Below are 61,715 nucleotides of genomic sequence, written 5' to 3' on the forward strand. Positions count from 1 at the left end.
TTGTATTTTTATAAATTTTTCTATACTTTTTGAAATAAATGGCTTGAGCATATGTAAGTTATATTGAGTGAATGAGACCTTGATCAAATTAATTAAACAAAATATAAACTTAATTACTGAAAGTTCTATAGAATAAATAATTGAGGTGATTGATCAGGAAATGTATGAAAGACTCAATTTTATGATACTTAGACTTCAGTATAGTTTACAACTAGCGCATGAGAATATCAAAGGATCAATTTAAATTTTCTGATAAGTAATTAGTTGACACCTTAAAATGATAGTATTTGAGGAATTCAAGATATGTCCTCAACATAAATGATAAAGTTGTAAGCTCGAGACTCATAATATTTTGAGTACTCTTGAGAGAGTAGGTAACACTAAAAATAAGGATGAAGTGTAAGTCGCCTGAGTTTATAATTACTATATAAACTCATAAAAGAATATCTTCATAATAAAATGTTACTTAGAGAAAGTTATGTGAAAAAGAAAAAAAAAACCATAAGATTTGATTTGAAATGAAAAGGTATAAATATAACTTTTATATGATTCAAATCAAATATTACATAAATTATTTTTTTAATACTTGATGGACTAATTTGATGCTTCAACATATGTTACCAATAATAGATATTCATTATAGGGGATAAAACCAAAAGAGAATGAGATATTCATTATTATAGAGAATCATCTTAAAGTGATAGTGATATTAGTTTGTATTTATCATATATATCTAAAGATGATTCAATTTGATAAATCTTGAGAATCCATGTTGTGTTCTTATAATTCTGAGAATTTGGGTTCTTTACGTAGAATTATTAGAATATCATTTCCCTTTTTGATGATTGTAAACTTAATGTGATTCAATAAAATTAACCTTTGAATTTTATATAATAGGCTATATAGAATTAATATGAATCTTAAGTTTACAATGATCCTATAATTAAATATTAAAATGAAATGTAGTTTTATAAACTCCTTGAGATCATGCTTATATCTATGGGTCACTCTATTCCTTCGTCTCATTAAAGAAGAGACATTTTATCACCATATAACTAACTTGTTGAGATATGATTATATATATCTAATTTATATAAAGTGTATGACTATTCACACTCTTGAAGCGTATATAAATGAAGCCGATAGACAACTAGATAGAAAAGTCAAGATTATCACATCTAACAAGGATAATGAATTTTATGATATTTGTGATGAACCCAATTATAATTCTAATTCTTGCTAGATTCTTGGAAAAATAAGGTATATGATTTACCAGATGTGTTATAGCAGAATATGATTGTTGAAAGATATAATCGTACCTTTATAAATATGGTTAAGAGATTGATAGGTTATTCTTTTGTACCCAAACTAATGTGAGAAGAAGCTCCAATGATAACTATGTATATCTTGAATGGTATTCCTAGTAAGTAAATTATATGACTTTTTTTAAATTATGAAATGACAGAAAACCCAACTTAAGATATTTACATATTTGAGATGTCCTATAGAGATAAAAATCTTCATCTCACATAAAAGAAAATTAGGTTTAATAACTATTTTTGAATATTTTATTATACATTCAGAAAAGTTTAAAGGGGTATATAACTTATTACTCTAATCATAATACTAGGATAATTAAATCTAGTAATATAATATTCCTATAAAATATCAAATCAGTGGGAGTGAAAATCTTGAAATTTAATTTTGATATAGAGGAGATATAAGTTGATACTCCTTTATTATTCGAGAGATTGTTGTTACTCAAATCATTAAATGATTTGATAAAAGTGAATAATACTAAACTCCCACATTATATTGATATCATTATTAATAGTCTTGTAGAACAACCATAATTGACAACCTTAGGAATATCTCAAAAGAAAAGAATTTTGTCATTTATGGTTACTATATGACATATCTATAAGAATTATATTATAATATAGGAATCAGAATAGATCCCTTATTGTTTTTACAGGTCATGAAAACTAATGATTCTGAAAAACAATATGATACAATAAAAGAAGAGTTAAAATCAATAACTGGTGTCTGATAAATTTATCGAATTGTTCAATAATTGTAAAAAAGTATATTATATAAATATGATTCAAATGATAATATCGAACGATATAATGGTCAAACTTGTGGTTAAAATTTTTACTCATAAACAATGTATCGATCATATTTAGTTTTTAATGAACTCATTAAGAAGCATCATGACATTAGTGACTTATTATTAGTTTGAGTTATATCATAATGATATGAAAATATTTTTTAAAAGATATAGTTTTATATGGGTTACTATAAATGATTTACAAAGAAAAATAAAAAAAATATAAAGTTTGGTATTCAAATTCAGGAATCTATTTATGACATTAAATAAGCTTCAAGATAATGATATATAAATGTTCTTGATATCATTATTTTCATATTTAAGAAAAATACTATTGATCAGTATTTATATCAGTATGAGCAAATTTATTATATTGGTCTTGTATATAGATAATATTTTTGTCTTTAAGAGTTTTAAGATCGTTGATATGAATAAGACATCTTATGTTATTAACATTGAGTAATTTAAGGATAGACCTCAATGATTATGAAAATTATCTTAGAAAGAATATATCAACCGAGTCTTGAAAAGATTTAATATACAGCTTTGTTCAGTAAATCATAAAAGTAAAATTTTAGTCAATAGTAAATGCTTTAAAATGACTTGAAAAGAACCAGATAAAGAAAATATTCTTTATATATACGTAGTTGGAAGTCTATGCTTAAGCTTGTGTCGGAAAATATATCAGTTTTACAGTTAAAATATTGGGTATATATTGGAGTTACCCAGAATTAAAAACACTAAAGGACTACAGAAAAAGTAGTAAGATATCGGGAATGGACAAAGGATTCTATACTCACATGTATGAAATTATATCAGCTTAAAATAATAGTATTTTTGAGATATTGATTGTATAAATTACCTCGATAATAGGAAGTCCACTTTACGATTAATATCTATATCAACTAGAGGGGCAATTTATCATTATTAATAATAGAAGTTGATTTTGTGGCATGTTTTGAAGCCACTGATCAAACTTTTGGACTACGAAATTTTATCTCAAGACTTGGTATAGTCAGACTCAATTGCCAAGTCGTTGAAGATATTTTGTAACATTGTAGTAGTTTTCTTTTTTAAGAATGACAAGTACTATTGCATTTCTATGCATTATGGTATAAAGTACTTGATGGTTAGATAAGAAAAGTCCAGAAACATCTAATGTCAATTAATTACTTGAGTTCCACTATATTGATTGTTGATCCATTCACTTATGACTTACAGCCTAAAGTATTTTGAAAGAACATGTTCTTTTAATTGGGTTTGTGAGCAACCCATAAAGGATATGGTGATGCATATTTGAGTGGATACTATAATTGGCATTCTTGCTTACGTATTTAAAGTTATTTGTTTCTGCTATCTTGTTCACAATTATGTATGTATATATTATAGTTGAATGTGATGATAGGATTGTCTTGATAAGACAAATTATAGGGGTCATTTTGGACTGCATTAGGAAAGGCTAATATATTATGGTATATAAGAAGTGTTGTTAGGAATAAGTTGGCACTAAGAGGGGGGGGTGAATTAGTGCAGCGGATAAAAACGTCGGTTTCGGAAAATCCTTTCGTACAATAAAATCGAACTCGAAAATGCTTAACTTTGAAATCGAAGTAAGAGCGTATTGAAGGCAGTTTGTAGTTAATATTAATTACAGGAAGTAAATGCAAACCAGAGAACACGCCAATTTTATAGTGGTTCGATCATCGTGACCTACATCCACTCCACCGATTCCTCTTCCGTCGAGGCCACCGGCATCCACTATCGATCTTTCTTTAATAGGCTAAGATCAACCTCCTTCTTACACCCCTCTTCTCCTTTTACCAGGTTTAGGAGATAACCCTTATAAGCACTCACTCCTCCTAAATAGAATTCTAAACTTAGACTCAAAGGAGGGGATTTCTCAAGTGATTACAACAGTGTTTCTTCACTTTTAAACTATATGTGCTTATATAAGTTAACCAAGGATGAGAGGGATATTTATAGACTTCAAGTTGATTCAAACTTAGAACCTAAAGAGGTCTCATCCCAAGTTTCCTGGGCACTAGCGGTACCACCGCCATACCTAGGTGGTACTATCGCCATAAGATCTGGTACTGGGCAGTACCACCATTAAATAGGAGTGGTACCACTGCTGGCAGCATTGCTGTCGGCGGTACCACCGCCCAGGAATCCTGGGGTGCTATTCCCCAAGCAGTGCCACCGTCGACCAAGGTTTCAACACCTTGGTTAGGCCTTGAATCTAGCCCAAACAAGTCCAGCTTCGGGCCTAGATGGCCCCTAACAGAGTTGATGGGATTACCTCCCAATCCCAACTCTAATTATGTGCTAAATACGATTCCTAAGACATATTCTAAGCAAGATAACTCTGATTTCTTCCGGCGAGCTACCAACGATCTTTCCGGCGAACTTTCGACGATCTCTCGGCAATGTTCCGGTGGACTTCCGGCAAACTCCTAGACTTCACGATGATCTTCTTGGCGAGTTTCGACGAGCTTCTTTGGTAAGCTCCTGGACTTCTTGATTGGTTCTGGTAGAACTTCCAATGAATATCCAAAATTCCGATGAACTCTCGAACTCCCAATGAAATCGCGTTCTTGACTCCGGGACTTCATTTTGCTTTATGCCTTGCTATCGTAGTTAATCCTGCACACACAAAAATACACTTCGATCTAAACAATTATTACTAAGCATGAATCACGTTGTCCGGCATGTCATTGGTCCTTCAACGCTTCGTCTGATTCTTCAGCGTATTGTCCTCTTTTGCGGCCTATTACCCAATTGGCAAGTTGACCTCTATAACTCTAATATCCTTAGCATAATATCCACTCTTCTTAGCCTGATGCCCGAATCTATGGTCCAAATCCTTCTGTCGATATGTCGATCGATCCTCCTGCCTGACGTCCAATCTTCTGACACATTTTTCTCCAGCCCAACATGATTCTTCCTGCTTTAATTGTCTCTCCCTAATCGAAACATCCTCCTGCATCACTCAAAACGTAGATTAAATCATAAACACTTATCAATTGGTTAAATCATCAAAATTTGAGATTCAACAATCTCCCCCTTTTTTATGATGACAACCAATTGATGACGGAGTTAACCTTAACCCCCGGAGTTTAAATAAACTCCCCCTATCAATATGCCATATTGATATAACCTTGAATTCAAGCTGAATTCAAGTCATTGCAAATTTCATAATGAATATTTACAATATGTCATCATCATAACATGATTACTTCTCCCTCTTTGTCATCAACAAAAAGGGGAAGTTCCAACTATCAAGTGTTTGGGATATAAATTCAAATCATTGCATAAAAAACATAATATCAAGTTTTATCATCATGCAATTTGTAAGCTAGTAAATTTAGCAAGTATTATATCATGCAAGCTATCATGTTTTAGATATGCAAGGTAATAAGATAGCAAGTTTACAACATACAAGCTAGCAAAAATTTCGAAAGCAAATGCAAGATAGCGATGTTCAAGATAGCAAGCTCTTTCTTCTCTTTTGAGAAGTGTCATTTTTTCTTCCTTTGCAAAGTGCAAGCTAGTAAATTTTTACAATATTTTAAAACATGCAAGCTAGCAATTTTGAGATGTTCAAGAAAGCAACTCTTGCTTCTTGAAATATAAGTTTTGCCAGATGTGCAAGTTAACATTTTTTGCTTCTTGAGATAGGCAAGATAGCACTTTTTAGTGATGTTCAAGATAGCAAATTCTACATCATGCAAGCTAGTGAATCTTACAACATTTTAGAATATGCATAATCACCAAATCATCATATATTTTAATGATATGCAAAATTATAAATTTTGCAAGTTTGCATTTGTGCGTCTTGAGATTTGCAAGTTAGCACTTCTTGCTTCTCTTTTGAGATGAGCAAGCTAGCAAGTTTGCTTCTTTTGCAATGTGCAAGTTTTCAAATTTTACATCTTGAGCTAGTAATTTTTCTCCCTCTTTGTCATTGTCAAAAAGAAGGGAAGAATACAGTTTTGTATCTCTTTTTCCCTTTACAACAATTTTTAAATCATGACAAAAGATGAATAATCAAGTTATGAATGTCAAAATAATTTTTCATCATGAATATTTTATCATTGCATACATCATTATCATAAGTTGAAGTATTGCATGCATAATATAAAATCATCACTCATAATTACATTAATGTTTCAATCATTATTTCAATATGTTTGTACATCATTATGATTTCAATTTACAACATGCACAATTTCAAAACTTTGTATATGGTATCCTTACTTCATGCATGACATAAATAAATCAATCAATATGGGTATATCATATATGATATTCAAGCATTCATGATATATCATTTTGGCAACAAATCATAGCATTTTAAATCATGATGGTATCTAAATGTCAAATTACATTATATCCTATATTTCATGCATATTTTTATTTCATCACATTCATTTTTTCTCATTAAGAAAAATTAATTGGGTGATGAATACAAGGAGTTATACAAAAATAAATCATATCATGAGAGATAAGATCATGTAAATACCAAAAGACATGATTCATCTTGACAAATCTCCCTTTTAAATAAAATACCCAAAAAAATTGTAGGAGTATAAAGAAGATATCTTGAACAAAAAAATCTCAAGTAATAAATCAAAGAACTCACAAGAAAAATCAAGATTCATTTAAAAAATCTCCTCTTAAGAAGATAAGAAGTAGAATCATAGGAGATCAATTAATAAAAAATCTTGATTCATAATAAATCTTTTAAGTTATAATCAATTCATGAATACCGAAAGAACATTCATGATTCATTTAGATAATTTTTCTCTTTTATAAATGACAAAAAAAAGCATAGGAGATATAAGATTTTGATTCATAAATCTCAAGAATATGTGAAAGATTTGGATAAAAGTCATTCAAATTTAACTCATCAAAATCATTTTCATGGTCCAAGAGATTTATAAAAATAGGTTCATTAGTCTATTCTTTTTGAAAAATCGATAAAGTAAAGAAATTTTTTAATGAGAAAGCTTTCTTCTTTTGAGTTTGTTTCTTACAATCATGCCTTTGTATTTTTTATACCAATTCAAAATATATATCATCTTTTAAAATTAAAGTGCAAGATTTATCATAAAAATCATTAAGATCAATAAATCATAAAAATCATTAAGCATAATTTTGAAATATAAACTTATTAAGCATGATCATTATGCATCATTAGTTTGGGCATGATATCATTAATCATTGAGCATCTTTAATCAAAATCGAGAAACAATACGAAAATCAACATGATACACATTAATACTTCTTAAAAACATACATAGGATTATCATTAGATTTAAATCTAATATTTTATTATTTTATTATAAAACATATAATTTTCATGATCATTACTAGAAGGATAAGCATGATTCCTAATTTTTTACATTTTTATTATACTATTAAACATATAATTTTTAAAAATAATTAATCTAAATTAAAAATAACTCATTAAAAGCATCATGTAATTTTGAAATAAATTAAGGGAGTTTCCTTTACCTCATCGTCAAAAGTCGTTAAGGCGTAGTTTTCTACCTCGCTTTTGTTGATTTTCTCCTTATCTTCGGAAGAGCTCGTTTCATCCCAAAGTGCTTTCTTCTTTTTCAATTTGTTTTTATTTTTTGATTCTTGCTTTAAGTACTTTTCAAGTTTTATTGTGAGAAGTTCAAGTTCATCATGACTTGAGCTTTCGCTCGAGTGGCCTTCTTTTGTTCGATGTGTCAAATCCTTCATATTCTTTGAAAGGTGGTTCTCAAGTTCTTCATGTTCAACATGTGTCATACAACTCATTTCATAGGCCTTTAAAGACCCTATTAGTTCTTCGAGTGGAAAACGGTTCAAATCCTTGGCCTCTTGTATGGCCGTTACTTTAGATTCCCAAGTTTTAGAAAGTGATCGTAAAACTTTGTTGATAAGTTCAAAATTTGAAAAACATTTGCCAAGAGCTTTTAAACCATTGACGACATCCGTAAAACGGGTGTATATGTCAACAATGGTTTCTCTAGGCTTCATTCGAAAAAGTTTAAAATCATGCAATAAAAGATTGACTTTAGACTTTTAACTCTATTTGTGCCTTCGTGTGTGATTTTGAGAATGTGCTAAATATCGAAAGTTGTTTCACACAAAGAAACTCATTTGAATTCGTTTTTGTCTAAGGCATAAAATAGAGCATTCATAGCTCTAGCATTTAGAGAAGACGTCTTCTTCTCCAAATCATTCCAATCGTTCATTGGAAGAGACCTTTGAAAATCAAATTCGACTATGTGTCATAAATCGAGATTCAATGAAAGTAAGAAAACTCTCATTCGAGTTTTCCAATAAGTGTAGTCGATCCCATTGAAAAAGAGAGGACGAATGAAAGAGTGACCCTTTTGAAAGCCGAAAAGAGTCATTTATCTTTGGGTATTAAACCAAATGAGAAAACAAGGCTCTGATACCAATTGTTAGGAACAAGTCGATACTAAGAGAGGGGGGGTGAATTAGTGCAACGGATAAAAACGTCGATTTCGAAAAATCCTTTTGTACGATAAAACCGAACTCGAAAATGCTTAACTTTGAAAGTGAAATAAGAGCATATTGAAGGCAGTTTGCAGTTAATATAAATTGCAAGAAGTAAATGCAAACCAGAGAACATGCCAATTATATAGTGGTTCGGTCATCGTGACCTACATCCACTCCACCGATTCCTCTTTCGTCGAGGCCACATACATCCACTATCGATCTTACTTTAATAGGTGAAGATCAACCTCCTTACACCCCTCTTCTCCTTTTACCGGGTTTAGGAGACAACCCTTATAAGCACTCACTCCTCTTAAACAAAATTCTAAACTTAGACTTAGAGGAGGGGATTTCTCAAGTGATTATAACAGTGTTTCTTCACTTTTAAACTCTCTGTGCTTGTGTAAGTTAACCAAGGATGAGAGGGGTATTTATATGCTTCAAATTGATTCAAACTTGGAGCCTAAAAAGGTCTCATCCCAAGTTTCCTAGGTACTGGCAGCACCACCGTCGTTCTTAGGCGGTACTATCGTCGTAAGATCTGGTACTAGGTGGTACCACCGCCAAACATGGGCGGTACCACCGCTAGCAGCATTGCTGCCGACGGTACCACCGCCCAAGAATCCTGGGGTGCTGTTCCCCAAGCTGTGCCACCGCCAGCCTTGGTGCCACCGTCGGCCAAGGTTTCAGCACCTTGGTTGGGCCTTGAATCCGGCCCAAACCAGTCCAGCTTTTGGCCTAATTGGCCCCTAACAGAGTTGATGGGATTACCTCCCAATCTCAACTCTAATTATGTGCTAACTACGATTCCTAAGACATATTCTAAGCAAGATAAGTCTGATTTCTTCCTACGAGCTTTCAACGAACTTCCGACGATCTCTCGACAATATTCTAGCGGACTTCTAGCAAGCTCCTGGACTTTACGATGATCTTCTTGGCGAATTCTGATGAGCTTCTTTGGCAAGCTCCTGGACTTCTCAGTTGGTTCCGACAGAACTTTCGACGAAGGACTTCCGACGAACTCTCGAACTCCCAATGAAATCGCATTCTTGACTCCGGGACTTTATTTTGCTTTATGCCTTGCTATCATAGTTAATCCTGCACACACAAAAATACACTTCGATCTAGGCAATTATTACTAAGTTTGAATCACGTTGTCGGGCATGTCATTGGTCCTTCGACGCTTCGTCCGATTCTTCGGTGCATCGTCCTCTCTTGTTGCCTATTGCCCAATCGGCCAATTGACCTCCGCAACTCCGATATCCTTGGTACAATATCCACTCTTCTTAGCCCGGTGCCCGAATCTATGGCCCGAAGCCTTCTGTTGATACGTCAACCGATCCTCTGGCCCGATGTCCAATCTTTTGACACGTTTTCCTCTAGCCTAATATGATTCTTCTTGCTTTAATTGTCTCTTCCTGATCAAAGCATCCTGCATTACTCAAAACGCAGATTAAATCATAAACACTTATCAATTGGTTTCATCATCAAAATATGAGATTCAACAAGTGTGGCACTGATGGCATCAACCGCTATGACTCATATTGTTGATCAGACTTAATGTAGTATTATTATACTTATTGGACTTATTGGCCTATTTTTAAAATTCACGCACGTGTATATAGTTTTTCTAAAATTTTAGAATCCAATTGGGTCAAATTATTTTTAAATAAATTTTATTTATTTATTTTTATTTTAAGTCTTTTTGTATCTTATCAATTATTGGGTTAAGTGGGAGAATGTTAAATTATGTGATCCTATTTAATTAGGTAAGATATATTATAGATATAATTGGATTTGGTTATTGATCAATAGAAAAGAAGGTAATGTTAAAGTAGAATTCCTTATGAGATAACATTGATGGGAGGAACTCTCCCAATAACTTATACTAGACCCTTTGCTCTCTCGCCTATAAATAGACATGACATTTATCCTAGACTCTACTTATAAATAGACAAGACCTTTAGGGGCTAAAAAAAAGGGGCTAAAAAAAAGGCGTATCTCAATACAGTTGAAAGATTAAAGTTTTTCTCTCAATCTCTCTAATCCATCAATCTATGTGATCTTGCGATGGGTGCTTGTAGATCAGTTAAGATTTATTTTTTTAAACAGCAAAGGTTCTAGTCCGTTGGATCCTTTACCTTCCATAGTTTCGGACGGCCGAGATGCGATCTCACCAAGTCCAAACCCTAAAACCGTTTGGTACCGTCTATAAATACTCGAGAAGGCGCTTCGTCGAGATCTCGTACTTGTTTTTCCTACGTTGCTTTTCATACTTTAAGTTCTAGGGTTTTCTTGTCTTCTTCCTTTCTTTCTCGCCTTGGTTTATGGAATCCATCGCATGGGGGCGGAGGAGGGCGATGACGAATGTGATTCATCAACGTCTCGGTCGTAGTAACGGCGGCATCGCCGCCTTGCCGACCATCCTGATATATCACCACCCATATTCCGAGTCCGACTCCCCCGCCCTCTTCTTTTCCCTGCTTCGGATCTTTAGCTACGGAAGTCTTAATTGCCGTCTTCTGTTTTTCTGATCTCTCGTTTGGCTGATGATTATACTAATGTTTAATGACAAGCATATGTCTGAATTTCTTCCATGTGGAATCGATTTCGTTATGAGGCCAATTTCCCATCTTGCTCATGAGATCTGATGTAACTTTTGCTGCAATCAACAATAAGTGTCTTGATGTGATTGCTCTCGGACCATTGCTTTGTTTCTGAATCTTTCATCTATTGACAATAAACTTAATGATATTTTTTATGTTGGGTTTATATCGGTCGGATTGAGGGGTCGCGTGATGATCGGATGCATAGTTCAAATGATAACCCCTTTTTTGTGGGTTATGATTATTTGAAACGTCTTTCGCTCCTATCTGATGACCTCCACATCTTATTGTTTGCCTTTTCCGCTCTTTCATTACTTAGATCTCTATAGCTATGGATTAATGTGTATTAATGCGATTAATGAATACATAATACTGAGAATTGCGGGTTAAGTGATTCTTCTGCTGTCATCTATGAATTCATATTCGTTGGTGCAGAGCATAATTTATTATGATGATTTTGTTGGTTTATTTATTTGTTTTGTAGATATCTTCTTTATTATCTCATTTGAATTGTGAATACTGTACTTAATTTGACCTTAAATTATCGAAACAGTGAAATCTTTTTGTAGGGATTAATATGAATCTAACAACCGTCTTGTTTGTGAGCTGTGTTCGGTCATCTAAAATACCCCATTGCTGCTGCCCATCATCGATGAAATTCTATGGAACGGACGCACCAGATTGAACCACAACGTGATGCGGGTGGGCGAAAAGGCTGAGTCAAGGATTTTGAAGTCTCTTATTGGAACACTGATTTATCATGTAAAAACTTGGATCACTATGATTTATAGCTCTTAGAATTCCGTTCGACCAAACGCTGCTGCCTCCCACCTTATGTTTGGTTAAACGTCCGTGAGAGTCCTTATATAGTTTTGTTGTACTTTGAAAGAGCATTCTTCTCTTTACTACTTACTAATAGTCGGTCTGAAGTTCTTATTTGAACTAAGTAATATCGCAACGTTGAATCTCGTGCAAAAGCTTACTGACATCTGTTAGCCTACTGCTATCTTCATCGTCTTCCTCACCCAATAAGATCCATATTAAGCTTTTTAATCAATTTTTTTGTGAAATAATGTCGTGGTAACGTAAAATTTGTGGGTAAATCATGTTTTATCTTTCTTGGGTTAAACGATATTGATGATTAATCGGGTTTTGATCTTTTATTTGGCTATGAGATTAAGCATGTGTCAGGTCATATTTAAGTTCAAATAGGATGAAACAGGTACTGTTTTCTGCGCATCGCAATTCCTAATATTTCCCTATTCATCGAATGTGTTCGTTTTGTGTTGTTGTCCACGAGAGTCGTGAAATAAATGGCGTGGAAAAGGGTGTTATGAAGGCTGTATAAATATATTACTCGCCTAGTATAAAACTACAAGCGACCAGCATGTAGATCTGTACATATATCAACTCGCTAACCCCTTCCATGCATTCCGACGAGGCGTTCGACAAAAATAATACCCCTTTTTCTTGCCGCAAGTTGTCTATCGCTTAGTCACATGCGTGAGATGGCCTGTGTGCCTGTGACACAAGGAGCCAAGTCACAAGCCAACAAAGCCTCCGCCTCCATCCCAGATTCCTTCCTACAGTTGCCTTATTTTACGACATGGTGTATCCATGTTGTTGCGACTTGTAGCCCCCTTTCCTTCTCATATGTGGCAATCAAATTGGTGGGCGTGTTTTGGTGCTCGTTTATAGAGGAAGAGAGCATCTCCATGCACTTCGTTTTCCGTAAGAACAAGTGGTACGAATATACTGTGCACCGTTCAAAGTGCTCGTTAAATGCAAACCGACCGTTGGTAATTAAGATGTTACAGCACCCTAATTTGCTGTTAATCGAAGTGTTTAGGCTGCATACGGTGTTGATATGAATAATCCACTCACTAATCCTTCCGAAGAGTAGGCACTAAATATATGGATCACGAGCCACACCGCCATCGTTGGCTGAAGCATCCATTGAGGAGGGAGGGAGACAAGCACATGCAAACAGGCGTTGACGATGGAGAAGTCCAACAGTAAAAGAAGCAGTAGCAGCAGCGGCAATCTGAAGCATCGGTTTGCTCAGCTGCTGCTCGGCTCCTCGTGCTCCACCACCATTGCGGCCGCCATCCTTGGCAAGACCAGCGCCGGCCCGCAGCACCCGGAGGCCGAGGAGCCCGGTCCGGGTCGCCGCAAGCACGATGTGGGTGTCGTGCATGTCCCTGTCCACTGCAGCGCCCGCCAGGTTTCCGAGCAGTTCCTTCCTCTGATGACCAAGGAAGAGGAGGTAGAAGAGGAAGGGAATGAGAAGAAGAAGGAGAGGAGGAGGGCTGTGATCGGGTCTGTGAACTACTATGATGCTAAGCAGAGGAGCAAGAAGGCTTGTGGGAGTAGGCCGAAGGGTCGGAGAGTGGAAGCAAAGAAGCTGTTGTCCAACTCTTATGGATTCACCAGCTCTTCTTCCTTGGATGCCGAGAACGAACTCCGTCTCTTCAGCAGCGACGAAGCGCCGGAGGAAGAGTCCGGGACTCTGTTCTCCTCAAAGAGCTTCTCCTCCGACTCCTCCGAGTTCTACCACCACAGCAGGAAGAAGAACAAGAGGAGGAGCAAGTGCATGAAGTCCACCCGGCGGCCGCCGAGAAGGCACGCGAAGCACGTCCGAGGGCGTTCCTGCGGTGGGATCGACCAACTGCGGCCGCTGGTCTCCATCTCCTCGAAGGAGAAGAAGGGGACGCCCAGCGCAGGGTTCGCGGTGGTCACGCGGTCCTGCGACCCCTACAACGACTTCCGGAGCTCCATGGTGGAGATGATCGTGGAGCGCGGCATGAGCAGAGCTCGCGACCTGGAGCGCCTCCTCAACTCCTACCTCTCCCTGAACTCCCCTCGCCACCACCAAGTCATCCTCGAGGCATTTGCCGACATATGGGAAGCAATCTTCGGCAAATAGCAGATTTAGCAGCGTAGATCATAGCCTTCCTCCTCCTCCTGTTGTTCTTCCAACCACCAATCTCATGGTGTAATCGACGGTTAATCCGTTCTGTTCTTCGCCATTGTTGCTGTGTCTTATCGAAACGCGTTCTGTTTGGCTTTCGATTGCTGGACCCATGCAATGAACCGAGCGTGCGTGACGTGCACTTTCCTACTCGAGTTATTGTTGAAAAATATAACCAAGAATAGAATGAAAATACAAATAACAAATACAATATTAAGAATACTATAAGGAAATATAGTTAAGCTTGAAATGTGTATAAATACTTTCTTAAAAATGATATTTGTATATTCTTCTCAACAAGATTACTATGGGTTGGATGTAAATAATTTTAGATTGCTATGTGTTCGATGTAAATAATTTTAGTCGATATGATAAACCTTTAGAAGATCTATATTAAGCAAACAATAAAAAATCTTCAAAGAGGAATTAGAGAATGTCTAATTCAATTATTTAGAGAGTTATCAAGAAAGAAAGAAGAACAATATGAAAAAAATGTGTTGATAATTTACACTCATACCTATTTATAGATATTTTTATAAAAGACACAATCTTTGAAAAATAACTATAAAGGAAACCATATTTTCAAATAAATCTTTTGAAAAGAATTTTTTTTTCAATTTGAATAATTTATAATAATCCCTCACTTATTCAAATTTAAAATTTTCTCCAAGTGATTAAATAGTATTTATAAATAAAATAATATATATTTCGATTTGAATATTACCTTAGTGTAAGCATCACAAAATGAAGTCGAAATCTCAAATAGCATAAAAGTTTTCAATTTATTATTCCTAATGACAACACTACTGATACTACACATATAAATATAACATCCTTGTATTCCTTATAAATTCTTGCTCAAGTCCTAATATGGCCTTAGGCACATCTAAGTTCATGAACTTTTATGAGAGAAACTCCAACTCTCAATGGAAGCGGCACCACTTCTAAGTTCATATAGGTGAAGTTCTTACAGTATCTTAGTCACTCTTTGAGATAGTTGTCCTAACTTGACTAAACTTCATTAAGAGTATAATTAACTCAACCCTCATTCGGTGATAACCAGCACTTTAACATTTTTAGATGGGATTCATAAAATATTTCTAAGTGCTGAACCACTCCACATGTAATGACTTGTTCTTACCTTTTGAACTCTTCATTACTCATTTCATAATATTGAGTAGAGTTGATATCATTGGCGGATCTTTTATTGAAGGAGTTTTAGCTCCATCTATTTTGATGTTGATCTTACAACTTCTCTTATAAAAGGTTTGGTGAACGGATCAACTAAATTCTTACTTGTTTTCACAAATGTGAGTGAAATAATCTCACATTTAAAAATATAAGATTATTGCCTGTTTGAATATGTTCGCTAATGAAAATAATAGAAGATAAGAAAAGAAGATTTATTAAAGAAGTGAAAAAGCTTAAATACATTAACATGTCCCTTTCTAACATGTATTTAAGTTTTTTCACTTCTTCAATAAAGCTTCTTCAATAATTGTTCAAATCTTCTATTATTTCTATCATGGTATTAAAGCAGTGAGAAAAGCAAAGCTTCGCTCTTGCCTTCGGCCAGTGACCAACGTCGCTGAGAAAAGCAAAGCTTCGCCCTTGCCTTTGGCCAGCGACCAATGCTGTTGTAGTCAAATTCCTAAGAGGCTCCGTGGCCAATCCTCATCTTCCTCACCGCGATAATCTTTGTTGATTTGCCAACAATCGACGGACTTAAGGAGAACGATGGGCGGACTTAAGGGGAACAAAAGGAACGCCTGTGCCCTCACAGCAACAGCAATCGCAGCAGCAGCGATCTGCTCTTGCTCTACTCACGACTCTCGCTCGTAAACCATTCTTTGTATCGATCATCCAAGATTGGTATCCTTGACAAATCCTTCCTCCTAATTTGTATAAATAGGAGAGGGACATATTAATGTATTTAAGTTTTTTCACTTCTTCAATAAAGCTTCTTCAATAAAACTTTTTCAATAATTGTTCTTATCTTCTATTATTTTTATCATGGTATCAGAGCCATTCGCAGTTTCACAGTCTGAAATAGTTTATACTTACACATGCATGGCTTAATCTTTGAAACAACCAATCTCTTAGTGATGAAGAAGTTACTGTCCATTGAAGAATTGAGAGAATGAAAAAAAACATACTTCAATTAGTATCATATGAAGTCTATTTATACATGGTGAAAGATAAGATTTCTTTAACTGAGCAAAGAGATTGCCTCATACAGTTGAGGAAATCTCATCTGCTATGTAGTTGAGGAAATCTTTCTGTTATCAGAGGAAATATCTCTGTTATCATGCCCCCGCAAGATCGAGCTCCTGTTAAGGATACCGATCTTGGGCCGATGCAACAAAAATAGTTTGCGGGCTAGAGGCTTCGTGAGTGAGTCTGCTAGTTGATCAGCCGCATGAATATGAGAGACACGAAGTTGATGTTTGACAACTTGATCTCACACGAAGTGAAAGTCGATGGCAATGTGTTTCATGTGTGAGTGGAACACTGGATTGACACATAAGTAGGCAGCCCCAACATTGTCACAATATATTGTAGGAGTATGGGTAGAGCTGATTTTGAGGTCCTTGAGGAGATTTGTGACCCAGTTGAGTTCAACAGCAACGGTAGCAATAGCACGATATTCAGCTTCAGTTGTAGACCGGGCCATTGTCTTTTGTTTCTTAGAACTCCGACTGATTGGATTAGACCCAAGAAAGGCCACATACCCTGACGTGGAGGTTCTATCATCTTAAGTGATTCACTAGTAGAGAGATGAGTAGCAACTTCTTTCGTATCCTACATATTTGTCTTTGATAATAAATCTTGAATATACTTTCTTTGTGAGAGGAGGAGACCTGAGGATATAAATGTTGCTTCTATTCCCAAAAAGTAGCTCAAGGGTCCTAAATCTTTGAGGGAGAATCAATTAGCCAATTACTTTAAAAATGTCTGAATTTCCAAGGGATCATTACCTATAACAATAATATCATCTACATATACTAGAAGATATATTGTATTTCCATGTTGTTGCCGTAGGAATAAAGAGGTATTATACTTGGAGTTGATGAAGCCAATTGATATTAGAAACGATCCAAATTCAGTATACCAAGCTCGTGGAGCTTGACAGAGTCCATAAATGGCTTTTTGTAATTTGCAAACATGTCTCGGATACTAGTGATGAAGAAAGCCAGGGGGTTGCTGCATAAAGACATCTTCAGTTAAAGTCCCCTGTAAAAAGGCATTATTAACGTCCAATTGTCGTAAGTGCCAGCTTTTGGAGATGGCCAAACTTAGAATAAGCCGAATTATTGTGGGTTTAACTACAGGACTAAAAGTCTCTGTGAAGTCAACTCTAGGTCGTTGATGAAACCCTTTAGCTACTAATCGTGCTTTATATCGAGCAAAGGACCCGTCGGGGTTCCGCTTAATTCGGAAGACCCATTTACACCCGATGATATTTTGTGTAGGATGAAAAATGTACTAGAGTCCATGTGGAGTTATAGAGAAGAGCATATTCTTCACACATGACTTTACGCTAGTGAGGAGATTTTTGGGCTTGAGTAATTGTGGTGGGTTCACTGGTCTCGGGAGAGGATTTGGTGATAGCATACAGGTCGAGAACCTGACGTGGTTTAAAGATACCACTTTTTGAGTATGTTGTCATTGGATGTCTAGGAACTGGAAGTTGTGGTATTGGTATGGGTGGTGGAGAGGCATCGACAGGGGTCGGGATAGGCTGAGATACATTAGTGGTACTAGGTAAAGAAGGTTGTTGTGATTCTGAGGATATTATGTTAGTAGTAGGGGAGGCTTGTGAAGAAGGAAGATGAGAAGGAATGGAGGGAATGGGAAGCTGTTGAACTGGGAGACTAGATTGTATACTCCAGTGATGTATATTTGTTGGAGTGGCCGGCATGATAGGAGACTCATGGTTTTGAAATGGAAAGGCAGACTCCACAAAAATAACATGACGTGAAATAAAGACTTTTTGAGTTTTTGGTTCGTAGCATCGAAAGGCATTATGTTTAAGAGAATATCCTATGAAGATGCAAGGTGTAGATCTTAGCACTATCTTATGTGAGGCATAGGGACGTAGCCACGGATAACATAAACAACCAAATATTCAGAGTTTTTGAAGGTTTGGGGATTTAGAAAATAGTTTTTCAAATGGAGACTAGTATTGGAGAACTGGAGTGGGCAGACGATTAATAAGGTAGACGACAATTTGAAAGGCTACAGACCAAAAGGTTGCTGGCATGGAGGCTTGATGTAGAAGCGTGAGACCAGTTTCTACAATATGTCGATGTTTACGTTCAGCAGAACCAACTAGTTGAGGAGTGTGTGGGGGTGACTTAAGGTGTTGGATACCACAGATTGAGAGATAGGATGTGAGAGCTTGATATTCACCCCCACCATCAGAGTAGACTGTTTTAATTATAGACTGAAAGAAGTTTTCGACCAACTTTTTAAAGTTGGTAAAAATTATTGAAACTTCTGACTTATGACGGAGAGGATAAATCCATGTGTACTTAGTAAAATAGTCTATAAAAATGACATAAAATCTAAACTTGTCAAAGGAAGTGACGGGAACAGGACCCCAAACATTAGTATAAATAATTTCAAATGGTGTAGAATGTGATATAGAAGAAGAACCAAAAGGGAGTCTATGACTTTTATTACTAAAGCATCACAATAAAAGCTATTATTTGTAAGAGTAGAAAGAGAACAACGAGAAAGTAATTTATTTTGGATAGAGAGAGAGGGATGACCGATATGACGATGTCACACATCGATTGGAGCTGCCATTGAGGAGTAAACAATGGGTTGTTTGAGTTATGGAACGAACGACCATTCATAAACATTGTCCTTACTCTGACCTTAGACCAAGGATACCCCCGTGTCCAAATCCTTGATAAGAAAAGAGTTAGGAAAGAATTCAATAGAGGTATTATTTTGTTTGCAAAATTGAGAAACAGAAATAAGATTGCGTTTAATGTGAGGTGCACACAAAACATCATCGAGTGTAAAAGTTATGGTAGGTTATTAAGCATTGTGGAACCAGTATGAGTAATAGGAAGTCTTTTACCGTCACCGATGATGATGTCGTCATGTCCACTATAGTTGTTGTGGATCGACAAGTTCTGTAGATCAGAAGTAATGTGGTGGGATGCGCCAGAGTCCATGATCCAATTATGATCAGTAGTGTTTGGAGTAGTTGCGAGATTTGCTTGAGGCCAATGTGATTGTGCAGGAAGTCGGGGTCGAGATCAACAGACCTTTGCAGAGTGACCGACTTTATCACATAATTGGCAAACAACTCTTCATTGATTTGAGTGTTGAGGGCGCCAGGACTGCTAATGATTGAAGTAGCCACCTTAGTTGTCATGATTGAAATGTTGATGATGTGGAGGAGGGGTTTGGTTGGAGCTTAAAGGTTCAGAAGGTATCTTGGTCGAACCTTTGTTGATAGTCTTATTATACTAATAGCCCCTCCTTATGGATTTTTGATTGACTTGAGTCATGATGGATGGTCTTAATAATTTGTCCTCGCGCTTGAGATATATCTCAAAATCAGTCAACTTGTCGTAGAGTTCTTCGAACGACATTGGTGAATCACGTGCACGTATTGCTACTGCTAGTTCCATGTACTCGTCTTCTATGCCGTTGAGGATATGGATAGTAACTTCTTCATCACCGAGGGAATGACTTATGAAGGCTAAGTTATCGATAATAATCTTTATGTTGTGCAGATAATCAATAACAGTACTTCCCTCTTATTTTGTTTTCATAAGTCCGGATAGGAGACTAAAGCATGCGAGTTCGTGAACGATTTGCCATGGTGGTTTGCAACTTGCACTAGGCTTCGGCAGCAGTGTCACACAAAGATATGAGTGGGGTGAGGGATCCAACGACTGAAGCTTGAATTGCTTGAAGAATGAGACGATCCTGGCGTAACCGTAGTTTGTGGTCCGGATTTGATACTTGACTGGATGCTCCTGGGATGTTGATCATCACTGGTAGACAAGGAAGAGAGCCATCGACATAGCCTAGAAGGTCATAGCCAAATAGAAGATTAGAAAATTGAGCATGCTAGGATGCATAGTTGCCACCTTTGGATAATTCGAAGGGAATGAGGGTTGCTGTATTTATGGAGATAAGATTTGTATGTGAGAAAGTATTATGATTCCCTGTTGGAACAGTAAGTAGAGCAACAGAGGTAGATGATGAAGACATATGAAAGATATGGACTACTATGTGGAAGTAAGTAAAAGTATGTAGCAATGACAAGGATCAAAAGAAAAATAAAAAGGAAGAAGTGTTGGTACTTCTATAGTAAGAAGACAGAAAAAATCAACAAGTTCTGCGGTACAAAGGAAGAAAAATAAAAAGTAAGAAGTGTTGGTACTTTTCTACGGTAAGGAGGGAGGAAGAATAAAAAAAAAAATTCTACAGTAAGGAGGAACCAAGAGTGTGTGCTCCCTGCGATGCAAAGTCACCAAATGTGTTGACTGGGCCCAACAAATGCTTGGCGCTGCACCGTAGGCTTGGAACTTGGTGCGGTAGCCGTGGTCGAGACTGGAAGCAGGGAAGCTGCCATCAAAAGATCGACTGTGGGCAACGAGTGGGGGGGTAGATCCGCCTAGGATCTAGAAAGGGGGGACTACCACATACGAGGAGAAATTTGGCAACGGTGTGATGTCGGACAGCAAGAATTTTTCTCGGCGTCGACTCGATAGGGGTACTACAATATCAACAATGGCTCCTCACAATTTCTGTTCTGATACCATGAAGAATTAAAAGAATGAAGAAAAGCACACTTCAATTAGTATCATATGAAGTTTATTTATACATGGTGAAAGATAAGATTTTTTTAATTGAGCAGAGAGATTGCCTCATACAGTTGAGGAAATCTCTCTGTTATCAAAGGAAATCTCTCTGTTATCAGATCTTACAACTTCTCTTATAAAAGGTTTAGTGAACGGATCAACCAAATTCTTATTTGTTTTCACAAATGTGAGTAAAATAATCTCACTCTTGATTAATTTCCTCATATAATGATGCCTAAGACTTATGTGTCTTGACTTTCCATTATATATTTTACTACGAGCTAAAGTGGCTTGACTATCACAAAGTATAGAAAATAAATTTACATTCTTAGAAGTGAATGGAATTTCTAATAGAAAGTCCCTCAATCATTCAGCCTCCTTTCCTGCTTCTGCTAGAGTAACAAATTTTAATTTTATAGTTGAGTGAGTTATACACGTTTTTTTCTTGCTCTTCCAAAAAACAACATCACCTCCCAAGGTAAACACATGATCAGTAGTGAATTTGTTATCTCCAAAACTCGATATCTAACTTGCGTCAGTATATCCTTCTAAAATAATAAGAAATTTTGAGTATTGTAAGCCATAATCTTTGGTCTGTTTAAGGTACCCAAGAACTCTTTCAATAGCCTTCCAATGCTCTACATTTGGATTGCTAGTAAATCTACTCAATTTACTAACTATAAATGTTGTATCAGGTCTTGTGCACTGCGTTGCATACATAAGACTTCCTATAGCACTTGAATATTTTAATTGAGCCACTGTTCTTCCAATATTCTTGACTAATTTGATACTTAGGTCAAACGGGGTATTTGCTTCTTTGATTTTTAAGTGATTGAATATCTCTAGTACTTTCTCTATGTAATGAGTTTGACTCAAAACATATCCCCCACTATTTCTTTTTACCCTGATACCTAGTATGATATCAACTTGCCCATGATCTTTCGTCTTAAATGTTGAAGATAGAAACATCTTTATTTCTATAACAAATTTCATCAAATTTCTCATGACACTATTTTGGAGTCGTTTTTAAACCATACAATTGACTTAATAAGTTTACACACTTTATGTTCATTTCCTAGTAGAACAAAACTTTCGGGTTGTTCCATATAATACCTCCTCATCGAGGTCTCCATTTAGAAATGTCATTTTGACATCCATTTGATGAACATAAAAATACAAAATTATTGCTAAAGCAAAAATAATTCTAATAGATGTGATCCTAGCCACATGAGCATATGTGTCAAAATAATCTATTCCTTCCTTTAATCGAAATATTTTAGCAACTAACCTTACTTTGAACTTTTGGAGAGTACCATTTGCATAATACTTCCTACAAAATACTCATTTATAACTAATAAGTTTAGAGGTAAAAGGTAAATCGATAAGTTCCCAAGTGTGGTTTAATATAATAGAATTATCTCATCATTAATAACATCTTTTCAAAAAGCAGCATCACGAAAGGGTAGTTTCAATATGTGCTAGTTTAATGGTGTTAGAATCCATCTCATTATTAACCATTCTTTTAATGGTGCTAGTTTCAATATATGCTAATCTATCATGACATAATGAATAAGAATTAACAATATAAACAGAAGTAACATCTTTATTAAATTTAGAATCATTATCAATAATAGATAATTTGACCATTCCCTTAGCAGAATAGTATTTTTCAATAAAAATTTCATTACTAGATAGAATTAACTTCCCGAATTCAAATACAGATTTAATTTCAGGTTTGCCAAGGAGATTCCTGATTAGGTCATTTAGTCCCACGTTGGTTGAGGAGTATGAGAACCAAGGACTCATAAGTCCATCAGGTCTCCCTTACCCTTAAAGATACCTTTTGGAGTTTACATGCTCCGAAAAGGACAAAACCATGCGGGTACGCCCATCGCCCAAAGTAGACAATTCCTCATGAGCCTACTGGCCGCACCAATGGTCGGCCGACCAAATGATCCCTTATCAGATTAGCGCTAGAAGGAGGGCCCAAGGCTTACACCTCGGCCGAGCAAACTCGGTCCCAAGCTATGCACCTTGGCTATGAGCCCTTGGCTCCCCTATGAGAGAGAGTGTTGATAAGGTCATTTAGTCCCACATTGGTTGAGGAGTATGGGAACCAAGGGCTCATAAGTCCGCTAGGTCTTCCTTACCCTTAAAGGCTTCGAAAGGACAAAACCATATGGGTACGCCCATCGCCCAAAACAGATAATTCCTCGCGAGCCTATCCCTTGCTAATCACCTTAGAACATACTTCTATGACTTCTTTGTAAGGCAACTTGGCTATTATTGTTAGGATCGGAGCGGCACTAAGAGGGGTGGGGGGGTGAATTAGTGGATGACTTAGCTAAAATAGCTCAAGTAAAGGTAGTCAAAAGTAGAGAGATAAAAATCGAATGATTTACAGCTAAGTAAAGAAATGGTTTAGAAAATTAAACACTCACACATTCAAGGAACACCATGATATATAGTGGTTCGGTCAAATGACCTACATCCAACTTTACTAGATTTTCTCACTTTCTAACTTGTCAAAAAGGTGTTATCTCCGCTGAGAATTGAGAGATATTTATAGGCCCTAAGAGGATTCAAATTTGAATTGCTTTTGGGTTTCCCGAAGCTGGTGGTGCCACCGCCTATCAGTGTCTGACACTGACAGTGTACTGGCGGTGCCACCGCCTATCAGTGTCTGACACTGACAGTGTACTGGCGGTGCCACCGCCTATCAGTGTCTGACACTGACAGTGTACTGGCGGTGCCACCGCCGGACCTCTCGGGTTCTAGGCGGTACCACCGCCCAGTCCAGCAGTGTACTGGTGGTGCCACCGTCGGACCTCTCGGGTTCTGGGCGGTGCCATCGCCTGGACTGTTCCAGCTCATTGGTTGGGCTCCAAACTTGGCCCAAACCAGTCCAAACTCGGGCCCAATTGGCCCCTAACCGGGTTATAGGATTAACCCTTAATCCTAACCTAAATTATATGTAAACTATGAAATTAAGACATTGCCCTAAGCAAATTTTAATCGACAACGTCGAGTTTCCTTCCATCGAGCTCTCTGGCAATCTTCCAACGGACTTCCGATACACCCACGGATTTCTTCCGACGGACTCCCAATAGGCTCCCGGTCTTGTGGCGAGTTCAACAAGTCTTTGGCAAGTATCTGAACCTTCTCGGTGATCTCCGTGAACCTCTGACGATCTTTTCGACAAACTTCTGAAAACTTCGACAAGTCCACGATTCTATCTCGGTTGGTTCCGGCAGCACTTTCGACGATTCTTCGGACTTTCGGCGCACTCTTGAACACCCATCGAACTTGACTCCGGTAAACTTGCTTTATGTCTTCATGCTATCGTAGTTAATCCTACATATGTAAAATACACTTCGATCTAGATAATTAATCCTAAGCATCTAATTAAGTTGTCCGGCATGTCATTGGTCCCTCGACGCTTTGTCTGATTCTTCGACGCATCATCCTCTCCTGCGGCCTATTGCCCAATCGGCCAGTTGATTCCGCAACTCTGATATCCTTGGCGCAATGTCCGCTCTTGTTGGCTCGATGCCCGAATCTACGTCTCGAAGCCTTTTGTCAATACGTCGACCGATCCACCGGCCCGACGTCCAATCTTCTAACATGTTCGTCCAGCCCAACATGATTTTCCTGCTTTAATTGTCTCATCCCGATCGAAGCATCCTACGTCACTCAAAACGCAGATTAAAACATAAACACATATTGATTGGTTTCATCATCAAAATCCGAGATTCAACAATCTCCCCTTTTTTATGATGTCAACCAATCGACGATGGAGTTAGCCTTAACTCCCGAAGTTTAAACAAACTCCCCCTATCAATATACCATATTGATAGAAACTCTTGGATTCAAAAATCCAAGCAACATATCATGATAAAATCGTGACATATAATCAACATACTTCTCCCCCTTTGTTATCAACAAAAAGGAGAAATACCATAATCAATATGTAAAGGTAGTCAAGAGTAGAGAGATAAAAATCAAATGATTTGTAGCTAAGTAAAGAAATGGTTTAGAAAATTAAATACTCACACATTCAAGGAACACCATGATGTATAGTGGTTCGGTCAAATCACCTACATCCAACTTTACTAGAGCTTTTTCTCACTTTCTAACTTGTCAAAAAGGTGTTATCTCTATTAAGAATTGAGAGATATTTATAAGCCCTAAGAGGATTCAAATTTGAGCTCCAAATTTGAGCACTTACATATCTCTCCAAATTGAGAGATATGTAAGTGCTGGCGGTGCCACCGCTTGTCAGTGTCTAACACTGATAGTGTACTGGCGGTGCCATTGCCGGACCTCTCAGGTTCTAAGCGGTGCCACCGCCCAGTCCAGTAGTGTACTGGCGATGCCACCGTCAGACCTCTCGGGTTCTGGGCGGTGCCACCGCTTGGACTGTTCCAGCTCATTGGTTAAGCTCCAAACTTGGCCCAAACTAGTCCAAACTCGGGCCCAATTGGCCCCTAACCGGGTTATAGGATTAACCTTTAATCCTAACCCAAATTATATGTAAACTACGAAATTAAGACATAGCCCTAAGCAAATTTTAACCGACAACATCAAGTTTCCTTCCAGCGAGCTTTCTGGCAAACTTCCAATGGACTTCTGATACACCCTCGGATTTCTTCCGACGGACTCCCAACAGGCTCCCAATCTTATGACGAGTTCAACAAGTCTTTGGCAAGTATCCGAACCTTCTCGGTGATCTCCGAGAACCTCCGACGGTCTTTCCGGTAGACTTTCGAAAACTTCGGCAAGTCCACGATTCTATCTCGGTTGGTTCCGGCAGCACTTCCGACGATTCTTCGGACTTTCGGCGGACTCTTAAACACCCATCGAACTTGACTCCAGTAAACTTGCTTTATGTCTTCATGCTATCGTAGTTAATCCTACATATGTAAAATACACTTTGATCTAGACAATTAATCCTAAGCATCTAATCAAGTTGTCCGGCATGTCATTGGTCCCTCGACGCTTTGTCCGATTCTTCGGCGCATCGTCCTCTTGTGCGGCCTATTGTCCAATCGGCCAGTTGACTCCGTAACTCCGATATCCTTGGCGCAATGTCCGCTCTTCTTGGCTCGATGCCTGAATCCACATCTCGAAGCCTTCTGTTGATACGTCGACCGATCCACCGGCCCGACGTCCAAACTTTTAACATGTTCCTCCGGCCCAACATGATTTTCCTACTTTAATTGTCTCATCCTGATCGAAGCATCCTGCGTCACTCAAAACGCAGATTAAAACATAAACATATATTGATTGGTTTCATCATCAAAATCTGAGATTCAACAATCTCCCCCTTTTTTATGATGACAACTAATCGATGACAGAGTTAACCTTAACTCCCGAAGTTTAAACAAACTCCCCCTATCAATATACCATATTGATAGAAATTCTTGGATTCAAAAATCTAAGCAACATGTCATGATAAAATCATGACATATGATCAACATACTTCTCCCCCTTTGTTATCAACAAAAAAGAGAAATACCATAATCTAAGTGTTTGTGATATACAAGTTTAACTCATTGCATGAAAAACATAATATCCATTTTTATCATCATAGAAGTTTGCTATCATCATATATATACATGGTAGTACCATAGCATGTTTACAATATACAAGCTAGCAAATTTTTTTCAATATTTTAAGACACGCAAGCTAGCAATTTTGAGATGTTCAAGAAAGCAACTCTTGCTTCTTGAAATATAAGTTTTGCTAGATGTGCAAGTTAACTTTTTGCTTCATGAGATAAGCAAGATAGCACTCCTTGGTGATGTTCAAGATAGTAATTTCTTCTCTTTTGAGAAGTGTAATTTTTGTTTTTTTTTTTAATTGTGCGAACTAGCAAATTAACTTTCTAACATGTTTTACTCTCCCTTTGTCATTGTCAAAAAGAAAGAAAGACCCTTTTACGTTAATTTCTAAATTATGACAAAGATAAATAGCATAGATGAAAATTCAAGTCTTGATGTCAAAATAATTATTTTATCATAAATATTTCATCATTGCGTGCATCATTATCATACGTTAAAGTATTACATGCATAATACCAAATCATCATATATATTTTTAAAACATATAAACTCATGATTCCAAATCATCATTCATATTATTTAAATCATTGTTTCAATCATCACTATAACTCATCATGCACAAAAAGTCTAACATGATGCAAACATTTATTTTTAAAATATTTATCACTATTTTCATGTATGATAATAAAATATTCATGATATCAAATATTAAATCAATATTTTTAAATATTTATCACTTCATGATTGTTGGTACCAAACATTTATCATTTAAAGTATTCATGATACACATCATATGCAATACATCACATACATCATCATAATAAAAAGGCATCATTTTAATTCATAAATATTTCAAATGTATTAATCTATCAAATTACCTCCTGCTGATCATAACTTTTCCCCGTTTATAACAGTTATCGCACCCGACAATAAGAACACGCCGCCGTTGCTTGTCTATACGTGGACAGCACATTAGCTTCTGTCCTCCATGAGCAGAAGAACAGTCGGTGTTAACAATCAGAGGAGCCGACGAAGTTGCGTAGGAATGATCGATCCTTCTTCTCTCGTGACTGATGTCGATGAACGTAAAACACATAACCCGAGAAGACATCAATATTGCCTTTATTAACCCAAAGACTCAGACCAAAATGACAATATGTGCATAAATTTGTCAAAGAATTAAACCGGAAAATATTCGACTATAAATGTTAAGGAAATATTCTTTCGGATTATATCACTATAAATATTTTACTAGACTATTATAATCTCATATATTATTTACTAAAATTATTATGGTTCTAATATCAAATATCATGATCTAGGTTTAATGAGTTAATTAATTTATCAACTTAGTTTCACTCAAATCATTAATCAAAATATTTAAATTAAAATAGATATATTTAAATTATTAATCAAAATATTTAAATTAAAATTGATAATAATATACGCAGATTCAAATTAAAATGGATAGTAATATACTTATCAGATGGCAAATCCACGTTGCATGTGAGACTCTACGTGTCATAACTTTAACTCGAGAGCGAGCGTTTAATCGAACTGAAATGGGCATCACCGACGCTTTCCTCGTCTGCAACCATTAGCTTCCAGCGGTTCTTCATCATCAACACCAAGTCCAAAGCTGACTCGTTCAAACGACCCACATCACACCTTGTGATGGCGTGGTGGGGTTGATAACTTTAGGTGAACGACACGTACTCCCATCTGTCATTCCATGCACACTACACACATCACATACATATGCATATCACTAGTTGTATGGCGTTAACATCAATGGTATTTTGGTAGCTTAAAGGTCAAGCTGTACATTCATTCATTAGAAGAGGAAGCAGGAGGAAGAAGAGATGATGACAGGGACTGATCTTAGCTGTAGTTTAAGTAAACCAAAGGAGGAGGTAATGGGTAAGTGGGCATGGCAGTTGAGCTGACATGAGGACAGTTGGGACACCGCTGCTTCCATCTCTCCTTCATCGTCTCCTTGGATGCATCTCCTGTCGTCCACTGGGATCGATGTTGTGGTTGACGCGTCCCCAACCTCTTCCCAACTCCCAAACTCTCTCTCCACCAATCCTCTCCTCTATAAATCATCCATGGGTTGCTCTGATGCAGCAGTCTTCGATGGAGAGCTTGGAGGATGAAGAACAAGCCCAGCTCGCACCGCCAGCCTCGGGCTCCACTCTGTGTCCTCCTCCTTACGTGGGGCAACCTGCGCCGTTCCCACCTCCGGAGTTGACTTGGGGCGTTGACTTGGGTTCGTTGTTCCAGGTGTTGCAGCAGCAGCAGCAGCAGGCGGCGGCGGCGCCAGTGGCCGTGACGGAGCTGACGGTGGGAAGGGGGAGCGGGAGCAGAGCTGGTGGTGACAGGGAGAACGGGAAGGGCGGCTCCGGTGGGAGGGGGAAGAAGGTTGGCCGGCCGAGGTTTGCGTTCCAGACGAAGAGCCCGAATGACATCCTCAATGATGGGTATCGCTGGCGGAAGTATGGACAGAAGGCAGTCAAGAACAGTGCATATCCCAGGTGAGAGCTGATCCAGTTCACCATGCAAGCCTTCGTTCTTGATGAGTGGCAGAAGAACTGCAACCTTTAAAGCTCATCAACCAAAAGAAATCCCAGTTTAAAGTAAGAAGAAGGGAAATTAGGGTTTCCGTTCTCTTGAAACCACAAGGTTTTGAGTTCTTAATTCAACATGGAAGTATCAGTGGGTTGGGCCTCTTAATTAACCATTGCATGCTGATGCTGATTGATCTTTCATTGCATGCATGAATGTGTTGCAGTTCAGATGGTCTTTAGAGATTGAAATGAGTTTCATTATCTAGTTTAAAGATTCTAAAAGCAATAATAGAACCCAAATCAAAACATTCGATTCACAATAGGTAAAATCAAACTATAAGTTTCCTTGAGTTAATATCTAAATCAAATTACAAATCATCTCTCACGAAGATCCTAAAGAATTTCTCTAGCTCGCTGTATTTATAAGAAAGAACAAAAAAAAGGGAAGCACTCAAAGGTGTTATGTTACATCCTCCCCTTACAAGATGCAAAGATGTATGGGGTATTTATAGACTAACTAAAAAATCGTAAGGACTCGAGCTTTTTTCCCTTCTGAATTACCCTTGTTTTCCAAATAATTTAATTTATATTATAAATCCAAAAATTCTTGGAAATTCTAACAAGAAGTATATCGATACTACAGAACTACTTCACAATAAATATGATTCCACTCTATTTCACAATAAATATGGAACTAATCAAATTAACATACATGAATTTAAAGTTTATTAAGTTGTGAGTCAAATTCAATATATTTCACGTGTCTCTTTCCAACTTTTAATTCATTCTTTTAATCTTAGAATATTCTCTTAACTTTGCTTGTCAATTATCCTAATCTTTATTCAGAAACTGCTTGCTTATGGTTTGATTATTAGGACCTATAAACAATGTAAACAATGAATCGTGCATTAAACAACATATGCACTAATAATAGCATGACTACTCAAACTACAGTGCCAGAGTTGAACATTAATAATAGCATGCATTAGGTTTAACTGAATGATGCTATATATCCATCAAAATTAGAGAAGAATATGAGTTGCTGTTATTCATCTTTAAGCTAAGCTGCATGCATGACATCTCAATCTGCACAACCTACATTAGTGTGTGCCTAATCCTTGTACTAATCTCAGTCAGATCAAACCCATTGTGTTATCATCTAACATTTGCAAATAATTTTCTAGTTGCTAATGCAATATTATAATACGTTCACAAGCGCAAACTCTCTTTATTTCTATCTCCAATCTTAATATATTTTGGGAGAATGGTGGTCAATTAAGGGAAGCATATGCTGCCAATTAACAGTGGGCTAGTGAGACATACATTCAAAGCTTGTTGGAATGTAAACAAAATGGAATCCCAATAACTAATTAGGTGGAATTATATTACAAAATATACCACTTATGGCTTTGTGGAAAAGTTTAAAATTTAGAGAGAAAGGTGATGAAGAACAGGAATTTTAAATTAGTAATTATTATTATTTTATTTTTCTCTTTTTGAATTGACAAACAAATAAATTTTGAACAACTGAAAAGAAAATACATAATGTTCAGCAAATATTTCTACTTTTAGAGGATTTATTACCAAAACCTCATGTTCATTTCCTTCCATTTGTAGTTGTTGGCATAATAAAAATATTTGTGCAGATGTGAAGTATGTCCCTGTGGAATCTATCGTAGGCTTCTCAATATATCATGTCTTTTTTTTTTACCCAAATAAATAATAGTTAAAAGGGGGATAATTAATCCCTCATCCATAGATTGGAAGGTCGTTCCCCTTTCTTGGAGCTGACTACACCTACTAACTCGATGTTAGTAGAAATTATAGAGAAAAAGAGAGGAAAATCTTTTCGATTTTCATCATTTCCACATACTACTTTCCTACGTAGAAGAATCTATCCGATTGTATTTTCGATGATTTCTTGTCACAGGTGGTATGGTATGTAGGATCCCTTACAATAACACTAATGCAAGTTTTTTTTTTTTTTTCTTTTTTTTAAACAAAATTTATGATTAGGTTTATCAATTTATATTTACCTATTCACAGTTTAATCCAAGGATGGAGGTTTGTATCACTGCTCTAACACTCTATTATTAACCCTTGTAAATTATATGAGAAATCTCAACATAACATTCTGCTGTACATATGCATGGATTTCTATCTTCTCTCTTTTTCACATGAACCACATGATTGATTGCATGGATGAAGAAGCTACTACCGGTGCACCCACCACACGTGCAACGTGAAGAAGCAGGTCCAACGTCTCTCCAAGGACACGAGCATCGTCGTCACCACGTACGAAGGCATCCACAACCATCCCTGCGAGAAGCTAATGGAGGCTCTCACCCCTCTCCTCAAGCAGATCCAATTCCTCACCAGGTTCTGAACCCCTACTGTAAACATCGATCGATAAAATGTACGCATGTATTACTCACATGCTCGCTTACGCTGTGTGCTGTATAAATACATCCCGAACTCCCAACTCAATGTTTGATTCGACGAACACATGAAATAATTTCCCATTTCTGCAGTTTACATATATATATATATATATATATATATATATATATATACGTAATTATCATATTCATTCCATCGAAACTCGACATATATAGTTCAATCAACATCTATGGGATGATACTTCATGTCCGCTTATAGAGATAACGAGGAATCTACTGAATATGATGCATTACAATGATACTCGAGGGAAATATTTCTTTGTTAAACCCAAGTCAATAACGATGAAACGATTTCATCAAATAAGATTAATGATCAAAATCGATCATATCAACCCGACTCCCACTCCTGTGTTAGACTTCTTCTGCAGCGACGTGCTCAGCGGAGCCGCCGAGCTCCACCTGCACACTCACGTCTTCTCCCCTGCGACCTCAGTGATGTGTCGGCCTGCCTTCGACATGCCCACCGAGCGAGTCGCAGTGGCACAGCTTAACGACATTCTTATGGTGAACTCGTCGACGCTGGAAACGGACCTTGGAGTATGTGGCTGCACAGTCGGATGGCTACGATGAGGTAACTGATGGAGTCGAAGAGAGTGGAATCAAGGCGGGATGACGGCCATGGCCAAACGTAGACGACCAAAAACCTCCTCGTTTGACCAAGGAGATAAAGGCCCACAATTGTGGTCAAAGTCAACAAGAAAAAAAAAAGTAAGAATACAAGGAAACGCCTTTGCCGGGGATCGAACCCGAGCAACCCGCGTGACGGACCAGAATACTCACCACCATAGTGCTACGACCTTGATGCAATCAATTGGATTAATAAAATAATTATATAATATATAAAAATGAAAATTAATGTTCCAACGGGGAATCTTTGTGACTCACTCGGCATTTTCGGCAGGGATCATAAAGAAACGCCTTTCTTGCTCCAATAAATATCCCGAGAACCGTCGGCCGCATCGATGACCGTGGTGTAGCCCTAGTGGTCGACCGACCCCTCTTTGTTCATGTCCTTGCGCTTCTCCCTCTCCTCCTTGCCCCCCTTTCGTCGGAACGCTGTCCTCTTCCTGATCCCCGCCTCGCGACCTCTCATGGCGCCGACCAAGGTGGTCGCGGAGTACGCCAAGTCCGGCCGGTCCTCGTGCAAGAGCTGCAGTAAGGCGATCGCGGCCGGCGCGCTGCGGCTCGGCTCCTCGGCCAATGACCCGCGTGGGTTCGATCTCGTCCGTTGGTTCCACGTTGATTGCTTCCCGGCCGCGTCCCTCGCCCTTGCCGCCGCCGACGAGATCGTCGGCTTTTCATCTTTGAAGGTCCCGCCACGTCTAAGATGCATTGCCTACCGCGACTTTCCACTGTTATCTTCTTCGGCTCCCCCCTTACATTTTGGGTTTTGTGGGTGATTCAGGACCACGAAAAGGACGCATTGAGGAAGCTGGAGCCTTCCGCATCATCAAACCAAATAACTGAAGAGGTAAGGATCATTGTTCAAGCTAAAGACGTGCTCAAGATTTAAATATTTATTGTATTCGAAATCACCACTCAACAAAGTGGACTGAGAGTGGAGAAAGTGGCGCTTGGCGCTAAAGAAAAAAACAACTCATGTCGGACTCTGGACAGAGAATAAGGGTTTTGAAGATGCTTAGTTGCTGATTCCTGATAAGCGCTAATCTATGTTCTTTCTTTTCCCTTATCTGTTTAGAGGCGTGCGTGCTTGCATGTGTCTCATCTGGTTGGGAGTTTTCCATGATTACTACTGTCTTAATCTGATAACGCTGAATTATCTTTCATTTTGAAGTTTGATAAATTAGAGAATGCTTTGGCATTTTGCTGTGTGTCTGAGAATCCTTATAGATCTCACGAGTCTTGTATGATGCAAAAAACTTGTAGAATTTGGCAATTTTCATGAATACCACAATTTTTGGTATTCATCTTGGCTGGCAGTTCTGATTCAAGGATGTTGACAAAATTCTGATTATGTAAACTTCGTTCTTTGATTACCTCTTCACATTGCTGCCTTTCTCTATGGTTGTTCTAGTGTTCTACTTATGTTTTGTTCTGTATCTAGATTAGTTTGGCTGCATTACTGTATAATTGAGATAGATACTACCAAATGAAACAATTTAATTGTATGATGCTTGGTTTATTGAAGAAAGCTTGTTCATTATTTAATTTAGGTTGATTTATCATTACTCTCATAGGTCCATAAAAGATGTCGTGGTGCATATGTGAAGATGGAGGCAAAGAGTTCAAAGAAACCAAAGGTTAAGTTATTCTCCTATTCATCTGAAATAACTATTGTTGTTTTGACTTTAACTTGGCCTCGACTCTCCTTTTAAGATCTGCATTGCGGATGAAGCTGGGAGTGAAGATTTGGTGGAAGAGAGACCAGAGGGACAAAAGGTAGATCTGCTTTTCTACTGAGCTAGATTGTAGTGATAGATCACTTGACTAAATATGTTTGTGCCTAGTGGTACTATGCTCCATGGAAAAAGAGCCCAATTTTGGCTTGTATTTTCTTTGACAGTTTTTAGTATGTTTAACTCTCATGTTGTTCTTAATGTGTACTGGTAAAATTTTTCACCAAATTGGTTTTCCTATAAGTTTATTTGTCTCTTTGAATGCTCTTTCAGAGGGGGAACTTTACATTCTTGAAGTCTGTATGGTAATTTCTTGTAATTCTAATGTTAACCAACGAAGTTCCTGATCATGGTTATCTTTATATCTTATGAGTGTTTTCATGTATATGAAATTAAGCTACCAGAATCCTTTTGAAGATTATACTAGAGGGCATATTTGCAATTCAATAAAATGCATAAGTACCTTTAATTCCAGTTAAACTACATACTTATACTGGAAACTATATTTTCTGGTAACACAGAAGTGCAATCAGAAGGAGAAGCGGCATATGTGGAGGAAAGAATGTGAGGGAAAACATGAGCATATACCTGAGACAACGAGGCATATTAAAGCATTACAAGACCACATGAAGACACATACATAGTTATAGGATTAGAATACAACTACAGCAAAGTAGCAATGTTGTAGTTAATTCCAAATAAAGTACTTTTAGATCAACATTGGAGATTTTTAGAATGAACCATAGAAAAGCAGAGTTATTGATCAAGTCATTAACTGGGTTCTTAGTTTGAGAACCTTTAAAAATGCAAGACCATTGTTCTCTTCTAATTCCTTATGAAATTATTACAACGAAAATTAAACAGGTGCTTGAAATCTGCAGCTGATAACAGGCATAACATCTTCTTTCCCTGTTAGTAGGTGATGAATGTGATGGGCTTTGAAGCCAGATGATTTTGCATTAGATATACTAGGCCAGGCATGCTGAATTGGACTTTTGATATGCACTTTTTCCTGCATCATAGATACCCGTTTTCATGTCGTTTTGTTCTCATTCTTCACCGATGGAGAACATGGTACTCATGTGATATTGATTTTGATACAAAGTACCGCTTTTCAGGCTGGTTCTCATCTATCTGTAAATGCAAAACACAATTTCCTACAGATGGATTTTCATATTTCTGACACCAAAGATAGGTACAAGGTATTCTTTTTTTTTACTTTTTTTTCTCACTCTCTGATATTTTTTTCTCTTTTACTGGAAGGCATGGATAATGATGATTGTATCTGTTTTTCATATCCATGCATTCATTATAAATAAAGTGTTTTTTGTTTATAATATGTATCACTTGCAGTCAGCAAACTGTAAGTTTCTGTTTTTCGTTTTATTCCAGGATGCCACACTACCACCAAAATGGATAGCCTTTAGGACAATAATTTTTAATGAGAAGGTATGTGTATATTGGATATGAATTACAAATCTGTTGCCTTGACAAAAAAAAAAGGGTTCTTATGCACAATGCACATTGAAATTCGGTGATTTATATTTGACATTCATCATAAGGTTTTGGTTTTTAAAATACGATGCATGATATCCATCTCTATCGTTAATTTTTTTTTATGCAATGTGGCCTGAGGTTTGGACCAAATACTGTATGAGTTACGTTAAATTTTGTACTGCTAGGAAGATGGCTTCCATGATTCAGAAAGAATTGCTGCATTTGATTTTGATGGTTGTCTTGTGAATACATCTGTGAAAAGGTATGAAATATAAATAGTTAGCTTCTCTTTCATCAGAGAGTTTATTTTTGCAACAGCTAACTCCTAGTTCATTGAAGTGTTTATTAAATTGTCATAGTTTAATAAATTTGGTACATGATATACTATTTCGCTGAAATACTTTTGACTATCTGCATATGTTACTTGCGAAGTCTCATTTATGAAGGAAATAGGGAATTGGGAAACAAGGAACGAGAAAGAAATTTTACAAAAGGAAGATGTTTAATCAAAACTTGTTGTGTTGCCTGAAATATACATATTAGAAAATTTTAGTGTTTTAAAAAGCGTTAGGCGCTAAAAGACGTCAAGGTCCCTAAATGCTCGACGTGCGCGCTCACCTGGGCATCCGCTCGAGTGAAGCAAGGCATTCTAAAATATTAAAATATAAAAAAATATATAATACAATTGTATTAAAATATATAATACAATCGAAGCAAGGCATTCCAAGGTCCCAAAATACTCAAGGCGTTAGGCGCTCACACCCGGCCGTGTGAAGCAAGACATTCTAAACTATTAAAATATAAAAATATATAATACAATTGATAAATATGATTAAAAGTGCTAAATAGGGACTACTATATGGTAACAGTAGTTACCACTTAATAATGATTTTAATATCAGTTAAAGATTAACAATCTACCATTAACAATATTTAATCCACTATTAATAGTAGTTAGAGGGGGAGAAAAGAGTCGTCGACAGTGGAAGGTGGGGAAGAAGAGGGTGGCGGTGATGGAGGAACTTTCAAACGATGCTAGCGATGATGGAGGAAGTTGCGAACGGTGGCAGTAGCGACGGGCAAAGCTTCAGACAGTGGCAGCGGCGGCGGAGGGAACTAGACACAAAAGCTAGACCTTCAAACTCATCCGTCGGTGGTAGAGGAAGCGTCAAACCTATGCATCAGCGGTGGAGGCAGCTGCATGTGCACGAAGGCAACGGTGGGAGGAAAGGTGAGTCAAGGTGGCGAAGTAGGGTTTATGGGTTCGGGTCATATGGGGGGGAGGTGGGGTTGGGGTTTTACTGTTTTGGTTAGTTGGTTCAATCAAACCAATTAAGCTACTATTCAACTGAACCAAAGTTGATCATCTGATTCGGTTGCTTTGCTTCAACTAGGTGCTCGCCCGAGGCGCCTGGCACCTAGGTTCAGGCAAGCGCCCAGGCGATGCTTCACTGAAGTGTGTTGCATGACTTTTGTGTGAGGCGCTCTAGCCTTGCCTCACCTCACCCAAGCGCCTTTTTAAATCATTGAAAAATTCATATTGCAAAGCCTTATTTTCTCTTATCCAAAAAGTCATTGAAGTGTCTAGTTTGGTTATCTACCTTTTTATGGTTCGTGAAATACTTCTGAATATCTATATATGTTACTCGTGAAATCTCAATTATGAAGTAAATAGGGAATTGGGAAACAAGGAACGGGAAAGAAACTTTACAAAAGGAAGATGCTTAATCAAAACTTGTGTTGCCTGAAATATGCTTATAAGAAAATTCATATTGCAAACCCTTCTTTTCTCTTATCCAAAAATTCATTGAAGTGTCCAGTTGGGCTACGTACTTTTTTATGGTTCTTGAAGTCTAGGGCTAGTTGTTATGATGATGTTACATGTAACTCATCTGCTGACATATTTACATATGTAGTCTAGGATATGAACTAAAATGTTTATGATCTAAGGAGCCATGCTTGCTTAGTTTTGGGTTTGAAAAGATCTCAATGCTGGCATAACTTTTGGTCATTTGAGACCTTGTACATGTCACTGCTTTTCTTTTATTTTCTTCTTGTCTATCACGGTATTCATGATTGTGTCTGTGTCTACAATTCTGCATGCATCTCTTCTGCACAGATCACACTGGCCCCACCAATGCTTTATTTTTCAACCAACAGAACAGATGTCTAACTTAATAATCACTTCTGGTGCAGAATTGGTCCTGATGCTTGGTCTCTTATGTATCCATCAATTCCAGAGAAATTGCAAGAACTATATAAGGGGGGCTACAAGCTGGTCTGTCTATGTTTTTCCTCATATTGTCCATATGTATCTACTGTCGAGGGGTTGTTTTTGATACATTCAGTAACGAAAGATGTGTTTTTTCTTTGATTGTTATGGATTATAGCATCTATATGTTATATTTCATATTAGTGATGAAAACATGGTTATCCAGTTAACTCCATGCTTCATCAATAGGTTATTTTTACCAATGAATCCAATATTGAGCGTTGGAAGAACAAGCGACAACAAGCAGTGGAGTCCAAAATAGGACGGCTTGAAAACTTCATCAAGTGTGTTAAAGTACCAATTCAGGTGCTTGACCTTGATTTGATTGTTCACTTTTTTGTGTAGTGTTTGATCAATCTTGTTGCTTCTAGATGTTGAAAGCTCTGTGTTTCTCTATTATTTATCACAGCCTTTTATTTAGTCCTGCACTGCTGCACATAAAGATTATCTGTGTCAAAGTCATTGTCTGTGAATTAGCTGTAAAATAGGGAATGTTTTCCAGTTACGCCTCTGGCATTTCCAAAACTTATAATGTTGTTTTTGATATACTTTTCATATATTCTTTCAGGTATTTATCGCTTGTGGGCTGGGGAAGAACAAGGATGGGACTGATGATCCTTTTCGGAAACCACAACCAGGAATGTGGAAACTAATGGAGGAACACTTCAATTCTAGCATTGCAGTCGACATGGATCAGTTATTTGTCTGAACTTGTTATGACCTTGAATTCTTCATTTCAGTAATGTGAAATTTTTACTTAGGATTACATTTAATACATTATATTCAAAACTAGGTTATACTCTTTAAAATCATGCTATTGCAATGTATGCTATAACCTTGTAGGTAAAATCATCATTTCTAATCTCACTTTTCACCCTCTTCATCCTGCACATTTCCACATAGGAAGGTCAGCTGTTAATAATAATCACAGAAAATTTGCTTTAAAGCTTCAAACACTTCTTTCAGCTATTTGGTCACAGTACCTTGCTTACTCTTTGTAATTAATGTTATTGGCTTATGCTGTAGATCCTTTTATGTTGGTGATGCAGCAGGAAGAACTAATGATCACAGTGATGCAGATATAAAATTTGCCAAGGTAATTTGATTGTTTCTCATTCCTCGGTCTAAAAGTTTTGCTTCCATAATTAATCTGGAACAAAATTACTGTTTTTTATTTTTTAATTAGAACAAATCAATGTTTTAGACAGCTTTTTCATAACATAGTTTTTTTTTCTTTGATGATGGTAGATTCCTAATGGTAAATAATTCTTTATTGGCATAATTAAACAACTAAAATATTCATATATAGAGCTTATATAATATTTATGGCTTTTTGTACATTATCTCTGACATTGTCACTATGTTTCATGGTGAAGTTTTTACTAATTGTTAAATTTGCAATTTGATGTCGGAAGTTCCTTGCTACAAATTAAACACTCTTTTTTAGTGTAGAGAGTATGGGGTGAATATGAGATATGATCCTATGACCTTACCATCCAACGTCGAAAGCCTCATATCAACTAAACTAGTTGACATCTTCAAATAATAAATGCTTATTGATCTTTACAGTAGGGTGGCACTTGATACCACTGGAACTTGGTTCGCTAGAGATGTGTCAGATATAGCTGTAAACTCAAACTGTCATTTTAATATTGATGTCAAAATTCCAAACCCACAATTGATTTTTCTAGACATGTAACCTTGCTCAACCTGGGTAACATGGCTTATAAACAAGTTATGTTGGTTATGGTCAATGATGATGCAATTGAGGTGCTAAGTTCTCTCCTTTTTTTTTTTAAACTAAAAGAATCCATTGTTTCCAGCAACTTGCGTCAAATGTGTGCATATACTGTCTTGTTCCTTGATCTCATATCCGTAAATGTTGTACATTATCAGATATGATATTTATTATCTTTTTCTATTTAGTCTTGGAAGCAAAGCCACTAAAATTTCATGTTTACTCTCTGTTAGAAACTACAAGAACCTAAGAAGAAAGCAACACCAATTCAAGTTATAGTGACCAATTGTATATCCTTTATTCTGGAAGTAGATGCTATATTTGTTGGGATTATTATTATTATTATTATTACTTTTTTTGGGGGGCGTGGGGGTGGGGGAGGGGGAAGAAATGAGCTGTCTAACTTGTGTCACTTTTTTTCATCTTCCTTTTCGAAAACAAGACCAATTCCAAGATATATATATATATATATATATATATATATATATATATATATATATATATATATATATTTTTTTTTTTTTTTGCGGTGCATTATGTTAGGATGGATAGGTGCTTTCTAACATGTGTCACTTTTTCTCATCTTCCTTTTCCAAAACAGGACCAATTGCAAGATTTTTTTTTTTTTGTTGGACAAATGAAGGTTTATAGGAAGCTTTGAGTTGGACTTGGCTCCAACTATTTAAAACTCAAATGTAACACCTCAACTGGAAAGGAAAGAACAAAATGTGAGTGGAAGCACTTGCTGAATGATTACACAGTTGTGTGACTTGGGAGTAGTATTTTTGACCTTTTGTGTATATTTCGTGTTCCTGAACAGGTATAGTCTGATTGAAGATGGCATAAAACATATTTTTACTCTTGCTTTTGGCATAATAAGTTGTATGATTTACTGATTGTGGGTTTTGCTTGTGGCACTGTAGGTGGTGGGATTGAAATTTTACGTTCCGGAAGAGTTCTTTGGAGCATAAGATGACCTTTCCATCTGCCGCCTCAACTTTTTGTGGGTATATATACTTTTTCTTGGTAGACTAGTGTGGACACCATGGGCGATGTACTTACTGTGTGGTAGTATGGTTAATCTTCTCGGTTGGCTCATTGGAGCCAATTTATCTGGTGGCTGCAGAACAAGCAGCGGATTCTCTCAAAAGATTGATCTCAGTCAGCGTTAACGTTCTGTTCCGCATGCAATGTATTCACAATCGTGTCTTATTTATTTATTTATTTATTTTTTTCTTTGACCGCCCTTCCCCTCCAAATGAATGGAAAACACAGCTTTAGCTGTTGCAGTGTACAAATTCGGTTGCTGCATGCGAATGGTTGACGGTGGCCGGGGATGGCCGCTTGTGCTGCTGCTGCCCGCTTATATGGTTGACGGTGGCTGGGGAAGGCAAAAGCGGCTGACCCCAAAGATTTCCGTTTTGGTAATCGAACTCTTCTCAACCATTCTAAGTAGTTAGTACAATTTCATGCAGTAAGCATCATGTATAGAAGAAAAATTGAATGTTCACTATGATCACAACAAAAAGGGTAGCAACACTACCGAGGTTCAGCTATACATTTTCCCCTCGTCTCTCTGAACAAAGGAAGGATGTCCAGATCTTACATGGGTTCCACATAAATAGCAAATCCTCACACACAACACACACAAACACGTATCAATATATCAAGTCAAACCATGAGTTACTACTCCCTTGCCATTACATCCGCAGGTAGGCTGCAGTGTGGAGCGCCCGAATCTGAAGTAACTGCAGTTCCCTGATCTCCCGTGTTAATCCCAAAAGCCTGAACTACTTGCGATCATCCCAACCAAACAAGTACAAACAAGTACCACAAACACGTATCAATATATCAAGTCAAACCATGAGTTACTACTCCCTTGCCATTACATCCGCAGGTAGGCTGCAGTGCGTGGGGCGCCCGAATCTGAAGTAACTGCAGTTCCCTGATCTCCCGTGTTAATCCCAAAAGCCTGAACTACTTGCGATCATCCCAACCAAACCCCCTCCACGCACCCTGCCCTCTGGACCAGAAGACCCGGACTGCTGTAGCGCAGAATGTACTACTTTCTTCAACTCCAGCTTTGTAAAGGTCTCTTCTTCAGCAGCAACGTCATTCATCTTCTCAAGTTTAACAGGCACTGGATACTGTGTGGTAGGTGGTCCAAGCATTCCCCCACCATGAACACAGTGGTCCTGCACCAGGGCGCTGTGTGCAGCACAGAGACCAGTCTTGCCCCTAGCATACTTATCACAGAGCGTCTCGCCAACATCAAATTTTGAGCCCATTTGACTCCATGTGCATCGTTTGCCTCCCCCATGCGCTTTACAAAAATCGGTGCTCCCCTGTGCGCTCTTCCCACATCCTTCGAACTTGCACCGTTTGCCCCCGCCATGGCGGACACAGAAACTAGTCCGCCCTCTAGCACTTTTGGGGCACCCGGCGACAGCACACCTCTTTCCACCACCATGTGCCACACAGAACGAGGTTCCCCCATGCACACTCTTTCGGCACACACCTCCACCCTGAAACGTGCACCGCTTCCCCCCACCATGTCCCTTGCAGAAGGGAGTGCTTCCCTCGGCCCCTTTTGTACACCCCACAACTGTACACCTCTTCCCTCCACCATGCGCCTTACAGAACAATGTGCTACCTTGAGCACCCTTTGTACATCCATGGAAATGGCAGCGCCTGCCACCACCATGAGATATGCACAAGCCCGAGGAACCTTCTGCGCTCTTCGTGCAATTCTTGATTTGGCACCTCTTGCCACCGCCATGCCTGATGCATAAACCCGACTTCCCTCTTGCTGCACGAGTGCAACTCAGGTGGCTGCAGCGCCGACCGCCACCATGGGCAATGCAGTAATCGGTGCGACCTTCAGCACTCTTCGTGCAGCCAAGGTGTTGGCATCGGCGACCGCCGCCATGCGCTTTGCAATAGATTGTCCTGCCCTCAGCTCCCTTTTGGCACTCGGGTCGCTGGCACCTCCGTCCCCCACCATGAGCTATACATAAACTGGAAGCACCTCTTGCTCCTTTCGTACATCCATGGAACTGACAGTACTTTGTCCTGTTGTTGCGTTTATGGGAATCAGAAATCCCGGAAGAGCAGGCAACTGGGTTTTTCGACATTTGTGTCATGGTTGATGGGAAGTCTGGAAGAACTGCAATAGGATCAGCTTCAGTATGCATTCTCTTTTGGGGAGGAAAGTTACTGCTACCTGTTTCTGGGTTGGGCACGCAAGGTTGAACAAGACACTTCCCAAATATCCAGCAAGATGATGCTGATCCTTCTTCCTCACTAATCTGCACCGGACTTGCAATCACAGAAGACTCAAAACTATAAAGATGCTGTCCTGCAATTGTGTTGACATCTATTAGAGCAGACTCAGAAGACCCTGTTGATAGACTTAGCTGCAAATTGAGCATATCAACAGTATGAGGAGCCTTCAGAGTACCAACTGATGACTTGTTATAACTGAGCTTGTAACCATTGCCAATATGCAGCTTGAAACTAAATTCTGGGTTTGCAGGGGATTCCTCGTCAGTTTCCTTCACTGAAGACGTGATGGAAAGACCTGCTGAGCTCATCTTGCTGACCACTGAGGAACTTGGTGACTGACCCAAACCCAGTGCAAGTAATGGATTTTCTGAACCTTCAACTCCAGTATTGTCATTCCACTTCCTTTTTGTCCCTTTTATGTTGGAATTATGCAGACTGGGATGTGAATCCAGAGGTAATTTGATACCTCCTGATTGCATAGAACTCCAAAAGCCAAATTTACTTAAAGAGGGGAGATCAACAGCAAAATCCATCAGAATGCTCTTGTCAATTACTGCTATCTTGAGAGGACCTCTCTATCAATAAACTTGATGGGATAGAAACCAGTTAGCCTGTCTTCCAAGACTCAATTTAACAAAACAATACTAAATCAGAAATACTTGAGTGAAAGCTTGCAGCCTCCACTAACAAAACCAGATGTATCATGGCGGTCCATTCTGCAGAACTTGAAGCTAATGCGAGGTGCTCAGTAATAGCTCAAGTTACAGAACAACATATGATACTTATTAGCCAATATTGTCATCAAACAATAGTGAAGCAGCAACAACTCCTGCAGCAGGAACAAGCATGTAAAAGGAAAATTGGCACCTGAAAAAAGGGAAAACATTTTTGATATTCCATTATTTTTATCAAGAATTTTGATATCAAAAGGCAGGATACATTCAGGATCATACCGAAGAGAGAACATTTCAACAAGTTGTCATACAGAAAAGAACAGATGCTAAGAAACCATGCAATCAAGCAGGTTCATGTGGAATCCACCATAATGCACCTTAAACAATAAAACTACTGGATGCCGTGTCCATTAGCATACCATAAATTGCAAAAAGAGCTTCAGATGTGTTGTTTTTATAAGCTCCTCACTTATAAATGGATGACAAAATGTTGAAGCCTATATTACAATCATCTTTGACTCGAGCTATTGAATCATTCAAGGGACTTTAACCTGATGGCTTTCTTGTGAACATTTGTAAAAGCATATTTGATGAATGCCACCATGTTGGGACTCTATCCAAAGTTTGCTCATACTTAGAAGCAACTAATTGAAATATGCCAATAACAAGTAAACTAACAAATCAAAGTTTCTATTTTTAGAAAAAAGATAAGTGGTGAATGTGAGTTTTGATTTCAGGACCTTATGGTAATTGACACTATTTACTAGTTAAGATAGCCAGTACCTTCTAATAAATAAAGGTCAGCAACAAACAGAAAATTGTAGCCTTAGAAAAACTATTTCACCAGGAATTAGTACAGGTTCATGTTTTTATGGTTCACACCAATGTCAGATGACAATGCAAATAAGTACAGGAATCAGTACATTGGGTGACACTGGTGTCCACAAACCATTGGTCTCAGCACAGTACACACTACCAAAATCAGACGACAATGTAAATCCTATGAAAGGTATATTATATTTTAGGAAATTCTACTGGACAAAGTTTTCTTTTTTCTTTTTTAAACAAAGAACACTCAAGATCTTGGTAGTAAAAGACTGAATTTTCACTCACAAAACTAGGACAATAGTCAAGCTTACGAGCTTGCTTCATCAGAGTATTGGAAAAATCTGACAGATTAATGCAAAAGAGAAACAAGAATCCTAATGCTCAGAATGGTAAACATCAAATGAGTGATACGTCAAGGTTTCACTGTGCTGAGATATACAGCAACAGCATGCAAATTATATCTATAAAGATTGCTGGAGGAAAAACAAAAATCAAAGACTGAATTTTCAGATGTTGAGTGAAGTTTTGACTTTCATATCAATGAACACTAAAAGAAGCACAATGTAGCATGATTTGCCATTCAACAGAAACACCAGAAGAGAAGGGAAAGAAAATCACAGTCACATTTAGTGGAAAGCAAATAAATGCAAAAGTTGATTGTAGACAAATAATGTCTTGCAATTCTTCACATAGTCAAATGACATGAAAGGAAAGGAAAATTCTTAAGCAACTCAACTTAAAATAGTGCGAAGAGCGATTGTTGGTCTGAACAACTAAAGAACACATATCTCTACATCCAGAGAAAAGTTTAAATATAAGACATCTTATTCTGCACCATCAGAATATTACTACAGACCATGAATGATGTAGCCAGGTCAATAAGGGTAGAGCACCAACAAATGCTACAAGTGAATTACCAGATGCATGCAACAATAATAACTCAATTCATATGTCCATTTCAGAAATGTTACATTTGTTGAATCTCGGATTTTGATTATGAAGTCAATTGTAATTTGTTTGATCTAATCTATATGTTGAGAAAAGTGTGCAGGATTAACTACGATGACAGTAAGACATAAAGCAGGTGTTGTGCTGAAGTCAAGATCGAGATCACGTTGGGAGTTCGAGAGTTCGACGGAAGTCCGGATGTTCGTCGGAAGTTCTGCGGGAACCAATCGAGAAGTCCAGGAGCTTGCCATAGAAGCTCGTCGGAACTCGCCAAGAAGATCGTCGTAAAGTTCGAGAGCTTGCCGGGAGTCCGTCGGAGCATTGCCGAGAGTTCGTCGGAAGCTCGCCGGAAGAGCAATTGACGCACCAGAACATGAAGTGCAGTAATCATGTCTTAGTTATCGTAGTTAGAGCATAAATTAAGTTAGGTTTGGGAGGTAATCCCACTAACTTAATTAGGGGCTAATTGGGCCCTAAGTTGGGCTGGTTTGGGCCGGATTCAAGGCCCAACCAGGACCCTGAATTCTTGGCCGGCGGTGGCACCACCTGGGAGACTCGGTCTCCCATGAATTCTGGGCGGTGGTACCGCAGGCAGTTATTGTTGCCAGCGGTGGTACCGCCCCTGTCAAGCGGTGGTATCGCCAGAGCTCGGTCTCCAAGCTTTGTCAAGCGGTGGTACCACCCAGACTGAGCGGTAGTACAACCTAGACTGAGCGGTAGTACCGCCCAGTGTCAGGTGTTAGGCGGTAGTACCGCCTAGTAATGGCGGTGGTACCGCCAGGACCTCGAAAATCCGGGATTAGACACTTTTTGGCTCCATTTTTGAAGCCATTGGGGCCTATAAAAACCCCACCCTTTCCTGCATGAAAGGGCATGAAACCTATTAGCATAATCTTGAGTTCTTGAGCCTTAAAGTATTGTAAAAGTTAGAGTTCTCCTCCTTCATCTCTTAGCCTTGTAACCATCCAAGAAAGAGGAGTGAGACTTGTAAGGGTTCATCTCCTAAACTCGGGAAAAGGAGAAAGTGTTGTAAAGAGGTGTTCGGTCTTCATCTATTAAAGGAAGGCCTTTAGTGGACGTCGATGACCTTGTCGGAGGAGGAATCCGAAAGTGAGATGTAGGTCACCTTGACCGAACCACTCTAAAACTCGGTTTGCATTTACTTTGAGCAACTTTCTTTTATAGCAAACTGCCTCTCCTCCTTACTGTGCTTTAACTACGTTTACATACGCTTTCAAGTAAACACCTTCTAAGATCGGCTTTAATCGTACGAAGACTTTACAAAACCGACGCTTTTCATTTGTGCAATTTACATTACTGCAAATCACCTTAGTCTTCTCTTGCACTTTCACGAAAGCTTTCAAGTTTAAATTCTTTCCGAAACGGATTGAATCAAAACCATTCTCGTCGGAATCGGTTTTAATCGAAACAAGTTTTTTGAAATAACGAAAGTTTTCTGCTGCACTAATTCACCACCGCTCTTAGTGTCGCTCTTGATCATAACAATTGGTATCAGAGCCAGGTTCACTCTCATTTGGTTTTAAACCCAAGAGAGATGGCATTTGCCAACAACCTAGAGGGTCATTCAATTACACGTCCGCCCATGTTCAATGGGACGGATTACACATATTGGAAGACTAGAATGAGGATCTTCCTAATTTCAATGGATTTTGAGCTTTGGAACTTTGTCGAAAACGGTTTTCAAAAGTCTTCTCTTCCAATGAACGATTGGAATGAGTTGGAGAAGAAGACTTTTACTTTAAACGCAAAGGCTATGAATGCCTTATTTTGTGCATTAGATAAAAATGAGTTTAATCGAGTATCGATTTGTGAAACGACTTTTAACATTTGGCACACACTCGAAGTGACTTATGAAGGCACTAGTAGAGTGAAGGAGTCAAAAATCAATCTTTTGGTGCATTCTTACGAGTTGTTTCGAATGAAACCGAGTGAGACCATTGGAGACATATACACCCGATTTACGGATGTCGTCAATGGTCTAAAAGGACTTGGTAAAGGTTTCTCGGATTTTGAACTTGTTAATAAGATTTTAAGATCTCTACCAAAAAATTGGGACCCTAAAGTAATGGTCATTCAAGAGGCCAAAGATTTAAATAACTTTCCTCTTGAAGAACTAATTGGGTTACTAATGACCTATGAAATGACATGTAAAGCTCATGAAGAGCTTGAGGACACCCTTCCAAAGAACAAGAAGGATATGACACTTAGAACACAAGAATACCACTTGAAAGAAAACTCAAGTGATGAGGACTTTGATGATGATTTGACACTCTTAACAAGAAAGTTCAAAAGATTCATAAAAAGAAATAAATTTAAAAATGATACTAAAAATAAATTTGAACCCAAGAAAGATCAAGTAATATGCTATGAATGCAAAAAACCAGGACACTACAAGAGCGAATGTCCCCAAGCCAAGAAGAGGACACCAAAGAAGAAGGCTCTCAAAGCAACATGGGATGACTCAAGTGAATCCGAAGAAGAGGAGCCAACCAACACCAAGCAAGTTGCTCACCATGCACTAATGGCCATTGGAGATGAGGTAACAAGTTCAATTGATGCAAATTTATCATTTGATGAACTATTAAATACTTTTCATGATTTATTTGATAAATGCAAATCAATTAGTAAAAAATATAAATTGTTAAAAAAGGATCATGATTCTCTTGTTAGTGATTTCGATAAATTAAAAATTGAGCATAATGATAGTTTACTCCATATACGAAATGCCATGAAGTAGAAACAATTAGAAAGGATAACTTGCTACTCAAAGATACCTTAGAAAAATTTGAGATTGGTAGCAAGTCCTTAAACATGATCCTTGCCAATAAGGGTCATGTTCATAAAAGAAATAGAATCGGATTTATGAGTAGCTCTCACCAAAATCCAACCACCTTTCTTAAAGGCCCTATCTTGCATATTTCACCCCAAAACAAATGCAACTTTTGTTGTAAACTTGGACATGTAGCTTATCATTATCCATTTAAGAAGTGTAGCCCACACAAATTGATTTGGGTTCCTAAAGGAACCATAAAGAATTCTATGCAAAATGATAAGTTAAGCTGATCGATTTTTGAGGCACCAAAGGTCAAATGGGTACCTAAAAATCACCCTTTTTTGTAAAAACGTTTACCATCACAAGCTAGGAGCAAGAGATGGTACCTTGATAGTCAAGGCATATATCTCAATTCTCTAAGCTCACTAGCATAAACGAAGGATATTTCACATTCGAAGACAACAACAAGGGTAAAATCATTGGCAAATGAACCATAGGTAACAAATCTAACTTCTTTATTGAAAATGTGTTGTTAGTTAATGGCTTAAAGCATAACCTCTTGAGCATTAGTCAATTGTGTGATAAAGGATATATTTTTAAATTTGAATCTAATGCTTGCATTATTGAAAAACCACACAAAAACACATCTATGATTGCATTAAAACAAAATAACATATACACTATTGACATTAATTATCTTTGCAATGAAATATGTTTTTCAGTTTTGAATGATGATGCTTGGCTTTGGCTTTGGCATAAGAGATTAGATCATGCTAGCATGAAACTAATCTCTCAAATTTCATCTAAAATACTTGTAAGAGGAATTCCTCATATCAAGTTTGTCAAAAATAATGTATGTGATGCATGTCAACTAGGAAAACAAATAAAAGGTAGCTTCAAACCTAAGAACCAAATAAACACCTCTAGACCTTTGCAATTGATCCATATGGACATGTTCGGACCAATTGCTACATCAAGCCTAAGAGGTAGCAAATACGTATTTGTCATAGTGGATGATTATACTAAATACACATGGACTTATTTTTTAGCACAAAAAAGTGAATGCTTTATATATTTCTTTAAGTTTTGTAAACTTGTTCAAAATGAAAAGGGTTCTATGATTTTGTCAATTCGAAGTGATCACGGTGGTGAATTTCAAAACCGTGATTTCCAAGAATTTTATGAATCCAATGGATACAACCACAACTTCTCTACTCCAAGAAATCCTCAACAAAATGGAGTAGTAGAAAGAAAGAATAGAAACTTACAAGAAATGGCAAGAACCATGTTAAATGAACATAACCTACCCAAATATTTTTGGGCCGAAGCTGTAAACACGGCATGCTATGTCATGAATAGAGTTCTAGTAAGACCCTTACTCACCAAAACTCCTTATGAGTTGTGGAACAACAAAAAACCCAATGTTTCATATTTTAAAGTTTTTAAGTGTAAGTGTTTTATCTTGAATGAAAAAGATGCTTTAGGAAAATTTGATGCTAAATCCGATGAAAGAATTTTTCTTGGCTATTCTTCTATTTCTAAAACATTTCGTATCTTTAATAAAAGAACTTTGATTATAGAAGAATCTATTCATGTTGTTTTTAATAGGGTTTCCGAAGTTAAGAAAAATGATTTTGATGATGATGTTAATTTTAATGCTTTGAATTTAAATAAAACTCTTTCTCCATCTAGCAACTTGGATTCATCTACTTCTGAAATATCCTTACCCAAGGATTGGAAGTATGTAGATGCTCATCCTAACGAGCTAATCATAGGAGACACATCTAAAGGGGTTCAAACTCGCTCTTCTCTTAAGAATTTTTATGCCAACGCCGCTTTTCTCTCCCAAATTGAACCAAAATGCATTGACGAGGCTTTGAAAGATGGTTCATGGGTCATTGCAATGCAAGATGAGTTAAATCAATTTGAGAGAAATGAGGTGTGGAAGCTTGTTCCTATGCCAAATAACTATTTAGTTATTGGTACTAAATGAGTCTTTAGAAACAAGCAAGATGAATTTGGTATCGTGGTTAGAAACAAGGCTAGATTGGTGGCCAAAGGTTTCAACCAAGAAGAATGGATCGATTATGAAGAGACCTTCGCTCCTGTGGCACGATTAGAAGCCATAAGGATGTTCCTTGCCTATGCTAGTAGTAATAATTTTAAGTTGTTTCAAATGGATGTTAAAAGTGCATTTCTTAATGACTTTATTTCAGAAGAAGTTTATGTTGAACCATGGTATGCAATTTCGAATGGTATCACCCGGTATGGGCGGTACATACCGGTCCAACGGCATACCGGTACGTAGACCGCCCGCTACCGGACGGACAGTGCTACAGTGCTATAGTAATACACTATAGCAATGCTACAGTGTTACACTGTAGCAATGCTACAGTAAGAGGAAACCGTTCGGTACGCCATGGTGTACCGCTCGGTACGCCGGTAACATACCGTACCGAGCCAACCTCGAAACATCGGTACGGTACGGTATTGCATACCTTGTGGTGAACAACCTCCCGGATTTGAGAATAATAATCTTCCTAATCATGTATTTAAATTGATAAAGCTCTCTATGGATTGAAACAAGCCCCAAGGGCTTGGTATGAGAGACTTAGCTCATTTCTTATCGAAAATAATTTCTCTAAAGGCAAGGTCGATACTACATTGTTTATCAAAAATTTTAAAAATAATTTTCTTATTGTTCAAATTTATGTTGATGATATCATTTTCGGTACTATGAATGAATCTCTATTTGAGTCATTTGCTAAAAGTATGAGTCTTGAATTTGAAATGAGTTTGATGGGAGAATTAACTTTCTTTTTGGGCTTACAAATCAAACAACTAAGTAATGGTATATTTCTTAGTCAAACAAAATATGCTTTAGATTTGCTAAAAAGGTTTAATATGGATAGCTCAAAGGCTATCAATACTCCTATGAGCACTTCCACTAAATTAGAAATTGATGAAAGTAGAGAAAGCTTTAATAAAAAAGCTTATAGGGGTATGATAGGAAGTTTACTTTACCTCACCGCAACTAGACCGGATATCATGTTTAGTGTAGGACTTTATGCTAGATTTCAATATAATCATAAGATATCTCATCTCAAAGCAGTTAAACGAATACTTAGATATCTTAAAGGAACCACAAATCTAGGATTATGGTATCCAAAATCCGAGAACTTTGAGCTGATTGCTTATGCTGATGCGGATTTTGTTAGATGTAGATTAGATAGAAAAAGCACATCCGGAACATGTCAATTTTTAGGACATGCACTTGTTTCTTGGTCTTCCAAGAAACAAAACTAGGTTACATTATCTACAACCGAAGCTGAGTACATTACAGCTAGTGCATGTTGTGCACAAGTTGTGTGGATGAAAAACACTTTAGAGGATTACAAGATTCATCTTAAAAATATTCCCATAAAATGTGATAACACAAGTGCAATATGTTTAACAAATTAATATTTGGCATCACTTTATACGAGATCATGTTACTAATCATGATATAATCTTAGAGTTTATTGATACGAAATATCAATTAGCCGATATCTTTACAAAACCTTTAAGTGAAGAACAATATGATTTTATTAGAAGAGAGTTAGGAATGTTAATTTGTCCAAATCCATGAATTTGATGTATATCTTTTTCGGACTATCTTTATGAATTTCTTGAATGGAGCTTTTATAAGATTATGCCATATCAAGTTTACTTCATACCCTTGCTCCATCACTTTTGATACACTCAATCACTTCATGGATTTCATTGACAAATGCATCTCTCGGATTTATCCCTTGTGAATTTTTATTAAGAAAAGAATTTGATATGATGATCCTCTCATTATGAAGGCTTATTCACGGAATTTCGTTTATCCTTCATATGATGACTCTTTCACATAAATTCTTTCTTAATGAAGGAAGATTTTTTATGATTCTTTTTTATGAGACGAACACTTGCAAGAATGAGGATATAATTTCACATGAATATCTTAATCTTTGTGAAAATTGAAGCATGATTTAATGAAAATCTTTTATCGTTTTTAACTTCATTCAAAGTTGGTTCTCAATGGATTTTCCTCCTTACCTTCCTTCTTCATGCAAAGTTTTGATGAAAAATAAAAAGGGGAGAAGTTGATGGAAGCCATCTCTTTAAATATTTATAACTTTTAATGTGAGAGCTTTTGAATGATACCATGTCATAAATGCTTGAAATATAATTGGTATGAATTTTTACAAATTGAAATGTGGCATGAATTTTTACCACACTTACATTGTTGAATTGTTCTCTTTTTTGTTGATGATAAAGGGAGAGAAATAATACCAAAATGTGGTAAATTGATGAAAGTGGAGAAAGCTTTGATCAAAAAGTTTTGACAAATGTATGCAATATATTTCATCATATATACTTGAAATGTTTGCTTGATAAATTTTCTTCATTATGATAAGATATCTAAAGCTTAACTTGCAATTTTATAAATTGATATCTTGCCATAGAATGATAAATTGTTATGTTTGTCATCCTTCATATTTGAAATATCAAATCTTGAAAATGGATGTCATGCCTTGACATCATTTTGAGAATGTTAGATCATGATATGAATCATGATATGAGTATTGATAAGTTTAAATGAACTTAATTTATCAATATGTCTCTAGAATTCAAAGGCCTTGAATTCAAGAATGTCTTTTCTCAAATATGGTATATAGATAGGGGGAGTTAAGGTTAACTCCGTCATCAATTGATTGTCATCATAAAAAATGGGGAGATTGTTGAATCTCGGATTTTGATGATAAAGTCAATTGTAATTTGTTTGATCTACTCTATATGTTGAGAAAAGTGCGCAGGATTAACTACGATGGCAGTAAGATATAAAGCAGGTGTTGTGCCGAAGTCAAGATCGAGATCACGTTGGGAGTTCGAGAGTTCGACAGAAGTTCGAACGTTCGTCGGAAGTTCTGCGGGAACTAACCGAGAAGTCCAGGAGCTTGCCATAGAAGCTCATCAGAACTCGCCAAGAAGATCGTCGTAAAGTCCGGGAGCTTGTCGGGAGTCCGCCGGAGCATTGTAGAGAGTTCGTCGGATGTTCGCCGAAAGCTCGCCGGAAGAGCAATTGACGCACCGGAACATGAAGTGCAGTAATTATGTCTTGATTATTATACTTAGAGTGTAAATTAAGTTAGGTTTGGGAGGTAATCCCACTAACTTAATTAGGGGCCAGTTGGGCCCTAATGTCACGGACAAACTTCGAAACAGGGTGTTTGATGTAATGCTTATGTATGTCCGTGTCGTTCGGCATGTTCTTGCCTTGTACAGAATGTAGAGGGGCAGCCGAAGGCTTAATAGTCCCATGTTAGTTGGGTTGGTGGCCTCTTTAGGCTTGTAAATAAAGGTTGTGTCATGTGGACACGTTCGAGAGCTTTTCGGTCTGTAATGGACCATTTTACCCTTTGTTGTGCCACTGTTCAGAGCTTGTAAAGTCTGTTTGCAATTTGCTTTGTCTATGAAGTGTTTTTCGGACATGTTTGCTTGTGGATCGCGTTTGAGGCGTTCTCTTTAACCCGTTCTCTCTTTTGTTGGTCCTAAGGGACAATGGGAGGCTTCGGGGAGGCTGACCTTTGCGGACGGACGCGCAAGGGTGCCGCACGACTTAGGCAAATCCAGCTAAGTCCGTGTCATATGGTATCAGAGCGGGACAAGCACTCATAGAAACACTTGACATGCAAACATGGGGGACCTAGTGGGGCTGCATGGAGGGCAGTCAGCAACGCGCGACCGTTTGAGGGAAAACGGGCATGAAGATGTAGGGAAAAGAGTCGCTCAGAGGAGCGGGCATCTGACATTGGCATTCAGAGGAATGGCCAACCCTTCGCGCGAGAGGCACCACGAGAACAGGCAAGCTTGGAAGAATGCGGAGCGCACAAAGGTTGGGATGGCTGAGTTTGAGCTACGGCTCAACGTTGACAACTTTACTTGATGGTGCTCAAGGCAAGCGAGGCGCTTGGCAAAAGGACGAGACCATGCAAAGTGGAATGAGTTGCTCAGCGACCGAAAGAGTTGTGCAAAGCTCACAGAGGTGAGGGGAATTGCTAACTCGAAGAATTCGGTACTCATGCATGGGCTTGTATGCGGACGATGGATTGTTCGTGGCCATCCCAAGGCGACCGAAACTCGGCGCCATGAAGCATTGAAACTTTCTCTTCGGCATGCGAAGGATACGTCCGGAGGAGGCTGAAGTGTGCAACGAGTTCAGCATGTTGCTAGGCCTTGAGGGGTGTAGTGGTGGCTGTATTGACGTGGAGGCGCAATCTAGCAAGTGCGTTTGCAGGAGGCAGAACAATGCACAGTTTGTTCAGCAGATCGGAGTAGTCCAAGGGGATGGTGGTCTCCGAAACGAAGAGAGATGTTGCTCCAATGGGACAGTTATCCAGGAGGGATAAGTCTCGGCTCTCCAGAGGGAGAATCATGTGAGACGGACCTCCATGTTGAGGAGGAGTACCTCAACAAACAACAACTTCACGAAGCTCGATGGACTGAGCAAGCGGCGAGGAGTCGTCGCATGATCTCGCTTGAGAGAATACATTGGTGGATGCATTGCGAGATCAAGTGGGGGAGCGACCTGAAGCAACTTAAATGAAGGCACACTTAGAGTCGATATGGAGATCGGACTCAAGGGAGGGCTGACCCGTGGAATGGTGGGCGCGAGGGCCACCATCGACTCAATGCAAAAACGAGGAGCGGAGCAACTTGGGTGTAACTTGGCGAAGTACCCAAGCCGCATGAAGGGAGCCAGCAGAGAAGTTGGAACATGGAGCAGAGGCACAGTGCTTTCCTTAGACAGAGGTCAAGGACATGAACTCTTGTAGAGGCAAGAGCAGGATCATGTTGTGCCATGGGTCCTTCATTCTGACGGAGTGGACTCATCTTGCATGGTGCCAAAGACGAAGGGAGCTTCTGGGCACATGCACCTTATCTCGGAGGAGCATTTGATGGAGGAACTAAGGCGACTCAATTTGCGGAGGCGAAGTTGGGTTCAGAAGGCCTTAGCACGGGGCAAGAGGACGCAGAGGCGGGTACTCTTGAAGAATATGCCACAGTGTTGCCATTCAAGTTGCCATGAAGGAAGCAGTGCGCAGCGGAGATTGTGCTGGTAGGGGCAGAGGCCCAGGATCCAGACAATGGTGCACAAATTACAGTGAAGTCGGTGGACTTCGGGAGCTACTAGGCGACGGACTGTCCTAGAGCAGTGCTTCATCTAGGTGTGACCCAAGAGTGGGTGGATGAAGGTCGATTGCCAAAGGAGCGAACAAAATCGAAGATGGAGGTGACCCTGCGATGTATTGGCAGAGGCCACACATGGAGGGTTCACAATTCGAGTTTATTCCACAAGGATCAGAATGCAATGGAGATGTCACCAGGAGGCGACATGGTGCAGCGGATCGTGGTGGAACAGTTCGTGTCAATGCGATACACACAACAGAGTCCCGGGAGGGACTAGATCATATGGAGGTATGATCGGGAGCTACTGGGAGCTCCACTTCGGTGAACAACACAACGGCAAGAAGGGCTATGGATTCAAGGAGTGAATGCCATGGTACCGCAGAGGCGGGTCTTCCGTACGTGCATCGAATTTTGCTTCGGATGAAAGCCTTGGTCATCAGCATATGGGGGCTGGGTTCCACCAAGGGAAAAGTTCGAATGCAAGTACCAGTGAGTTCCATGGGAGGAACTTGATCATGCAGAGGTATGATCGAAGCAGCTGGAGAGTTGGACTGCTCCAGAGCTCATATTCGCTTAAGGGAGCCCGGCAAGTCAGAGGACAAGGCCGAGTAAGCGAACGTTGCTACCAAGAAAGCTAAGGAGAACAGAATCGGTGCAAACCCTACAACGTGATGGCAGAGGCCATGCATGGGAGTTGTAGTCTGTCTTTCCATCGACCAAACAGACTGCTTAGAGAACACAGAGGTGTTGAAGCAGGGGGTCGAAAGGGGCGAGGAAGCGACGACGAGTCCAGAGGGACTTAGCTACCCAAAATCAAGCAATCAGTTAGAATGGAGGTGGACTCAGAGGAGTGCCACAGAGACATCTCTACTGATTGTGAAGAAAAGGGATGCAGATGCGAGGCAACGGATAGTAGGGCCATGGGCATGGCAGCGCCATGGTACCGCAGAGGCGGGACTTCCGTGCAAGTCATTGATCCCTTGCTCTCATGGAGGGAGAGCGCTTGGTCGTGAAAGGGGCCGAGGAGGTGGAGAATGCAGAGGCAATCTTCGAGTACCGAGACAAGGCTGAAGGGCAGAGGCCGAAGAACTTCGTAAGACCGGTGTCAACAAGTTTCTCATCAAGATAGCCGTTAGTGAAGGACTTCGGGTCATGCAAGAGTGCACGACCAAGGAACGAAGCAAGCAGTACGCGGTGCTGTACCTTTGCTACTCAGTGGAGTAGGCGGCAGGGTTGATGGAGAAGACGGTACAATCCCAGAGGCGACCTCATCTATTAGAGAATTACTCCAAGTTGGGGTGAAAACTTCCTGCATTCCAGAAGTTCAATGGCATTGAGAAGGTGAATCACAGTAACTAACTCAATGTAAGGAGTGCAAACACTTCAAGTGCTTCAGAAGTGTGAGCAAAGAGCAGGCGAAGGCCAGTAACCAGCTCGATGCATGAAGTACAACCTCGAGGAGCCGGGCGAAGTCAAGTAACCTTTGCCTTCTCAACTCTTAAGAGAATGGGCGAAACCGAGTACCCCAATTCTCTTATCTATCCAGCAGAGGAGCTCTGCACAAGTTCAAAGACCCTTCGAAGAGAATGGAAGACAACAGTTGTCAAATCCTCACCAATGGTGATCAGTGCTACTGAGAGTAGATTGTCCGCTTCATTTCTCAACGAAATGCCAATCGAAAGCGGAAGTGATGCGAACCTACTTGGATGTGACAACTAACTGAAAGAAGAGTCAATGAGCAGATGTTGTGGAGGAAGGACCCAAAACTTCAGAAGTTTGCGAGACGATGCTCGTTAAAGCTCCAACAAGCATCCACCCAGTTCGAGCAGCATGTGGAACTTATGAGAGACTGGCGCAGTAAGGATGGTCTTTTCCTTCATCTGGGAGATCCGCAGGAATCAATGAGGATCAACACAACTCAGCCAACCCCACACCAGAGTCAGAGTCATTGGCGAGTTGAAGCAGCATGGCGGATCAAAGGTTCGACTACTCAAGAAACAACAGCGGAGAGCAGCTGGGAGCCAGGAGGCGCATTGCAGCTGGAGCAGAAGATTGAAGACTCAGCAAAGGCGAAGAGTTGCAGTGTTCACAAAGGCTTCGACGAGGACGTCGAAGGGATAAGTGGGGGAGAATGTCACGGACAAACTTCGAAACAGGGTGTTTGATGTAATGCTTATGTATGTCCGTGTCGTTCGGCATGTTCTTGCCTTGTACAGAATGTAGAGGGGCAGCCGAAGGCTTAATAGTCCCATGTTAGTTGGGTTGGTGGCCTCTTTAGGCTTGTAAATAAAGGTTGTGTCATGTGGACACGTTCGAGAGCTTTTCGGTCTGTAATGGACCATTTTACCCTTTGTTGTGCCACTGTTCAGAGCTTGTAAAGTTTGTTTGTAATTTGCTTTGTCTATGAAGTGTTTTTCGGACATGTTTGCTTGTGGATCCCGTTTGAGGCGTTCTCTTTAACCCGTTCTCTCTTTTGTTGGTCCTAAGGGACAATGGGAGGCTTCGGGGAGGCTGACCTTTGCGGACGGACGCGCAAGGGTGCCGCACGACTTAGGCAAATCCAGCTAAGTCCGTGTCACTAAGTTGGGCTGGTTTGGGCCGGATTCAAGGCCCAACCAGGACCCTGAATTCCTAGCCGACGGTGGCACCGCCTGGGAGACTCAGTCTCCTAGGAATTCTGGGCGGTGGTACCGCCCTTGTTAGGCGATGGTATCGCTAGAGCTCGGTCTCTGAGCTCTGTCAAGCGGTGGTACCGCCCAGACTGAGCGATAGTACCGTCTAGTGTCAGGTGTTAGGCGGTAGTACCACCCAGTAATGGCGGTAGTACCGCCAGGACCCCGGAAATCCGGGATTAGACACTTTTTGGCTCTATTTTTGAAGCCGTTAGGGCCTATAAAAACCCCACCCTTTCCTGCATGAAAGGGCACGAAACCTATTGGCATAATCTTGAGTTCTTGAGCCTTTAAAGTATTGTAAAAGTTAGAGTTCTCTTTCATCTCTTAGCCTTGTAACCATCCAAGAAAGAGGAGTGAGACTTGTAAGGGTTCATCTCCTAAACCCGGGAAAAGGAGAAAGTGTTGTAAAGAGGTGTTCGGTCTTCACCTATTAAAGGAAGGCCTTTAGTGGACGCCGGAGACCTCGTCAGAGAAGGAATCCGAAAGTGGATGTAGGTCACGTTGACCGAACCACTCTAAAACTCGGTTTGCATTTACTTTGAGCAACTTTCTTTTATAGCAAACTGCCTCTCCTCCTTACTGTGCTTTAACTACGTTTACATACGCTTTCAAGTAAACACCTTCCGAGATTGGCTTTAATCGTACGAAGACTTTACAAAACCGACGCTTTTCATTTGTGCAATTTACATTACTGCAAATTACCTTAGTCTTCTCTTGCACTTTCACGAAAGCTTTCAAGTTCAAATTCTTTCCGAAACGAATTGAATCAAAATTATTCTCGTCGGAATCAGTTTTAATCGAAATAAGTTTTTTGAAATAACGAAAGTTTTCCGCTGTACTAATTCACCCCCCCTCTTAGTGCCGCTCTTGATCCTAACAACATCCTTTCAAGAACATTGGAAAGTAGGCTAGGAAACCAAATTTATGCTTTCAACATCTTAGATGCAAAGCATTTGGGTTCCAAGTTAAAATATCAGTTGAACAATGAAAAATGAATTAAGAAAGAATACATTAGATTAAAAAAGAAAGAATGAAAGGCAAAACAAGAAACATCCCACTATTTATGAAGTATGGAAGAATTTGTCTTGTGAAATATTTAAAGGCAACAGATAACAGCAGTCATGGAAGTTCACAAGATACCAACTTGACACCTTCTCAATCTCTTCCAAGGGTTCAAAAAGTTGTATGGAATTTCCGGTGAGCATATTCGCCCATAGTAACTTCTACACTTTAGGAAGGAATAATAGAATTGTAGAGTAGGACACATCAAATATTCACAATGGACCCACTTAAGTTTCATGACAACAATTTAGAGTTTTGAAGCACACAAACAGAATAGAAGGTCGATATTGCACAAAAGTGGAAACACAAGCAAACCTTCTCTCAAGTAAGAAAATTTTGAATTTAGAAGAAGGACATCCCAGGTAATTTCTACTATTTTTTAGCCTAAAAAATTTCAACTAAATTGCATAGGTCAGTTTTAGTTCCAGAAACAACTATAAAAAAAGAACTGGAGTTCATAATTGCTCGATGAAAAATAACGATGTAATATCATCAACGACTTGAAAGGAAAAGAGGAAAACAAACAAGACATCTGACTACTGAATCTTGTGCAAAAGCATGGCACAGAAATAACGATGCTTCTAAAAGATAGAAATCTAAAGCTTTTAGCTACTAGAGTCACCAAACAGATACCAAGCCAAAAAAGGTAAGGTACAACTACAGAACAACAGCACAAAACAATGAAAGCTTGCGACGCGGAAAAGAAAAGAAAAAGAAGAAAGAGGCAAAGAACAGCCCGGCCAACCATATATGACCCCAAAATCCTTTAACAAAAAGGATAAATCCTTAACCTTTGAGGTATTTCATTAGTCATCAAGTAAGAGACTTGAGCATGTAACCAGAGCAAGATCAGTTCAGTACCCAAGCGTAGATCTGATGGGGGAAGCTACCCAGGCGTTGTAAGTGCTCCGAGCCCCGGAATGTGTTCCGGTTTATTTCTGTAGCAATTAAAGTAGATTGAGTTTGTTTGTCGCACGATTAAATTCAAAAACGAAACAGTTCGCTTATCAGATAAATCATGCCAATAAATACACAACCTATGGATCAAAAGAGGCGTTCTCGAGATTTATATGTATTCACGATACAACATGTTTTCCTTCCTTTCGTGGAAAGTCACACATGAACTTAAGCGCAGTACAGAATCAACAGACAAAATCGCAAAACAATCGATAGATATCGGAGGCTAAAAATACAAACAAATACCATCAATACTTAAAAGGGCAACCCGTTATGTCAATTAAAGAAAGGGGAAGACGACTTATGAAGCAAAAGAATTCCAACTTCGAGGCAATCCGGAGGTTATAAGCTTTCTCGAGAGCAAGGAAGAGCGGGGCTGAAGAAATAGACGAATCAACAATAGCTACTACAAAACATCACGAGCCAAGCAAGGATTCATGTCAAATCTTCGAAGAAGAACAAAAGAAAATTGAATACGAACGAACACAAAAGTCAAATCTGTCCTCGACAACAAAGGAAAACAGATCCCAATCTCGACAAGCGGCACACAGCCGGGTGGACGGAGTAGAGCAAGGCGTACCTGAGGGCAAGGATGTCTTCGATTCCTCATGAGGCAGAGACACGGAGGAGACGCGGACGAGGGGTTAGGGTTTCGGGATTCTATTGCTCGCGTTCTATGGGGTTGCGGTGGGAGTAAGAAAAGCGCGGACGGAAGAGAGCCGACGAAACCGACGACGCTTTCCGAGCGATGTCGCGAGCAGGAATAGAAAACGGAAACAGTCGAAGAATATTATGGGGTTCTGAAAAGAAAATAATAATAATAATAATAATAATAATAATAAAATGACGTATATATCCCCTTAAAGCGAGAGATTTTTTTTTTGTACTTTGCTATGCTATCTCCGTTGGTGTCATTCGATTAATCATATTTTAATTTGATTTATTTTGGTAAATTAAAAGAAATTAAAACGTTAGCAGCAGCGGCGCGCCGCGGTGACACGTAGGTCGAGAGCAGGTGACGCGAGCCGACCGGTCGTGCCCCCTCGCTTTCTACCCGCCGCCGGCTCCGAGGTGGTGAGGGTCCCGCTTTGTACCTGCAGGAGGGTGGGTCCGGAAAGCCGGTGGTTCGTTTGGGGGGACGGGCGTCCCTCTGTTTACTCTTCGCGCGTCTTCGCAGCAACGCGGAAGTGGGCGGTCGCCGTCGACATCGGAAACACCTATAAAATTATACATTTATTTTATTTAGCTTATTGGATGGAGTTACATGTGGGATTCGATGGCATCGATTCCACATGCCGAAAAGGAAGCTAATACACATCAAATGTAGCCCCGAGACTCTGATGTGGGGTGTGTAGCGAAGAGGAGGCACAATGCGAGGAATAAACCATGGGCGCCTCGACTTGTGTGCCCACTATTTATTAGGAGGGCCGTACCATTGCAACCACGTTGACCATCGTTTGTCCGGAATGCTTGTCCAAATCTAAATTCAAAATCCACACTAAGTTTCGATGATTCTGTAATCTTAAAAAGAAAAATACACATACAAAAGATAAATCAAGATACAATGAATAAAAACTTTTGAGTGTACTCACGTTTAGATTCAATCTACAGAGGAAGACAACCACTAATCATATCCCTGTTCGGTGTATTGAGAACAAACAATATGCATAAATATATATGTACATATATACATGTACATATGTACATATATATATATGTACATATATACATATATATGTACATATATACATATGTACATATATACATATATATATATATGTACATATA

The 61,715-nt window shown here is 38.7% G+C and overlaps 4 protein-coding genes and 2 non-coding genes across 18 annotated transcripts; 5 read left to right on the forward strand and 1 right to left on the reverse strand.

The window, feature by feature from the left end:
- The first annotated feature begins 10,981 nt into the window (after window positions 1-10,981).
- Window positions 10,982-11,082, forward strand: LOC135677962 (small nucleolar RNA Z43). Its single transcript, XR_010514791.1, has one exon. It is a non-coding gene; the product is annotated as a small nucleolar RNA Z43 (small nucleolar RNA).
- Window positions 11,083-11,412: 330 nt separating this feature from the next.
- Window positions 11,413-11,511, forward strand: LOC135677960 (small nucleolar RNA snR60/Z15/Z230/Z193/J17). The gene has a single exon (XR_010514789.1). It is a non-coding gene; the product is annotated as a small nucleolar RNA snR60/Z15/Z230/Z193/J17 (small nucleolar RNA).
- A 1,610-nt stretch (window positions 11,512-13,121) lies between these two features.
- Window positions 13,122-14,281, forward strand: LOC103988830 (transcription repressor OFP7-like). Its single transcript, XM_065190158.1, has one exon. It carries the CDS (start codon window positions 13,232-13,234, stop codon window positions 14,156-14,158), a length of 927 nt encoding a protein of 308 aa, XP_065046230.1. The 5' UTR covers window positions 13,122-13,231; the 3' UTR covers window positions 14,159-14,281.
- A 14,238-nt stretch (window positions 14,282-28,519) lies between these two features.
- On the forward strand, window positions 28,520-31,689 carry LOC135676664 (probable WRKY transcription factor 56). 2 transcript variants are annotated; one of them, XM_065188081.1, is made up of 3 exons: window positions 28,520-28,814; window positions 28,884-29,134; window positions 31,376-31,689. In XM_065188081.1, the coding sequence occupies exons 1-3, from the start codon at window positions 28,548-28,550 to the stop codon at window positions 31,551-31,553; spliced, it is 696 nt and encodes a 231-aa protein (XP_065044153.1). In that variant the 5' UTR covers window positions 28,520-28,547; the 3' UTR covers window positions 31,554-31,689. The 2 variants fall into 2 exon arrangements, with proteins under 2 accessions (XP_065044153.1, XP_065044152.1); XM_065188080.1 differs by having other exon boundaries at window positions 28,520-29,134.
- Window positions 31,690-32,523: 834 nt separating this feature from the next.
- LOC135586616 (polynucleotide 3'-phosphatase ZDP-like) lies at window positions 32,524-40,730 on the forward strand. Of its 7 annotated transcripts, XR_010514367.1 has the most exons (13): window positions 32,524-32,936; window positions 33,032-33,097; window positions 33,825-33,887; window positions 33,964-34,026; window positions 35,102-35,185; window positions 35,376-35,432; window positions 35,666-35,742; window positions 37,676-37,757; window positions 37,941-38,057; window positions 38,320-38,447; window positions 38,595-38,658; window positions 38,778-38,847; window positions 40,413-40,730. XR_010514367.1 is itself a non-coding variant. In XM_065188089.1 (12 exons), the coding sequence occupies exons 1-12, from the start codon at window positions 32,634-32,636 to the stop codon at window positions 40,458-40,460; spliced, it is 1,158 nt and encodes a 385-aa protein (XP_065044161.1). In that variant the 5' UTR covers window positions 32,524-32,633; the 3' UTR covers window positions 40,461-40,730. The 7 variants fall into 7 exon arrangements, 6 of the variants coding, with proteins under 6 accessions (XP_065044161.1, XP_065044160.1, XP_065044165.1 ...); XM_065188089.1 differs by lacking the exon at window positions 38,595-38,658; XM_065188088.1 differs by lacking the exons at window positions 38,595-38,658; window positions 40,413-40,730 and adding an exon at window positions 40,091-40,324.
- Window positions 40,731-40,977: 247 nt separating this feature from the next.
- On the reverse strand, window positions 40,978-60,695 carry LOC135585053 (uncharacterized). 6 transcript variants are annotated; one of them, XM_065188085.1, is made up of 3 exons: window positions 60,508-60,695; window positions 59,832-59,908; window positions 40,978-43,603 (listed from the first exon to the last, which is right to left on the reverse strand). In XM_065188085.1, exon 3 carries the CDS (start codon window positions 43,305-43,307, stop codon window positions 41,448-41,450), a length of 1,860 nt encoding a protein of 619 aa, XP_065044157.1. In that variant the 5' UTR covers window positions 43,308-43,603; window positions 59,832-59,908; window positions 60,508-60,695; the 3' UTR covers window positions 40,978-41,447. The 6 variants fall into 6 exon arrangements, with proteins under 6 accessions (XP_065044157.1, XP_065044154.1, XP_065044155.1 ...); XM_065188082.1 differs by having other exon boundaries at window positions 40,978-43,641; XM_065188083.1 differs by having other exon boundaries at window positions 40,978-43,641; window positions 59,762-59,908.
- Window positions 60,696-61,715: the final 1,020 nt, after the last annotated feature.

The sequence above is a fragment of the Musa acuminata genome, chromosome BXJ1-6 (genome assembly GCF_036884655.1).
Source record: "Musa acuminata AAA Group cultivar baxijiao chromosome BXJ1-6, Cavendish_Baxijiao_AAA, whole genome shotgun sequence".
NCBI lineage: Eukaryota > Viridiplantae > Streptophyta > Magnoliopsida > Zingiberales > Musaceae > Musa > Musa acuminata.

What these genes read in the sequence shown, in the direction of transcription:
- LOC103988830 (XM_065190158.1), top strand. Translation starts at nt 13,232, where the DNA reads ATGGAGAAGTCCAACAGTAAAAGAAGCAGTAGCAGCAGCGGCAATCTG.
- LOC135676664 (XM_065188080.1), top strand. Translation starts at nt 28,548, where the DNA reads ATGAGGACAGTTGGGACACCGCTGCTTCCATCTCTCCTTCATCGTCTC. An exon ending in AAGAACAGTGCATATCCCAG is followed by an intron (nt 29,135 to 31,375) that starts GTGAGAGCTGAT and finishes GCATGGATGAAG; the next exon opens with AAGCTACTACCGGTGCACCC.
- LOC135586616 (XM_065188088.1), top strand. Translation starts at nt 32,634, where the DNA reads ATGTCCTTGCGCTTCTCCCTCTCCTCCTTGCCCCCCTTTCGTCGGAAC. An exon ending in TCGGCTTTTCATCTTTGAAG is followed by an intron (nt 32,937 to 33,031) that starts GTCCCGCCACGT and finishes TGGGTGATTCAG; the next exon opens with GACCACGAAAAGGACGCATT. An exon ending in AGAGTTCAAAGAAACCAAAG is followed by an intron (nt 33,888 to 33,963) that starts GTTAAGTTATTC and finishes TCTCCTTTTAAG; the next exon opens with ATCTGCATTGCGGATGAAGC.
- LOC135585053 (XM_065188085.1), bottom strand. Translation starts at nt 43,307, where the DNA reads ATGGATTTTGCTGTTGATCTCCCCTCTTTAAGTAAATTTGGCTTTTGG.